This window comes from Chiloscyllium punctatum, chromosome 21 (assembly GCF_047496795.1).
Source record: "Chiloscyllium punctatum isolate Juve2018m chromosome 21, sChiPun1.3, whole genome shotgun sequence".
Taxonomy (NCBI): Eukaryota; Metazoa; Chordata; class Chondrichthyes; order Orectolobiformes; family Hemiscylliidae; genus Chiloscyllium; species Chiloscyllium punctatum.
This window is the reverse complement of record NC_092759.1, coordinates 74,984,470-75,056,558: the sequence shown is the minus strand read 5'-3', so window position 1 is coordinate 75,056,558 and position 72,089 is coordinate 74,984,470.

The window sequence follows — 72,089 nt, the reverse complement described above, 5'->3', positions numbered from 1 at the left end:
AACAAAAGCAGGAACCAGGAAATGTTTATCTTGCTTCTTAAAACAGGCGGGAAAATTTGCAGAGCATAGATACATCTACATGCTGTTAGTGAAATGATGAAAAGCAGAGTACAGTTCACAGAGTATGGTCTAACCTCTGGGTTATGGGCTCAGAACGCTCCAACTGTGACCCTCTGCTCACCGGATTTGAACACAAACAAAATCTGTTGAAACGGATTCTGTGAGGAATTGAAAGCAATGGAATGAAAAGCCCTTTGAGAGCGGGATGTAACATTATCTGTGTAGGGATCGATTTCCAGGCTGGAGGAGAGTGCGCATTGCTGTTTCCATGGGTCAATAACAGGATGGATAGATTGAATCAGCGTCGAATGTTATTGTAGGGAGCCCTGTCGCCGAGACCCACTGTTCCTTTTATACAATGGTAGAAAAGCACGGACGTTTTGTGTAGAGGGGACAATTTCAAAATCGTTACTGAGGCAAAATGCACAAATGAGCAAAACAACACAGCAACCACAGAAACTGGTGTTACGTGACGGGGTAAACCACTCTGCTAATGTAAACCAATAAAACAGAAAGGATTCAACCCGTGCTGTCTTCTGTTAAAATTCCAGAGGCAAAGAACCAACCCGAAAATCACTACTTAAAGTTAAAAATAACAACTTTATTACTTTTTATTGACAGAGAATAATCAACCTACAACTCCTTTCTCTAAACCTTCTGCTCTACAATACCTTCCCTCACCCCGACCCCAATAACTTTTTTTAAAAAGTTCAAATTTAAAAACCAGCTAGTTGTCGAATCTTCTCTTTGTATCTTGCTCTGTAGATTTTTTTTCTCCAGGTCGTTGTTGGTGCTTTTTTTCTATGCAATCTATTTCTCCAGATAGGCACCTCTTGGAGATTTTACCAGCATCCTACATCTGTCGGTCTTTTAACTGCTCTCTTTGCTGTTCTTTGCCTCTCTGGGTAACTGTTCCAAATGTCCGATATTTGTCCCACAAAACGTCGGACCGTTTCATTGGTTTTAACATTGTAAAAATAACAAATTCAAACTTGATTGGGACATAATTTAAACCGATTGGCCGAATTCAAATTTGATTTTTGTATCCATGTAACACAGTTCTTAGTCGTTTTGACCAAATGTTATGTTGTTGCCTTGTTCTGGACTCCTTGTGCTAGCCAGATATTTCAGCACCATTAAAAGTACGTTACACCCACAACTTCATAACACCAGCATTTGCCAAGACAGTCTATTTCTCTCAATATCGTTCTCTATCAATCTCATGTGCCTGAGATTTGAACAATCTCCGATCAATGTTATTCAAAACTGCCCTATTCTCATAACCTCAGATTTAACACGACCCCTTATTTATGTCTAACAATATTAATTTATTCCTCACTGTGTTACTTCAGCACTCGTTTAGAAGAAATAAAAATGAGAACAACAGTCACCGTGTGACTGTGATTTGACCGAATGTGCTGCAGCCAATACATTCAGCTGTAAGTGAAATAGCCTTCATCTTTCCTGTACCAGCAATGAGATTGCATAGCATAGTGGTAAGTTTTCATGAGTTGAATTAGACCCAGCATCTTTTCTCAGGGTGAAATTTACTGATGAAATACACGGGGGTTGGGGGGTTCAATTTGGTTCGGAAGGATATGGTCAGAGTTCCCTTGATACAAAATCGTTAGCGACGATGGAAATGAGATTTACTGGGAGGTATAGCCACGAGAAAAGAAAAGAAGGGATTTAATGGGATGGTGGAATAGATGAAGATTCACGCGACATAAATCAGGAATGACTGAGTTGTGTCCTAATGGAGGTTTTCAAGCGGATGTGAGGTTGGTAAGGGTAAATAAGAGGGAAATTACCTGGTTCAGGTGAATCTATAACTAGAGGTTAGAGCTTCAAAACAAACGAGGAATGACAACAAAGTTTGCAGGTACTTTCTATTCTGAGTTTTTGAAATCAGAGATTACTTTTCAGACAGAAAAAGAATTTTTGAAGATGATTCCAGCATATTTGAAAGGCCAGTTGCAGACACACAAGGAGAGAATTTAACAGGGGCAGGGATTCTGCACTGCCTGGTGTGGAAGGCAAAAGTGACACACTCACAAATTGTTTAGCATTCATCGGAAAGAAATTGCATAATACCTTCAACTGAACATGCTAAGTGTAAGAAGGTGGTGTTGAAAGGTGTAGCAGCTGGTTCTACGTGAACTATTACAAATTGTTAATGTGCTGAACTGTGCGTTTTAGCTTTGCATTAAATGGAAGCCGGTTAGCTGAGTCCACTGGCTAAAAAGTTTATGGTATAGAGTGAGACTAACAACGTGGAATTAATTGTCGCACTCTCTCAGGTTGCCAAAAGGATCATCATCTCCACCATTCATGCGATCTGTAATGCAATTGTGACTCTAGTGAGTAGGAATCGACCTGTCAATGTCAACCGCAATTATCTATGCCATCTGTTGCCTTGAACATTTGGTCACAATGACCAGGAACGGGACTGAGTCCATTTAATACTCACTGACCACCTCCCGAAAAATCCAGCGACAAGATTTGTCCTGATTCCTGGTGGAACCCTCTGTTCCACACATCAGCAAAATTATTTGTCATAACTTTACCAGATTCACTGCCAAGATGCAATCTACCCAAAGAGATAAATCTAATTCCTTTCGAACCGTTTAATGAGCTGCGTGAGTTTGCAGGAAACAGGATTATCTGAAACGAATTTAACAACCTTTTCAAGAATGTAATCCAGTGCAGTGTCAGAGATTTGAAAAAGGTCAAATATCACCTCTGTTTCTCCATCCACAGATGGTTAATTACCCGGGGAATATGTGCAGTTTTACGGTTAATAATTGATAACATTCCCAAAGACAGAACAATCCCACAAATCAGAAACTGGAGTTTTAGAATCGATGCTGCTTTATTCAACATTAATCTTCTACTACGCTTCAGTCTGATGCTCCAATAATTCCTGATCAACGTCAGTAAAAGCAGCTTTAGATAAGGATTGAAATTACAAATGCAGCGTTTTTACATGCTGTTAAGTACAAAGCGCTGATCAGTTGCTCCACTGGAGCCCACCGGCAGCAAACCAATAACGTGCCCTATTCGTCCTTCTGGGACCTTCGACCCGTCTGTTGTACTTTTGCTGTGGTTCTGAAATTAAAGCTAAGGCAGAGGAGGAGGAACTGATATGGTCCTGTGTCTTTTTGAGCATCAGGTTCAGGAAATGGGACACAGAAAACTGATGTGCAAATTAGACTTGATTGCCAACGCCTCATCTTCACCATGGATAACCAATCCCTCTACACCTTCATCCGCCATGACCAGGGCTTCCAAGCCCTCCGTTTTTTCCTCTCCAGACGTCCCCAACAGCACCCTTCCACGGACACTCTCATTCGTTTGGCCGAACTGGTCCTCATCCTTAACAATTTATTCTTTGAATCCTCCCACTTCCACCAGAACAAAGGTGTAGCCATTGGCACACGTATGGGGCCCAGCTATGCCTGTCTCTTTGTTGGCTACGTAGAGCAGTTGATCTTCCGTAATTACACCGTCAACACTCCCCACCTCTTCCTCCGCTACATTGTTGACTGCATTGGCGCCACCTCGTGCTCCCGCGAGGAGGTTGAGCAATTCATCAACTTCACCAACATATTCCACCCTGACCTTAAATTTACCTGGACAATCTCTGACACCTCCCTCCCCTTCCTGGACCTTTCCATCTCCATTAATGATGACCGACTTGACACTGACATTTTTTTACAAACCCACTGACTCCCACAGCTCCATGAATTACATCACTTCCCACCCTACCTCTTGCAAAAATGCTTTGCCGTATTCCAAATTCCTCCGCCTCTGCAGTAACTGCTCCCAGGAGGACTAGTTCCACCACAGAACACACCAGATGGCCTCCTTCTTTAGATACCACAATTTCCCTTCCCACGTGGTTAAAGATGCCCTCCAACGCATCTCGTCCATATCCCGCACCTCCGCCCTCAGACCCCACCCCTCCAACCGTAACAAGGACAGAACGCCCCTGGTGCTCACCTTCCACCCTACAAACCTTTGCATCAACCAAATCATCCGCCGACATTTCCGCCACCTCCAAACAGACCCTACCACCACCCCTTTCCACTTTCCGCAAAGACCGTTCCCTCTGTGACTGCCTGGTCAGGCCCCCCAACAGCCCACCCTCCCATCCTGGCAACTTGCCACTGCCACCGCAGTAACTGCAAAACATGCGCCCACACCTCCTCCCTCACCTCTATCCAAGGGCCTAAAGGAGCCTTCCACATCCAGCAAAGTTTTACTTGCACATCCACTAATATCATTTATTGTATCTGTTGCTCCCGATGCGGTCTCCACTACATTGGGGAGACTGGGTGCCTCCTAGCAGAGCGTTTTAGGGAACATCTCCGGGACAACCGCACCAATCAACCACACCGCCCTGTGGCCCAACATTTCAACTCCCCCTCCCACTTTGCCGAGGACATGGAGGTCCTGGGCCTCCTTCACTGCTGCTCCCTCACCACCATACACCTGGAGGAAGAACGCCTCATCTTTCGCCTCGGAACACTTCAACCCCAGTAATCAATGTGGACTTCAACAGTTTCCTCATTTCCCCTTCCCCCACCTCACCCTAGTTCCAAACTTCCAGCTCAGCACTGTCCCCATGACTTGCCCGGACTTATCCTACATGCCCATTTGCTTTCCCACTTATCCACTCCACCCTCTCTTCCCTGACCTATCACCTTCATCCCCTCCCCCACTCACCCATTTTTCTCTATGCTACTTTCTCCCCACCCCCACCCTCCTCTAGCTTATTTCTACACGCTTCAGGCTCACTGCCTTTATTCCTGATGAAGGAGTTTTGCCCGAAACGTCGATTTCGGAGCTCCTTGGATGCTGCCTGAACTGCTGTGCTCTTCCAGCACCACTAATCCAGAATCTGTTTTCCAGCATCTGCACTCATTATTTTTACCTCCTTGATTGAAAACTGGTTTTCTTTGGTTCACTGCGTTGTTTACAGACAATGTTACATTTCGCTGTCTCAGGGCTTCTCATTCGGTCAGCTTCAATTTAGCACAGAATTCGATTCAACGACACTTCACTATCCTCCTTCCACAAGGTCCTACAGACAACATGAAACATACTGCACTCATCATCAATCTTCACCATGACTACATACAAGGATATGTTGCACAATTTTCATGAATACTGAAGATATAAGAATATCATGCAAGAGTAAATTGATTTTCAGTTTAAATTGTAAAGTGATAAGAATTCAAAGTGAGATAGTGAATGCCCGAAATTCATGTTTATTACCGTTGCCAGAACTCTAGCCAGGAAAAGGGAAAATCTGTCGCTGAATCCTCAATATCCACACGCTTGCTTGCTCCATGTGCCCAGTCTAAAACCTGTGTGAAGGAGCATGCAGTCTGACAGAGCGGCTGGGAGAATCCTCCTCTGTCTGATCTAATGCTGCAACAGGAGCTGTGTATTCCAGCTGGAAGAGCAGTGGGATAAAGGGGAGGACCTTTATATTCCGTGGTGTAGGTTCACAGGGTCGTCATCATGTTATTGTTTAAAACCCTCTCTCAGAAACAGCACAGACAGCGAGGAATAGGAGGGGGCCATTTCACCCACCAGCACTACTCCTCCATTTGATATCATTATGGCTGAGCGAACACGTCAATGTCTTTTCCCAGCCCATCCACATCAACCTGTCGCCCAAAGGGAAAAAGACACTGAATAAACCGAAAATCTCTGTGCAACCGTGGGAGGGAAATGTGCTTAGAGACAGTGAGCTTATGCAATGAAACATGATCTTGGCTGATTATGTTTCAAATGATACGATTCCCTCAAAACTCACCAGCAAGAAGGTGAGGAGTCTTCTCTGGTCAGTAGCGGGGACGAGAACTCCAGACGACAGCAACTGATGATGAATCAGCAGAACAATCATTGATTCAGCTGAAATCTGAAGTAAACGCCGATTCTGGTGGGACTCAAGCCCACAAACATTGAATCGCAATCTTAACAATGCAGTACAGGTCCAACACGTCTTTCATTGGGCTGCAGAGCTGTGCTAACCTCCATTTTACTGCATCCAACGTTACGGTGTTCAAGTCTTTCATCAAACTTTAGTTTATCCTCGCCCCACTTTCCAGTACCTGGTCCTTATCCGTGCATGCTCTAGCTCCTCAAGTGTTCGGCTAAATACTCCTGAAGTGTTTTGATGACTCTAAGCTTTACCACACGTTCAAACAGTGAGTTCCAAACAAACGACAATCTCAGGGTGTAAACATTCTTCCGAAATCTTCTCTGAACATTATCTCTCTATTTTTTCATCTATATCCCTGGTTATCAACCCTTTCGATAAGAAGTTTATTACTGTCATACATATCTAATCCCCTTCTGTGTACATTAATCAATTTCTCTCTCAGCTTTCTCCGCTCTCAGATAAAGAGGCCCAGACGAGCTCATTCATGTTTGCAGTGGCGTGGGTGTAGTGCTTTAAAAGCACAGCCGGTCAGGCAGCATCCGAGGAGCAGGAGAATTGATATTTCCGTTATAAGACCCTCATTAGGAATGAGGATTTTGAGTCCGGATTGAGGGAGAGGAATGGGATTGGTGGTCAGGTGATGGGAAAGTGGATGAATGTGAGAGAGAATGTGATAGTTCAGATGGGGGATTGATGGACGGGTCCGGAGAGCAGTTCCTAGTTGGGACTGGGATAATGTGGGGGGAGGCGAAATGAGGAAGCTGTTGAAACACACATTTATCCCGTGTGGTTTTAGGGTCCTAAGTTGGAATATGAGACGTTCTTCCTCCAGGGATCGGCTGGTAATGGAATGGCGGTGGTTTGTGCCCGAAACATCGATTCTCTTCTCCTCAGATCCTGTCTGATGTGCTGTGCTTTTGCAGCACTACACTCTCGACTCTGAGCTCCAGCACCTGCAGAACTCATTTTCGCTTATCTTCGCAGAGGGAATGGTCTAGCTCAGGCACTACCTTGGTAAATCTACTCTGACCACCCTCCCTTGCAAACACACGCTTCCTGAAGGCTGGCAAACAGAACAGAACAAAATTATCCGAAGAAAAGCAGAAATATCTGAACAAAATCAGCAGGTTTAGAGCATCTGGGGAGAGATTTTCGAGCCAAACGATCCGCCTTCGGAACCAATGGTATGTGTAGGTGGGGCAGGAACGTGAAAGAAGGTGCACAGCGTCTAAAATGATTGAACTTGATGTTGGTACTGAAGATTGCACGGTGTCTCAGCAGGAAATGATGTGCCACTTTCCAACTCGCGCTGTGCTATGCAGGAGCTCTGCAGCAGACCAAACTGAAATGGAGGCATGGAAACACAGTGGAGTGATGCAGTGTCAGGAACCTGGAAGCTCAGGGTCCTTTTTTGCTTGCAGACAGAACGGAAGTGTACACACGTTTGTCACCCACTCTGTTTTTCTCTCCCCAGTTAGACGAGATCACATTGTAAGCAGAAAATGCAGTTTGCTAAATTGAGTTATGGGCAGCTAAATCACTGGCACCTTAAACAATGAGGAGGGACATCATAACCGTGCAGCATTACACCTTCTGAGATTTCGTGAAATGGTGTCATATGGGGAAGTGTTGGGGGTCAAGGAGGATTTGACGAGGATGTACAGAGAGAAATTGTCCTGCATTGGCCGGTATTCAGTTATTTGGGCTAGTGGAGAAAGGGCAGTAGAATGCATATCTTCCTGAGCTTCCTGCTATAAGCAAACACCTAATACGGAGCAAAATTACTTAATGATTTTCATGCCAACACCGACACGAGGTAAAGCTTACAGAAATCACGTGCTTACACTGTCACTGTCAGTCTGTCTCCCCGGGAGCAGTAGTACTCCCCCACGCTGATTCAGACAGCACAGTTCTTCCTGTGATATATCCCTTCGAGAATGGAAGGTCAGCTATTGATAACCCGGACTTAGAAAGGAGTATCTGTATTGCTCAATAAGAATCACGTAACTATCCTAACTCCTTTTTCAAATCACTTGACCCATAGCTTTGTATATCTTGGCATGACAAATTCACATCTGAATACTTCGGAAAGTTATGTGGATTGCTGCCGCTCCGAGTCTTGCATACATTGTATTCCAGATTTCAACCATCCACTGTTTGAAAACGTTTTTCCACGCAACCACTCCAATGTTTCCGCCTCTGACCTTAAATCGATGGCCTCCCGTGATCGATAGCTCCATCAAAGCGAAACGTGTATTTCAGACTATGCTATCCATATCCCTCGGTACTTTGTAGATCTTAATCATGCCGCCAACCCCACCCCCCCCCCCACCCCACACACACCATCTCCTCTGCTCTAAGAAAACCAACTCTAGCTTGTCCAATCTCTCTTCTTCAGCCCAGACAATATCCTGGCAAGTCTTCCCTGCAACGTTTCCAGTGCTGTCACATCCCTGCTATAATGTGAATTGCATAACTACACACAATAGTCTCGCTAGAGCTGAATGAACAAGTAAAATAAATGAAGCGAAAGTCCACGGAAACTGATTTTTTTTTGCATAAAGTTTCTTTTCCTCAATGCTGCCCTGTGCCTTTTTCCTGAGCCTGATGTTTCAATAATCGCTGGTCCATGTCAATGAAATCTGCGACATGAGGATTGATCTCACAACCGCAGTATCGAAATGGATCAACTGGTTTGAAGGTCCTGATGGTGAGACTTGGGCATGGTCACCCAGCAACAGTGAGCACACCAGCACAGGTTGAACGATATCAATGCGGAAGTGATTGTAGGGAAATGGGAAGGCGAACTTAAAGGAGTTAAGTGATTGCGGGAGGGAGGGAATTCTCCGAGAATGGGTGAGTCTCAATCCTGATATATGACTCGCAGAGATATGTGAGAGAGAGGGGTTTGATGGGGGAAAAAATCATAATCTCTGAGAATGCTTTCATGTAAAATCAACTAATTCCTTTCTGTGTTTCTTCAGCATGAGTCACTAGGAGCAAAATGCCGTGACTCGGATTCGAACGAGCTGACTGCGGCCACAATGCAGAATATTTTAACATTCAAACCATCACGGTGTCATGCAGAGACACGTGTTTAAAAGCAGCAATAATTATAGTGACAGAGGAGATGTTAGGAAGAGTAGCAGATGCACAACAGGAATATTAGGCGCACGATAGCAGATATGTGGGATTTCTGAATGAGCTGAATCATTAAATTCGATGTCCCCAGACGCTGTGGTGGTTCCATTGAGGACTGCCTGTTGAAGACTGAGGTTGATAGATTTCTAGAAAACATAAAGTTCAGGGGATAGGGCGGGATATTGGTGTAATGTATGTTTCAATAGCAATGTGTTATTAACATTGTGTTAATAACAGTTTCTTCACCCACTTCCCCACACAAGGAAGCACCCATTGCTGCAGTCAGTCACATTACCCTAGTTCCTAGAACCGGAATCAGACAAACTTCGTGGTGCAGCCACGAATACCAAACCAGAAGTGGGGGTGGAAATGAGCATGTGAAGCTATTCTCTGGCACCAGTGACATGATTGGTAAAGGCACCATCATGGAGTCATAGAGTCATAGTGATATACAGTATGGAAGCAGACTCTTTAGTCCATGCCGACCAGATATCCCAACCCAATCTAGTCCCACCTGTCAGCACCCGTCCCATATCCCTTCAAACTCTTCCTATTCATATACCCATCCAAATGCCATTGAAATGTTGCAATTATACCAGCCTCCACCACTTCCTCTGGGAGCTTATTCCATACACGCACCACCCTGTGTTTGAAGGAGTTACCCCTGAGGTCTCTTTTATATCTTTTCCTTCTCAATCTAAATCTATGCACTCTCTTTCTGGACTCCCAAACCCAGGGAAAAGACTTTGTCTACTTATCCAAGAGCGTGAAATGCTGAGGCTGGGAGTGCTTCTGGTCAGTTGGCTCAGAGGAAGCGTGCTGGAGCTTCAAGTGAGAGGTCGATGTATTGAAAGAATTCTCAGAGATTTTCCTTACAAAGTGGTATTTTGTTACTTTGACAGTAAGAACTGCTTTTGCTCACATCGTCCCCACATCAGTATCTTGCTCCAGTAAACACTCCAATCCAGCGTACATTGCTTCCATTCCAACACAGAAACGCGTCCTATTCTCGCTCCATCTGGGATAATCTGAATTGACAATGTCATTCTTTGAATGGGGAAATGCAGCAGGGAGATGTGTGTGCAGCGGCGATCTATTGGGCTAGTAATCCTTGGAGACTGGAACGTGACAGCTGCTGTTATTTAAATTCGATGAATAAAATCTGGATAATACACGCAATCTCAGGAACAGAGACAATTACTTTCTATTGCTGAAAACTCATTCATTCATGTCGCTTCGAAAGGGAAATCTGCCGACTGTAATGAGTCCTGTCAACATGTGACTCCAGACCCACAACAATGTAGTTCACCCATGAATGCCCCATGACTCAGTTCAAGGGGAATTATAATGAACAACAAATGCTCTTCAGACCAATGGTAGCCACATTCCGCGGGAAAATAAGGAAGAATAAAAATGCATGGACAACAGGCGAGGTGGGAATCGTGTCTGTGTGGACTCGAATTCAACTGATTACAAAACTAAATAGACACAAGAATACCCACAGCGCCAAGAAGTCAAGGCCATGGGGTGACTGCGCGAAGGGATTCAATTACCCACTGAGGTGTAAACTCACTTACTCAGTCACAGTGCGCATAGGTCATTCACCGCTCCCATATGTGAGAAGTGATCCCTCAGGAGACAAACTGCCAGAGTCACCAGCAACTTTACAAATGACAGCAGGAGTTCGATTCTGCTGTTATTGCAGCCGTTAATCCCAACCATCAATGAAACCTGTTTGCATGCGTGTTTCCAGTGGAGTTCTGATATAGATCAGTGATTTAGATTGTAGGAGCCATGGTTTAGACGTTTGCTGATGATGCAACAATTGACTATGATGAAGAATGCCAGGGACTGCAGGGATGTCTCAATCAGGTGGAAAGTAAAATGCTGAATGGAATTGAATCCAGATCAATGAAAGTTAATGAATTTGGGGAGAAGAAACAATAACAGTGAATATTCTGTGTGGTGTAGACGGACAAAGAGATCATGGAGTGGAAATTCACGATCGCTAAAGATCAATGGACAGGGGAATCATTTGGACAGAAGTACGTACTGCAGATTTTGGTAATCAGAATCAATATTAAAGTGGTGCTGAAGAAGCACAGCAGGTCAGGCAGCATCCGAGTTGCAGAAAAAAAATGACGTTTCTGTCAAAAGCCCTTCATTAGGAATAAAGCTGCGAGCCTCGAGGGTGCAGAAAAAGGGAGGACTAGGTCTGGGATGAATTTAGCTGAGAGTGCAATAGGTGGATAGAGGTGGGGTTAAAGTTGATAGGTGGGAGGAGAGGGTGGAGCAAATAGGTGGGAAGGAAGATAGACAGGTGGGACAGGTCAATAGGATGGTGCCAATCTAGAAAGTTGGAACTCGGATAAGGTGGGCGTGGAGAGATGAGGAAGCTGGTGAAGGCTGTGATGGGGAAGATATGGTGCAGGTTTTGCAATTCCTGTGTTGGCAAGGGAAGGTGTCGGGAGGGGAGGGTGTGGACTTGGCAAGGTAGTCGTGCAGGAAACAGTCTTTGTGAAAAGTGGATAGGGGTGGCGAGGGAAATGTGTCCCTCAAGTTTAGTGTTACTGACACTTTTTACAACACACTGACTCCCACGGCTGTCTGGATGATACCTCCTCCCACCCCATCTCTTGCGCAAATGTGTTCCTATTTTCCCAGTTCCTCCACAACCATCGCATCTGCTCCCAAAGGAGAAGCACAACAGTTCAGGCAGCATCCAAGGAATAGTAAAATCAATGTTTCGGGCAAAAGCCCTTCATCAGGAATACAGTCAGAAAGCCTGAAGGCTGGAGAGATAAATGAGAGGAGGTTTGGGGTTGGGAGAAAGTAGCATAGAGTACAATAGGTGAGTGGGAGAGGAGATGAAGGTGATGGGCCAGGGAGGAAGGTGGAGTGGATAGGTGGAAAGGAAACTAGGCAGGCAACACAAGTCATGGGGACATTGCTGACCTGGAAGTTTGGAGCTGGGGTGAGGTGGGGGAAAGGTAAATGAGGAAACTGGTGAAGTCTGTATTGATGCACTGTGGTTGCAGTGATCTGAGGCAGAAGATGAGGCGTTCTTCCTCCAGGTGTCGGTTGTGATGGAGTGGCGGTGTATGGAGGCCCTGGACCTCCATGCCCTCGGCTCAGTGGGAGGGGGAGTTGAAAGGTTGGGCCACAGGGCAATGTGGTTGATTGGTGTATGTGGCCCAGAGATGTTCCATAAAGCGCTCTGCTAGGAGGCGTCCTGTCTCCCCAATGTAGAGTAGACTGCACCGGGAGCAACGGATACAATAAATTATGTTGGTGGATGTGTAGGTAAAACTTTGATGGCTGTGGAAGGCTCATTCGGGGCCATGGATGGAGGCGAAGGAGGAGGTGTGGATGAAGATTTTGCAATTATTGTGGGGGCAGGGGAAGGTGCCAGGACGGGGGCATGGGTTGTTAGGGGGCGTGGACCTGACCAGATAGTCACAGAGGGAACGGTCTTTGTGGAAGGCAGAATGCGATAGGGAGGGAAATCTATCCGTGGTGGTGGGGTCCGTTTGGAGGTGGTGGAAATGTGGGCGGATGATTTGGTTTATGAGAAGGTTGGTAGGGTGGAAGGTGAGTACCATGGGGGTTCTGTCCTTGTTACGGTTGGAGGGGTTGAGTCTGAGGGCGGAGGTTCAGGATGTGGACGAGATGCATTGGAGGGCATCCTTAACCACGTGGGAAGGGAAATTGTGGTCTCTAAAGAAAGAGGCCATCTGATGTGTTTCATACTCTATGCTACTTACTCCCGACCCATAACTACTCTCATTTTCTCTCCACTCTTCAGGCACTCTGCCTGTATTCCTGATGAAGGGCTTTTGCCAGAAACTTCGATTTTTCTGCTCCTCAGATTCTGCCCGAACTGTTGTGCTTCTCCAGCACCGCTCGAATCTAAACTCTGGTTTCCAGCATCTGCAGTCATTGGTTTTAACCTCTGCTCCCAAAGGACAAGTTCCACCACAGAACACACCAGATGGCCTCCTTATTTAAAGACTGGAACTTCCCAATCTATGTGGTTGAAGATGCCATGCAACGCATCTCATCCATGTTCTGTACCTCCACCCACGAACCCCAAATCTCCAACCACAACAAAGACAGAACCACCCAGGTCCTCCTCTTCTATCCCACCAACCTCTGCATGAATCACATTATCCGCTGATAGTTTCGCCGTCTTGAAACGGATCCCAACACCAGGGATAGGTTCTCCTCCCCAGCCCTATCCACTTTCTGCCAAGACCATTCGCTAGTCAAGTCCACGCCCTCCAATATCCCACCCTTCCATCCCAGCACCTTCCTCTGCCACCGCAGGAATTGCAAAACCTGCTCCCACATCTACCCTCTCATCTCTGTCCAAGGCTCCAATGGAGGCTTGCACATTCATCAAAGTTTCATCTGCACTACCACACATGTCATTTCTTGTGTCTGTTGCTCCCGATGCGGTCTACTCTAAATTGGGGAGACCGGATGTCTTCTTACAGAGCACTTCAGAGAATATCTGCAGGACACCCACAAGAATCAACCCCAGTTTTCTCATGAACAAACATTTCATCTCCCCTCCCACTCTCCTGAGTACACGAAGGTTTTGGGCCTCCTCCATCGCCACTGCCTCACCACCCAATGCTAGGAGGAAGAAAACCTCATCTTCTGCCTCGGGACCCTTCAATCCCATGGCATCAATTGGGACTTCACCAGTTTCCTCATTTCCCCTCCCCCTACCTTATCCCAGTTCCCACCTTCCAGCTCATCACCGTCCTCCTGACCTGTCACACCTGTGCATCTTCATTCCCACCTATCCACTACACCTTCTTCTCTGAAATATCATGTTCACCCCCCCCCCCCACTTCCATCCACTTACTGCACTCTCAGCTACCTTCTTCCCCAGCCCTGCCCCACTCCCAGTTATCTCTCCATCCAATATGCTCCCAGTTTCATTCCTGATGAAGGGCTTTTGCCTGAAATGTTCATTTTTCGTGCTCCTCAGATGCTGCTGGACCTGCTGTGCTTCTCCAACACCACTCTAATCTTGAAGGGAGTCATTTGATTTAGAGGGTTTTCGGATACTTTCTAGTGTTGACGACCTTAGCAACTACCAGTATAGGGAACAGCTAAAGGACTGAGCACAAGTCAGGTCACCACATAAACATTTTTTAAATTGCAAGATAAAACATGGAAAGCTGAAGTATGCAACTTTGCCCATCAAGACTGTTTCACCAATGAGTTTATCACTGATTCCTTTCCAAGTCAGAGTGCTATGGGCCTTGGAGGGGAACTTGCAAATGGTGGCGTTTCGTTGCATCTTCCAACCTCGTCCTTACAGTCAGTACTGCTGTTGAGCTTTGAAAGTTCTGTCAAATATGCCCAGATGTCTTACTCTAGTGCAACCTGTAGTTGGTGCACTCTGTTGCAATTGTGCCTAAGCGGTGAAGAGAATGAATATTGCAGGTATTGAAGAGGGTACAATCAAGTGACTGCATTGTCTTGGACCGTGTCCAGTTCCTTAAGTGTTACTGAAGTTACACCCATCGAGGCAAATGGAGAGAGTTGTGTTCCACGTCTGATTTATGCCTTGCAAACTGTGTATGATTCACGGAGACACAAGTTGTGTTTATAATCAAAAAATGTCTACCAAAGGACATGTTTTTGTTGTCAAATTGTCTACATAGCCAGTTTCTATCTGTTTATTTCTCGAAATACTAGCTCTGTGGACAATTACACGGGATATTTTGGTTACAGTAAAGATATTGAATGTCAGTGGGATATGATTAGATCCTCATTTGTCAAACTTATCATTACTCTATTTCGTCATTGTGTGGACAAACCTGATTCCTGTCGTTGTCTGATTTCAAGTTCCAATTCCCGTCTGTATTTGATATTTCAACCGTTTCTTCGCATAAATGTCTCCACCTGCCTTAATAATATGTATGGACGCTGCAGGGGACAGCAGAGATTAATGAACATGTTGTCAACACTGGAGAAAATGGACGTTCGTGGAATGATTGGTTCGGCTGGGATTATTCTCCTTGAAACAAAGGAGGCGGAGTGCAGCTCTATAATCACGTAATAACATTTATACACGTTCAATATTCATGGGATCTTGACAGGGTAGCTACTGGCAGGATGTTTACTCTCTGGTATGAGGAGAGCTTCAGAAGACATGAACTCAGAATTAGATATTGCCACTTTAATTCAGAAATGGGGAGTAATTTCTTTGCTCAGGGGCCAGTGAATCGGTGGAACTCCTTACCGAAACTGTTGTTGAGGCTGAATTGTTGTGCATTTTCAAACTGTGACAGACAGATATTTAACCAGAAAGACGATGAAGCATTATCGAGGTAATGCAGGAGAATGGACTTAAGGATTATCAGATCACCCATGAGTTCATTGAATGGTGGAGCAGATTCGATGGGCTGAATGGCCCACTTCCAATCTTACATCATTTTGTCTAAAGTCTTACTTTATTGATAAATTTAGAATTCTGAGGGGATGGGATGAAGTGATCGAAAATGTTTCCAAACTGATCAGACAGATCAAGAACTAGGCTCATAAGCTCATGAACAAGAAATGTGCTGTAGCCTGGAGACAACAAATGGCACTGGGTACACCGCAGATGGGTATGTGCAGAAGTTGTGATTGCTAAAGAAAATTGGTGGATCTTATATTTTTGCCAACTTGGCTGGATGATGGATTCACACAGCGAAATGTTGTGAAAGAATGAAAGGTTCGTTTCATTGGAAAAGTTTTCTGTGGTTCCAATTCCAATTGACTGTTTAAAATACTGATCAGAAATTTGTGTGGAGTGTTACATTAAAATGCACAATCCCACTGGAAAAGTACTGCACCCATTTTCTCCTTATTTGTTTCACTTTCATTCAATGTAAATTCATAGAAAGTAAAGATAGAATGAAAGGAGGAAAGAAACGTTGCACTCCTTTTCATTATCCCAATGTAACTTACAACAGAATCAAATTGCTTTATTTCAACTTTGATGAGGTATCGATTTATCACAAATCTCCAGTTCATTGAAGGGCAAGAGCAAGATTCTCCTTCCAGTGGATACTAAAGATGCGAGGCACAAAGGGAAACCACAGCTGCCTTAGATAGAAGTAACAGCCAGAGTAGGATTCAAATGCACCCATGCGCAATGAAAGAGCAACCCGTCGCGTTAATCTCTGGGCCACTTAAGTCCATGGAAAAGGGGCTCCCATATGACCAAATCAAGATTACACATGGTGCACCAAAGGGATAAGAAATTCCCGGAGCGGAATCGAATCCACGCCATTATGTTTCTGCTTTCAGTGGAATAATAATATCAGCAAAATCCAAGGAATTGACCTCGTCCTTGGAAGGAATATCTTGTCCTTGATTTATTCGAGTCGGAACTATCTCAGAATGAACCAGCAAACATGAAATTCCTGTCACATTCACACGCACGTTTAGTCTGGATGCATACTTTCTTCAGACAGTTTCTCTCTCACGGGAAGAAGTGTATATGCAGAGAGAAGTGAAGGTAATGTTTTTGCTCGATGGTCTTTCTCATATGGCTGAACCTGAATTGGGTAAAATTCCCGGAAATGCAGTTTTGTTCGTTTCATTTTATTAATTTTGCTGCAACTTCACTCTGTTCATTGCAATGATCGGAAGTGAATTGGATTTAAATGATTGGAATGTTTAATGTTGTGTTCAATTTTGCTCCTAATTTATTTCCGCTTAAAGAAAATACTGATGAGAAAAACAAAAGGTTAAACTACAAAACAAGATGCCAGTTTTGATGCTCAGCTACTTTGGCAGATTTCAGTGGGTATCAAATGAATCCAACATCATGGCGATTGTCCTCCCATCTTTAAACCATGGGATTAAAGCAGGAAATCGATCTCTAATAGACGGGTCACTTCCTGTTCATTATGGAATAGCTTTCCTTGACAATATACAAAATCTGCTCTGTTCCATTTATATGATTCATGTGGAATATTAGTAGAAATCTTTCAAAACTCAGTTGCATACGTTTCCGATATTTCTTTACATCTAAAGTCATCCATTGTTACCTCGCACCCTCCAACCCCCACACCCCACTTTTACACTTTTACCTGGCCACAGGCTGTCTTTCTCCTGGTGAAACTCACTGCTTGTGTATCTCTAAATGTGTTTCCAAATATTTTGGAAACGGATGCTCTGAACGACAGAAATTCTGCTCCAATTATTTCTTTGTCCTCCATCAATGGTTTTGAAAGCGTGACGTTCAGAAATTTGCGAACTTGAAAGAGTGAATTTACTACCTATTTACTCTCTCCAAACCTTACATACCCTGGATAAATTGCATTCGGTTTTCCTTGGCTCAGTTTCAAATTTTCCAAAACACAAGTAACTAAAATGACATCCCCACTAAACGCCGTCAGCATCATCTCTAATGTCTTAGCACCCCAGTAAACGCTGACAGTGTCCTCTCTGATAGAATCAGAGATTCCCTACAATGCACAAAGTACAATTCAGCCAATCGAGTCTGTAAGAAAACTCTGAACAGCATCTCAACCAGACCTAGCTCCCCTCTCTATCACCGCAGGCCTCTGGCTTGTGATTTCAAATAAACCTGCTGCAATAAAACCTGGCATCGTGTGACTGCTGACCTTATCACTGCGTTACCCATGGCTAATTCACTTAAAATAATGAATTCGCTCCCTGGACACATCAGCGCAATTTAACATGGCCAATCCACCTCACCTGCAGACTTAAGAGCAGTGCGAACCACTGTAGTGTGCCATCACATTGAAAACTCTCTGTATCACGTGTAATGGCTTTACACACTGGTAACTCCGCCTAGTGAAAGCAAGCTGCGCTCACCAACCCGAATTCAATGCATTCAAACGCGGTTCTACGCTGTACAACCTCAGATCTGAATGGGTTTACTCTGTTTTCTTCCTCAGATTCCGGTTTTAAATAAACACATCAGTCAGAAACAACTCTATATAATAGTTTTCATTCCAACACAAACACTATGTGCAGTTTGCTGAAGTTACGTGTTTGCACTGTCACTGACACTATCTCTCCACAGGAGCTGCAATCCTTCCCCAGCTGATTCAGACAGCACTGTCCTTGCTGTGACTTGTCCCACCGAGAATTAACAACCTTCACTGGGGAACAGAGCGACATGTTTAAAACCTTCAGAATGCCGTCAGCGGAGAATTGAGCCCTGTAACAGGAGGGGACACTAACCACTATACTGTGGAGGAGGACAACATCGAAGGTGGCCCTTCAGGCTGTTGTGGCCGCACTTGTCCAACGCAACTGCTTAAAGACCCGAATCAAGTTTTCCATCGTTTAGCTCATAATCTTATATGTTTTGGCATCAAAAATTAACTTCTCAATTTTTTTTAAGGTTAGAACGATTCCTGCTTCTCTGACCCTTTCCGCACATCTACTCAAACCTTTCTGCCTTTTTCCGAAATCTCCTGGCCCCAGTGTTCGATCTCTCCATCAATAATAAACGCTTCTTTCAGTCTATCCTGTTCATATCCCTCATTATTTTGTACATCTCAGTCATGTCTACTCCAATCTCCTCTGCTCGGTGACAAACTACACCAGTCTGTCCAATCTCTCCTCATAACTGAAACTCTTCAGCCCAGACAATATCCCAGTGAATCTCTCCTGCAACGTTCCCAGTGCGATCACATCCATGCTGTACTGTGAATTGCAGAACTGCACACAGTAATCCAGCTAGAGCCGGATTAACTTTTTTTCTGTTCTGTTACGGTATGAGGGTGTCGCTGGTTCGGCAGTGTTTATTGCTATCCCTAATTGCACAGCGGGTTGAGACTCAACCATATTGTAGTGAGGCTGGAGTCACATGAATACCCGAGCAGGTAAGAATGGCAGTTCTATTCCTTAAAGGACGTCAAATGGTTTTGTTTTATCTACAATAGAAAATGGATATATAGGAGTTATTAGATTCGTAATTCCAGATATTTATTGAATCCCAATTCTACCACCTAGCAAGGTCGGTGTCAAACCCGGGTCCGTGGTGTCTGAATTAACAGTTCAGTTGTTATTGGTAATAGTGCTCAGCCATTGCAGAAAAGCAGTGAAACTGATCTTATCCAATGAAGTCGCCTTTCCCGATTTTGTCCTTTGCCATTTTCCTGAGCTTGATCCCCCCCCCCCAATAATATCTGGCCCATATCAGCAAAAGCTGCGACATGAGCATTGATCTCACAACAGCGGTAACCAAATGGATAAAATGGTCTGCAGGTCCCGATGGTGGGGTTGGGGCACGTTCACCCAGCAACAGTGACAGCAGCCGCACAGACTGATCGGTATCAATGTGAGAGTCAGTGTTAGATTCTGCAGTGCCTTAATGAAATAGGAAATGACTCCAAAACCACGTGATGAAAGAGCAGCGCTCCGAAAGCTAGTGCTTCAATTAAACCTGTAAGACAATAACCCGGTGTTGGGTGATATTTAACTTTGTACTCGGTAGTGCAACACCGGCATCTCCAAATTAATGAAATGGGGGTAGAGGATGGAAAGTTCGGTTAGTGATCGTATGAGGGAGAGAAATCTCTGAGAACGGGTGGATTTGAATTCTGAAACACAGAGATGTGAGCAAGCAGAACTTGAAGGAAAAAAAAAATCACCTTGGAGAAAATTACCATGTTAAAACAACTGATTCCTTTGTGTTTCACAAAAGGCTGGGACACATAGAGCAATTACTGCTGTGATGCTGATTCGAACCGAGGTTGCTGCGGCCACACCACAGAGTACTAACCACTATAGGATCACGGAACCGCACCGACAGATGCAGGAATCACCAACAATAAGTAAAGCATCATTAGAAATGTTAGGCAGCGCACCAAATGCACGATATCAGTGCTTAGCGAACAGTGGCAGATATGTGGGAACTCAGAATGGGCTGACCGTTTAACATCGGTGCCCCCAGTGGCTGTGGCGATTCCATTTTTCATGTGCTGAAAGCTGAGACAAGTAGATTTCTCCAAAACATCAAAGACTCAGTGGACAGTGCAGCTTTTGTTACCTGCACATCCACCAATATCACTTATTGTATCCGTTGCTCCCGGTGCGGTCTCCTCTACATTGGGGAGACTGGACTTCCCCTCGCAGAGGGCTTTAGGGAACGTCTCTGGGACACCCGCACCAATCAACCACACCGCCCTGTGGCCCAACATTTCAACTTCCCCTCCCACTCTGCCGAGGACATGGAGGTCCTGGGCCTCCTTCACTGCCGCTACCTCACCACCAGACGCCTGGAGGAAGAACGCCTCATCTTCCGCCTGAGGGCGGCACGGTGGCACAGTGGTTAGCACTGCTGCCTCACAGCGCCAGAGACCTGGGTTCAATTCCCGCCTCAGGCGACTGACTGTGTGGAGTTTGCACATTCTCCCCGTGTCTGCGTGGGTTTCCTCCGGGTGCTCCGGTTTCCTCCCACAGTCCAAAGATGTGCAGGTCAGGTGAATTGGCCATGCTAAATTGCCCATAGTGTTAGGTAAGGGGTGGATGTAGGGGTATGGGTGGGTTGCGCTTCGGCGGGGCAGTGTGGACTTGTTGGGCCGAAGGGCCTGTTTCCACACTGTAAGTAATCTAATCTAAAAAAAACACTTCAACCCCAGGGCATCAATGTGGACTTCAACAGTTTCCTCATTTACCCTTCCCCCCACCACACCCCAGTTCCAAACTTCTAGCTCAGCACTGTCGCCATGACTTGTCCAGACTTATCCTACCTGCCTATTTCCTTTTTCCATCTGTCCACTCCACACCCCCCCCCCCGACCTATCACCTTCATACCCTCCCCCACTCACTATTGTACTCTATGCTACTTTCTCCCCACTCTCCTATCACTTATCTCTCCACCCTTCAGGCCTCTGCCTGTAATCCTGATGAAGGGCTTTTGCCCGAAACGTCGATTTTACTGCGCCTCGGATGCTCCCTGAACTGCTGTGCTCTTCCAGCACCACTAATCCAGAATCTGGTTTCCAGCATCTGCAGTAATTGTTGTTACCAACCTTTTGTTGAAATGTATACATCAATAGCAATGCAGTTTAACATCGGCTACTTCACGAGTTTCCCCACACAAGGCAGTAACCACTGCTGCCACATAGTCCCAGTTCCCAGCCCCAGAATCAGAGGATCTGAGTGGCGCAGTCGCGAAGATCCAACTTGAAATCGAGATGGGAAGGAGGTCGCAGAGATACTCGATGGCTCAAGTGACACAACCGGAGAATGCACGGTATTTCTATGATGGTTTAGAGGCGCAATCAATTCCGAGGTTGGGAGTGCTTCTGGTCAAAGGCGGGGCAGAAGGGAAAATTTGTTCCCATTTATAATAACAGCAATCTACAGTGTATCTTGCTGAGAGAGCTGAGTGCCACATCTGGAGTTGGGCGGCTGGTTTGAAGTTTAATTTTGCTTCACTATCACCCACTTCCCTGGAATGAATTGCTTTCCCCATTTTTATTTCCAATTGTTTGATATCTCCCTGCAGTCTGCGGCTTTCTTCCTCATGGTTAATTGCATGACTAATTGTTGTATGATCTGCACACTGCTAAATCACGGCCACTACAAGTAAATAGGAATCATTGATCTATATGAGAATTCAGTGGGACTCACAGCAGGCATGCTTCGTAGGTTTGCAGGCGACACCAGAATTGTAGACAGTGAGGAAGATTATCTAAGATTCGAAAGTATCTTCATCCAATGAGTCGTTGTACTGAAAAATGTAAAATGGAGTTCAATCTGGATAAGTGGCAGGTATTTCATTTTGGTTCAACAACAAGAGTAGGGCTTTGCGTGGTGTTGGAGAACATGGAAGCTCGGTATGCAGGTACATAATTCCTTGTAGTTTGCATCTCCTACAGACAAGATGGTTCAAAGGCATTTAACATACTTCCCTTCATTGCTCAGTCCTTTGTGTATAAGTAGTTGGGACGTTATGTTGAAGTTTTGCAGGACATTGATGAGGCCTCTTCTGGAATATTCTGTCCAGTTCTGGTCGCCTAGTTGTCGGAATAATATTATTCAGCTGGAGTAGGTTCACAAAAGGGAGACACGCTTGTTGCCTGTGGAAGGTTTGAGTTATAATGAAAGACTGGATAGGCTGAGACTTTGTTCAGACTCGAGATCGGGGTGCTGGAAAACCACATCAGGTAAGGCAGCATCCGAGGAGCAGCAGAATCATTTTGTTTTCGCTCAAGTGTCCTTCACCAGACTCTTCTCCGAAACGTCGATTCTCCTGCTCCTCGGATGCTGCCTGACTTGCTGTGCTTTCCCAGCACAACACTCTCGAGTCTGATCTCTCATCTGCAGTTCTCACTGTCTCCTAGTTGAGAGTGTTTTCACTCGAGGTTAGGGGTTTGAGTGGCGACCTGACAGAAGTTTATGAATTATTGAGAGGCAAGTTATAGTTAACGATAGCTACCTTTTCCCAGGAGGGGGATTTCAAGACGAGAGGACATATGTTTAAGATGAAAAGAGAGAGATTTAAAAAAAAACACTTGTGTGGCATTTTGTTTAGGGACGGTGTTTTACGTGTGCAATTAACTTGCTGAGGAAGTGATAGATGAGGGTGCGTTTGCAACATTTAAAGGACAATTGTTTCCAAACATGAATGGGAATGTGGGATTTTTAAAATAAATTTATTCATGCCTCGTACATCAGTTATTTCCCAGAGGACATTTAAGAATCAACCACGATATTATCCACCTGGAGTCTCCTGTGGGACAGAGCAGATGACTATGACAGTTTGCTTCCCGAACTGGCATGAGTGAATCAGATGGGATGTTCCACACAACTGATTCAGGGCATCATGAGACTCTTCAATTCCAGGTGATTATTGAATTCAAACTCCACCGCCTGTCATGCCAGGACCTGAACCCTTTGTCCCCAAAATATTACCTGGGTTTTGGATTAACAACACAGTAATAAAACTACAAAGGCGTTATAACCACTCAGCGGGTACAGCAACAGACAGATGGGACGAGATTAGTTTGGCACAATGTTCAGCATGGATTGGTTGGACTGACATGCCTGTTTTCATGCTGTATGACTCTATGATTGACGCTATGGAGCAAATAGATGGTTGGGATTAACAGCAGCATTGACAGCATAATCGAACACCTGATGGGATCTGTAATCATGCTGAAGTCTCCGGAGGTTGTTTTGTTCAGTGATCCCTTCCCACACACGGGACTGGTGAACGGTCACTCCCCAGTGTTACTGATTAAGTGAGTTTCCATTTCTGTGGTTAATTGAATCCCTTTCAGCAGTTCCCACATTGCCCTGCTTTGTCTGTGGTATCGGCCTCCTTTGTTTCTACACAGGATGAACGATCCTTTCAAAGTGTGTCCACACAGATACAAATTCCGTTTTCCATGTTGTGAATGTGTTTTCATTCTTTCTCATTCACCCACAGGGTGTGAGTATCAGTGGTCAGGACTGCATTAATTCTTCGCCCCTTGTACTTTGTTGCCTGGCTGCACCGCACACCCAGGTGCGACCCCAGCCTCGGGTGTCTGTCTGTGGGCAGTATACATATTCTGTGTGTGTTTACGTTTTTTTTCTCCCTCTGACCAATGATGTGCCAGTTACAGGGATCAACAATGGGAAATGCAGGCTTATGGGATAGGCAATACCGTGGAGTCTGGTGGAATGCGCTTCGGATGGATCGTGTGGACGGGAAGGGACGACTAGCCTGCTTCCCCACGCGGTGGGGATTCCCGAATTAAGGGTCAGCTCATGTTTGTCTGGTCCTGGAATCTCTCGTAGGCAGGACTGAGTGAAGATTGTAGAATCTCCTGCATAGGGGACATGAATGAATGAGATTGCAGGAAAGTAGAGTCATGATCTCTGTTCCTGAGGTTAGGCTTGTATTCCAGGTTTTATTCGTCGAACTTAAACATCACCCTTTCCATGTTCCAGTTGCCAAGCATGACTAGTTTAAAATATTACCCCAACACCACCTTCTCCAGGTTGAAATCTTGACTGTGTGGAAGAAACTGATACTGAGCTGATGCGAGCAAATGTAGCTGCCACCGCCAGTGTCGGAAACACAGATCCAAATAGGAAAATCATCTTTTAAATCCACCACTGCAAAGTTAAGGGCTCAACACGCTCCATTTGTGCCACTCAGCTATCTTAGAAAGATGCACTGGAAATCGCTGTGACAGAATATCCTTTCCATTTCCTTGAACAGGAGCACACTCAACCGAGGAATTTCTTGCGCCTCTATACCATCATAGAAGGACGCATGCTCACCTACTGCATCACTGGAGCCAGAGAGTAACTCTGCACACACATTCCCATCCCCATTTCCGGTTGGATCTGGGCGGCTGTGCCGATGTTAAGCTAAAATGCTATTGAAGCATACATTTCAACAATATCCTGTTCTGTCCCCCGAGTCATTGATGTTTTGTCGAAATCGATCAATCTCATCTTTCAACATTCTCATTCAAGGGATCTCCACAGCCTCTGAGGACATCGAACTGTATGATTCAGCACATTTTCAGTTCCCACATGTCTGACACTGTTCGCTGAGTACTGATATTGTACATTTGCTGTTCTTCCGAACATTTCCTCTGCTAGTATACTTATTGCTGCTTGTAAGCATCCTGTTCTGTGGTTACTGTGTTCGTGGTTGTCGGTATTTTGCATTGTGACCACATCAACCTCGATTTGAAACCAAATCACGGCACTAAGTGTTCATTCCGTTGCCTTTTTTGTGACACATGCTAAAAAATTAATTGTTTTACCTTCAAATTCCGCTCTCTTACATCTCTGCGTTTCATGTATCAGGATTCAAACACCGCCGTTGTCGGAGATTTCTCTCCTTCCCACGAGCATTAAACCTCCTTTCCGTCCGTCCCCCCATTTCTCTGAGGCAATGCCCAATCTATCACTTTCTTTCACATTCATACTGTTCTGTCTGTACTGCTGCTGCGGTGACTGTTGTTGGGTGCCCCAATCCCACCATCGGGACCTTCAAACAAGTCGATCCATTTTGATACCGCGGTTATGAAGTCAATGCCCATGTAGCAACATTTACTGAGATTGGGCAGAGACAATTGGAGCTTCAGGCTCATGGAAAAGACCCAGGGCAGTTTTGGTGAAAAGAGATTTTATCGGAAAAGATCAGCTTTTATGGCTTTCTGTGTTGGTCTTGTGGTAATTTCATAGGACTGATAATCCAGAGACCGAGGTAATAGTCTGGGTACTCGGGCTTGAATCCCACTATGTCATGATTGTCAAATTTGGATTCAAAAAATCTAATGACTATTATATATCCATTGACAATTGTTGGAAAAAAAGTCTTTTCCACTGATGTCATTTCGGGATGAAATTTACTATCCTTACTTGGTCTGGCCTGCATGTGACTTCAGACTCATAGCAATATGGTTGAGTCTCAACTGCCTTCTGGGCAATTCGGAATGGGTAATAAATTCTGCTTAGCCAGAATCGCCCTCATACTGATCCAGAAATTTTAAAACAAATGTTCATTAGGCTCTAGCAAGAGTGTTGTGTGCAATTTTGCAAGTCTCATTATAGCAGGGATGTGATTACCCTGAAAAAATTGCAGGAGATATTTACCGGGATATTGTTTGGTCTGAAGAGTTTCAGTTGTGAAGAAAGACAGGACAGAGTGGAGTGGAGTGGAGTTAGAGTGGAGAGTTTGTCGCAGTGTAAAGGGGATGTAGACAAGATATGATTGAGTTAGGGGATGGACAGGGTTGACTGAACGAGTTTCCCATTGATGGAGGGATCGCTCAGCAGGGGCCAGAGACTTCAGGAGAAAGATTAAGGTTTGAAAAGATGTGCGAAAAAGCTTTATCAGCCAGTGGGTAGTTGGAATTTGGAATACACTGTCTGTATTTTTCAGAGCCGCAGAAACCCTTATAACCAGAATAAATATTCAGATGTGAACTTTTGATGCCAAGACATATAAGGCTGTGGGGTAAGCATTCTGAATTGGGATTCAGTTCATTAGGCAGTTGTTTTTGACAAGTGTGGCCACATTTGGTTGAAGGGCCTCCTTTGACACTCTTGTCCTCGGTCGTATAATGGTTAGTGCCCCCACCTGTCACAGGGCTCAATTTTCCGCTGGGGACAGTGTAAACGTTTTAAAACTGTCGCTCCATTCCCAAGTGTGGGTATTGATACCTGTCCTTCCATTCTCGATGGGGCATATCACAGGAAGGACAGTGCTGCCTGAATAAAGGTGGGAAAGGGCTGCAACTCTCAGGGAGGCAGAGTGTCAGTGAACGGCCAAACATGTGACTTCTGCAAACTTCACCTTGTGACTGTGTTGGAATGAAAAGCATTTGACAGACTTGTTCCGGATTGAAGTATTTACTAGAAGCAGGAAGCTGAGGAAGAAACAACATAAACGCATTCAAATATGAGTGCAGAAACATTTCCCGCAGCACGAATGAAATTGTAAAGGACAGAGTAGCGTTTTGGTACATTGAATTTGTGTTCCTTTGTTTTGATCAGTTTTACCAGGGCATAAAACCATTAAAAAATGATACAGCATTTGCTCAATAAGATGGAACATTGTCTCAGTAATTCGCACTGCTCTTCAGAGGAAGGGTTAGGTTGATTGGCAAAGTTAAATTGCCCTCTCGTGTCCAGGGAGTTAATTAAGTAAGTTAGGTGAATTAGCCATGGGTAACGCGGGGACGATGTCAGAAGTCACAGGACGTCAGGTTATACTCCAACAGGTGTATTTGAAATCATAAAGGGGAGGGATTCCCCTTCTTCAGGTAAAATATAAGGAAATAGGGAGGGGAGCAAGGTTTGGGTGAGATGCTCTTCAGAGAGTCAACACCGGCTCGATTGACTGAAATGCTCTTTCTGCACTGTAGGATTCTGTGATTCTATGAATTGATAATGACGGTGTTTACTGGGGTGTAAAGCTATTAGGTAAGATGCTGATTGGGGTGTACTGAGAATGAGATTTTATTCACAGTTCTTCTTGGAAAATCTAAACAGTTTTCCCTGAACCAAGGAAGACTTCATGGGGTTTTTTCAGGTTATGAAATGTTTGGACATAGTAAATAAGTGGTAAATTCCCTCTTTCAAGTTAGTAAACATCCAGATGTCAGGCATAAAACCTTTGAAGGACAAAGAAATTATGAGAAGGGAATCGCTGTCACTCCGAGAATCTGTTTTTCAAAATATTTGGAAAGGCACATTTGATGACAAACAAGGAATAAATTTCACAAGGAGAGATACAGCGTGTGGCTGGGTAAAGGTGCAGAGGTGGGGTGTAGTCGGTCGGAAGTTGCGGGGAAACAATGTCTAAGTTGATTGACTTTAAATGTAAAGAAATTTCTTTCATGTATGCAGCTGAATAAGATTCGGTTCCAAAACTCTGCATTTTGAAACATTTGGCATAATGTTCCACCTAAAGCATTGTAAATGGAACTGAGTGGATTTTTATTTATTGTGAAGGGAAGATATTACATAATGAATAGGAAGTGGCCAGTTGCTTGGAGATCGACTTCCTGCTTTCATCACATGCGTTAAGGATGTGAGAACAAACACCATGATGTTTGGTCCATTTAATACTCAGTGAAATCTGCCAAAGCAACGAGCAACAAAACTGGTGGGTTTTCTTTTGCACTTTAACCCTCTGTTTTTCTAAGCAGTATTTTCCTTAAGCTGAAATAAAGTCAGAGCAAATTTGAATACAACATTTATCGTTCCAATGAGATATATCTAGTTTACTTCTGATTATTACAATGAACATTGTGAGGTTACAGTAAAATTAAATGAAATGAACAAATCAGCATTTCTTGCGATTGAATCCAATTCAGGTTCAGCCATATGAAAAAGGCCATTGACGGACAACATCGCCTTTATTTCACTCACCATGGCTGCTTCTTCACGTGAAAGAGAAAGTGACAGAAGAAATTATGAGTCATTGTAGGTGTAAATTTGACGGAAAATTCTTGTCCTGTTTCATTCTGACACAGTTCTGACTCAGAATGTATTAATGACAGCTATTCATTCTGACCAGCATGGCTATTTATTGGAATTTGCTGTTATTATAATTCGAGTGAAAGCAGAAACACAATGGTGTGGATTCGATTCCTCTCTGGAACTTTCTTATCCAAGACTTCCACCACATGTAACCCGATGAGGTCACATGTCACCCCACGACAAAATGTGCAGAGGAGACTGAGAGATTATGGTGGGGGTTATTATACCGCTGTGCTTCACATTCACGAGTTCTAGTCACACTCTGGTTGCTAACTTTACGCACCGCTGGTTTTTCTTTCCACCTAACACTCTGGTATACACTGGATCGAGAATCTTGTTCTTGCCCTTCACTCACAGGCGATTCACAAGTAATCGACACCACATTAAAGTCGAAATGAAGAATGAGAGCAGTCATTCTATTCAATTGTAGATGAAATTGGTGCAATGAGAAGGATCGCATTCTTCTTTCCGCCCTCCATTCCATCATGTCTTTCTATGAATTTATATCGAAAGAAAGAGAAAAAAAAACAAGAGATCGGGAGCACAAGTTTATCCAGTGGGGTTGTTCATGAGTATTTTAACCTAACACATCACACAAAGATCTGATCAGTATTTCAAACAGTCACTCGGAATTGGAACCGCAGAAAATTTCTCCAGTGAAACAAACATTTCATTCTTTCACAAATTTCTGTTGTGTGTGAATCATCCAGCGTGATCACTGACTTGCCAACTGTATAAGATCTGGGAACTTCCTTCAGCAATCGCAGCTTCTGTACACAGCCACCCAGTGTCAATTGCTTCCCCAGGTCACAGCACATTTCTTCTTCTTGCGTTTATGAGTCTTGTTCCTGATCTGTCTGATCTGTTTAAGCGATGCTCCGAAAGGTAGTGTGCTTCCAATTAAACCTGTTGGACTATAACCTGCTGTTGTGTGATTTTTAACATAGTTGATCTGATAATCTTGAATTCATTTCTGCTCACTTAGCTCGGCAAAGTTTCATCACCTTTCTGCCTAACTACCTGGCACAGTTTGAAAATACCCAACCACACAGTCTCAACAGTGGTTACTGGAAAATGCCACAGATTGTTTGTCCCCTGAGCAAAGAAATTACTCCTCATTTCTGAATTAAATGGGCAATATCTAATTCTGAGATTATGTCCTCTGGTTCTCTCCTCAGACCATAGGGCAAAACACCTGCCCGTATCTCCCCTGTCAACAACCCACGAATATTGAGCGTTTATAATTGTTATTATGTGATTGTACAGCTCCCCTCCGTCTCCTTTGTTTCAAGGAGAATAATCCCAGCCTAACCAATCATTCCACGAAGTTCTACTGTATACAGAGTTAGCAACATGTTTGTAAGTCTGCGCTGTCCCTTACAGCGTCCTGACATATTATTAAGATAGGTGGAGAAATTTCGGTGAAGAAACGGGTTGAAATTTCAGGCGCAGACGGGAATTGGAACTTGTAATCAGAAAGGGATTAGAATCGGATTGACCCACAAAAGGACCAAATACAGCGAAGATAACTCTGACAAATGATAATCTAATCATATTCGATTGACATTCAATGGCTTCAATGTAACTGAATTCCTCTGTGTAATCCTCATTGTTTTGTTACAACTCCCCAAATTCACTACCATTCATTGGTCTGGATTCAATTCCATCCGCTATTTTTCCTTTCCACCTGATGGTTTCATCCCTGCGGTCCCTGACATTATTCATCATAGTCAACAACACGACTATGTATCGTTATTAATCTTCTAAATCATGACTCCTTAAAAAAAGTTTGATTTATTGATCTACATCAGGAAACAGTGGTACTTCATTGGGAACAAGCATCCAAACATGGTTCCTTGCTGCATGGGATGAACAACTACCATGTTCCCATCCTCAAGGGTTGGCAGCCCAGTACCTCGCCACTACATTTGCAGATGACACAAAGATTGGTGGAGTAGCCAGAAAATATAGGGGACTGTCAAAGAATGAAAGGGAATATAGATAGACAGAAGAGTTGAGCGGAGAAATGGCAAATGGAGTTCCATCCAAGCAAATGTGAGGTGATGATTTTGGGAAGTCGAATTCCAGAGCCAAGTATGCAGTAAAGGGAAGAGCCTTGGGTAAAGTTGATGAGAAGAGAGATCTGGGAGTTCAGGTTCTTTTTACCCTGAATGTGACTGCACAGGTGGAGAGAGTGGTCAAGAAGGCATATGGCATGCTTGCCTTCACCGGATTGGGCATTGAGTATAAGAGCAGGCAAGTCCTGCTAAAATTGTACAAGAGTTTGGTTCGGTCACGTTTAGAACACTCTGTACAGTTCTGGTCGCCAAATTAACAAAACGACTGAAGTATAAATCGTTGTGCATCAAACTACTTCACCACTCAATGACTTTACCACTGATTCCTCTCCAGGTCATGCCGGTATGTGCCTTGGAGGGTAATTTGCAAATGGTAAAGTTTTAGTGTATCTTCAACCTTGTACTTATAGTCGGTACAGTTTTTGAGCTTTGAAGATTCTGTCAACAAAGCCTGGATGACTTACTCCAGTGTATCTTCTATGTGGTTCATTCTGCTACAATTGTGCTTTAGCAGTTAAGGGAATAAATATTCAGGTGTTGAACAATATACAGTTAAGTGACTGCATTGTCGTGGGGGGTGTCCAGTTCCTTCAGTGGTATTGAAGCTGCACCCACCTAGGCAAAGGGAGAGAGTTTTGTTAAGCAACTAATTTGTGCGTTGCGGACGATGTAGGCTTCACAGAGACAAGAGTTGAGTTAATAATCAAAAAAAGTCGACCGACGGGCATGCTTTTGGGAATGATGGTAGTAAAGGCAAAGAATTCCCCCTCTGCCCCACCCAGTCCCTGGGATCCTTTGGCCTGCTGGAACTCCCCCCCACCATACCATAAAATTAAATTAGGTGAAAATGGGGGAGTAGGAGAGACAGACATATAGGGACAGGTAACGGATGACCCACAAGTGGAGGACAAAGGGGCGGTAGACAGGGATGTTGTTATTCCTGAATCCTCAATCCTCAACAAAAGAAAGGAAGATAAATTAGATGTACAGGAGGCCTCTGGAGTATCTAAACAAAAGCCTAAGGAGGAAAAACAGAAACAAAATAAAGGGGAAGAATGTGAAGACTTATCCACTTCAGGAGGTACCAATAGGGGACAAAGAGATTGGGCTTTTAAGTGCCCCCTCACCAGTGTGGAGGTTAGAACATTCAAAAATGAAATGAAGGTCCTGGTTGAGGATCCAGTAGGGTTGTCTGAACAAATGGATCAATTCTTGGGGCCCACTCTGTTTCCGGGGACTGAGTTAATGTCTATTTTGAATATATTATTTACTGGGGAAGAAAGAGGATTTATACCAGGAGCTGCCATTAAAATATGGGACAGGGAACTTCCCATTGGGGATGGGGATACTGGACAGGGAGAGACGGAGTTTCCCCTAAGAGACACCCAGTGGGAAAATCAAAACCCGGAGCATAGGGAAGAAATCAGGGAATTGAAAGACCTGATTCTAAAAGGAATAAGAGAGGCAGTTCCAAAGTCGCAGAATTTGACTAAAGCCTTTGAAGTTAGAGAGGAGAAAGATGAGACTCCCTAAGCTTTCTTGCATAGATTAAGAGACTCAATGCGGAAATACTCTGGAATGAACCCTGAGGACCCAACCGCACAGGGTCATTTGAAAGTACATTTTGTGACAAAGGCATGGCCAGACACAGAGAAAGATATTGAAGATAGAAGGGAGGAGCGAAACACCATTAGATGAATTGTTAAGAGAGGCACAGAAAGTGTTTGCAAAGAGAGAGGATGAGAGACAAAAAACAGAAGTCAAAAATGATGGTAGCTACGATTGATGAGGTAGTTAAGAAAAGAATGGAACCAATAGTGAGCAACCAGAACGGTGGATGGCAGCATGTAGGATAGCGAGGAAGAGGGAGAGGGAGAGGACAAGGGGGAGAATTTGATAGAGCGTTCGGGCGACAGGTGCAGAGATGGAAGTCTCCACAGGCAGGATGCTATTATTGCAGAAACTTGGGCATTTTAAGTGGGAGTGTCCTGACTTACAAAGGGAAGAAAGGGCATTCCGCTTTTGAATTTTGATGAAGAATAGGGGTGTCAGGGGTTCCTGCCCCCGGGGAGCCACCAGGAACTCTTGATAAACTTGAAGTTGCGACCCTGTTGGGAAGAGGTAGTCTTCCGAGCAGATACCGGGGCAGCACGGTCGTCGCTGAATTTTAAACCAAAGAAAGTTGGAATGTCAACATGGTCAATTATTGTTTCTGGGGTAAAAGGGGAAGGATTTACTGTTCCAGTATTTGAACCTATGATGATAGAAGCTCCGAAGGATACATCACAGGGGAACTGTTGTATATCTCTAATATAGGAAGTAACTAACTAGGGAGAGATTTAATTATCCTCTTAGGACTGGAGATTTGAATTCAGGAAAAAGAATTAGTTGTACAAATGGCAATGTTGACAGAAGATGTGGAAAGAGAGAGATAAACCCTGTTATATGGGCTAGAGAAGGGAATCGTGGATAAATACAGATCCGTCCCCTAGAAATATGTTTAAAAAGGAAAGGGGACGTTGTTTATGAGCGACAATATCCCATTTCCATAGAAGGAAAGCGAAGACTACAGCCAGTAATTGAGGGGCTAGAGATGGACTGTTGGAGCCAAGTATGTCTCCTTAAAATTTCCTAATTCTACCAGTGCGAAAATCCGATGGAATTTATCGATTGGCGCAGGATTTGAGAAGATTGAATTGAATAGTACAGGTAAGGCACCCAATGGTGCCAAATCCCGATACGTTATTAAGTAAGATCCCTCATGACCACAACTGGTTTAGTGTGATAGATTTAAAGGGTGCGTTTTGGGCTTGTCCCTTGGCGGAGGAATGTAGGAAAATTTTTGCCTTTGAAAAGGAAGATCCCAAGACAGGACGGAAACAGCAATACCGGTGGACCGTGCTCCCCAGGGGTTTACAGAATCCCCGAATTTATTTGGACAAATGTTAGAACAAATATTGGAGAAATTTAGCAGCCCCAAGGGAACTACCCTATTTCGGTACGTAAACGACCTCTTAGTAACAGGAAAGAGAAGAGAAAGAGTAGTGGAAGCCACTAAAAAACATTGGATTTCCTGTGTCAGCAGGGACTGCGAGTATCTAAAAGCAAAATACAATATGTGAAGCGAGAAGTGAAATACTTGGGACATTTAGTTAATGAGGGAAAGCGAAAGATCAGCCCGGAATGGATAGAGGGAATAGTGGGGATTCCGCTGCCCAGGACTAAACAGGAATTATGTAATTTTTTTCGGTTTAACGGGAAATTGCAGATTGTGGATTGATTCTTATGCTGAAAAGACGAATAAATTACATCTCCAAGTATTAGAGGAGGAACCAAAGTGTCTGAGTAGGGAAGAAGAGGAAAAATAACTATTTAAGTATTCAAAAGAGATCTGATCCATGCCCCCATGTTAGCCTTACCTTCTCTAGATAAACCTTACCAGCTCTTTGCAACCGTAAATAAGGGAACGGCTTTGGGAGTATTAACCCAGAGATGGGGAGGAATGAAACAGCCAGCTTCTTTATAATCTATTGGATCCAGTATCCCGGGGGTGGCCTGAGTGTGTGCAGGCCGTGGCTGTCACTGCACTGTTGGTGGAGGAAAGCAGAAAGCTTACATTTGGGGAAGCCCTAATTGTTAGCACCCCACACCAATTGAGAACGATCCTAAACCAAAAAGCTGGGCGATGGTTGACAGACACGCGGGTTCTGAAATATGAGGCAATATTAATAGAAAGGATGATCTAGTGTTGGTCACGGACAATTGTTTAAATCCAGCTGCCTTTCTTTGGAAAGGGGAAGGAGAATCTCCTCAGAATCCAGAGCACAACTGCCTTGACGTTATAGAATACCAGCCTAACGTCTGCATGGACCTGAGATGTGTTCCGCTTCATCCAGGAGCCTGAACTTTTCTATGCGGATCATCCCGGGTGACTGAAGGGAAAAGACATAATGGGTATGCAGTCGTAGACGGGATGGAAGATAGTGTGGTAGAGGCAGGAAGGGTGCCAAATTGGTGGTCAGCTCAGACCTGCGAACTCTACGCATTGGAAAAGCCCTTAGGGCATTAGAAAATAAAGAGGGAGCAGCATACAGTGACTCTAAATATGCATTTGGTGTTGTGCGCACTGTTGGAAAGATATGGCAGGAAAGAGGACAGATCAATAGCCGGAGGAAGGAATTAGCACATGAGGAGTTGATTAAACGGGTCTTGGAGTCCCTATTGCTCCCCTGAGAAATAGCGGTCGTGCATGTAAATGGTAATCAGAAAGGAAATGAACCAAAGGTTAGGGGGAATAGATTCGTCGATGACGTGGCTAAAGAAGCAGGCCTGGACCCACAAGGAGTGCTGATTCATTCCCTAATACCTACTGTCCCTGGTCCCTGAAAGCTCCTATATTTACTGAAAGAGAAGAAAAGAATTGAAAGATGTTGGGGATGCAAAAAACAGAAGACAGACAATGGATGTTACCTGATGGAAGGGAAATGTTAAACAAAATGATGATGCGAGACATTATGGCTGTCCTACATCAAGGCAGCCATCGGGGAGTACAAGCAACGTGTGATTTAGTTCTTAGGGAATATGGATGTAAAGGAACATATACAATTGCTATACACATATGTGAGGGATGTATAATATGCACAAAGGTAAATAAGAAAGTCTTGGGAAAACAGACCCCGGGAGGAAGAGACCCGGGATTGAGACCCTTCCAGAGTATACAAGTAGATTATACTGAACTACCCAGAGTAGGAAGACTAAAATATATGCTGGTCATAGTAGATCATCTATCTGGTTGGGTTGAGGCATACCCCCTAGCTACTGCCACTGCGAGTGGGGTGTCTAAAACAATATTTGAGCACATAATTCCCCGATATGGGCTAGTGAACCTTATAGATTCCGACCAAGGAACTAATTTTACGTCTAAAGTATTACAGTAGATAATGAAAGGGTTGGGAATATCCTGGGAGTTCCATACTTCATGGCACCCACCATCATCAGGAAGGTTAGAGAGAATGAACCAAACACTCAAACGACAGGTCTCCAAATTGTTCATGGAAACCAGACTCCCTTGGACCAAATGTTTACCTATAGCTGTCTTGCGAGTACGAACAGCCCCAAGGAAAGATTTGGGACTATCCCCTATGAAATCATACTTGGATTACCTTATCTGGGAACGAACGGAGAATTGACAATTCCCGAAACTAAAGACTTGTTGTAAAGAAATATATACTGAGCTTGCCCGCCTGTTTGTCTCTCCTCAGGAAACAGAGTTTATTGGCACAGACTCCGCCAATTGAATTCACCGTTCATCCCATCCAGCCGGGAGATTGTGTCTTACTAAAATCATGGACAAGAGACTAAATTGCAGCCGGACTGGGAAGGGCCATATCAGGATCCTTTGATTACGGAAACGACAATAAGAACAGCGGAGAAAGGCTGGACTCACTACACTCGGATCAAAGGGCCAGTGAAATCTCCAGTTGAGGAAGAAGTCTGGACAGCCGAATCAACGGAAGACCCGCTGAAACTCAGGCTGAAGAGACTTTGAGTAACTGATTATACAGTGGCGACGCGAGTGCAGGATTCTTTCTGTAGGATTGGGTATTAAGTTTTTTTATGCTTCAGCAGAAATTTTAGAATGCTGGGGATGCTTAGAGTGATGATGCTAGCTCTCTTGGTATTGGGATTTTGTCAAATATAATTTCTAATGTAATATTAACGGTCCCTGAGTCTGATAATCCGCAAGAAATAGACCTGATGCATGCAGCTTAATAAATTGTGTGATGTAGATAATCAGAGACAGTACCACAGCTCAGAGAAACATCTTAAATCCTTTCGGGATGGTACTTGGTATAATGGTCTTGTCACAATACACTGGGCCACCTTCCGATCACCTCTCGATTGTCCCGATAAAGAGCGTAACCCAATGTACCTAATGATAAAGAAAACCACATGCCACAAAGGAATTCTCGGGGTGGGGTGGGGTGCACCTATGAGATACAATTAGATGAAACATTTGGGATAGAAATGTAAGCAAATGGGAAGGATTTCTCGGGCTGTTGTTTTCAAATTAATGTAGGACAGGGAAAACGGGCAGAACTATTGGATAATAAGGTACAACCTTTCACCTCTCCCAATGATCCTAAAGTAGTAAAAATTATAGAGATAAAGGACTTGAAACAGACCATCGAAATAGAAACTGGGTACGGGGATGCAAATGCCTGGATTGAATGGGTAAAGTATATTGCAAAAAGTCTGAACAAGAGCAGTTGCTATGCATGTGCCTCTGGTCGGCCAGTGGCCCAGGTGCTTCCCTTTCTGCTTGGGTGGAAGTGAGACAGGAAGGGCGTAAAATATATAATAGCCCTGTAACAAGATAGGCCGGAAGGAATGATAGGAATTGTACCTCCGTATCTCTGATGTTCGCACCCTTGGAGAAGAAAGATTCAAAAAACCCCACGTGCACCCCCCCCCCTCCACGTTTTCATCTGCAGTCGGAAATCACACGACGTGTGTGCGTAGACAAGGTACAAATCGGCCTAGAGATTTGGGGGAGCTGAAAGTATGTACAGAGATTAAAAATGTCACCGAAATGGACAAGGGAAGGAACTACTCAGCACCAAAGGCTCCCCGAGAGGATCTGTGGTGGTACTGTGGAGGCAAAATATTGAGACCCATCCTACCACCGGATTGGAGAGGGATATGTGCAATTGCACAATTGGTAATTCCATTTACCCTGGCATTTGAGAAGGAAAAGATAGTGGGGAAAAAGGGAAGGAGTAAGAGATCACTGTTAGAAACTTCTTTCGATGACAGGATTTATCTCGATTCTGTAGGAGTGCCTAGAGGGGGACCTGATGAGTTCAAGCTTCGTAACCAGATTGCAGCCGGCTTTGAGTCAGCTGTCTTCTGGTGGGTAACAATTAATAAAAAATGTAGATTGGATAAATTACATTTTCTATAATCAACAGCAATTTATAAATTATACAAGAGATGCGGTTAAAGAAATATCAGAACAACTTGAAGCCACAAGTAGGATGGCATAGGAAAACAGAATGTCCCTTGATATGATTTTAGTGTGTGTGTGATGTTAGGAGGAAGCAGTTGCACCTTTATTCCTAATAACACTGCACCTGATGGTTCAATTACTCGGGCGTTAATGGGATTGACTAACTTAGCAGAGGCACTGGCTGAGAATTCAGGAGTAGACACATCTCTCACGGGATGGCGTGATTCATGGTTTGGAAAATGGAAGGGGATGGTGGCTTCCATCCTTACTTTCCTGATAGTAGTAGCCGGGGTATTGGTAGCCATTGGCTGTTGTTTCATGCCCTGTATACGAGGACTCACCCAAAGACTGATTGAAACAGCCTTTATAAAACAGTTACCCATAAAATGGAATCAGGCAGAGGAACTTTGTCGATTAAATAATGAGGGGATGAGTGAGACCAAGATGGATGAAATATCCAGAATGATGCTTGCGAACTTTGGGGGCAATGCTTAAAAGAAAAATGCAGAAGATAACAAATGGTAATTAATGGAAAAGGGGGAAGTTTTGGGATATAGGTAAAGGAGTGTCACTTCTGCAATCATAATTATTTATGCAAGGTTTATGCACTCACACCAATGTATAATTGTTTCAACGAAGAGTTGAGTCAACAAAAATGAAAACTATGTGAGGGAAATATATAATTGTTTTTGTATTAGCTAAAATGTGCATACAAGAATGAAACGTGCCTGCAAACAATGGTAGATGTTACAGACAACGAGGTAAGGTGCTGTGAGGATGTAGGTTAAGCCAGATTTGTTTGTACAAGCAGTAATTATAAGCATCTGTTTCCAACTTTTGTAAAGACACGAAAACAAACCCCAATTAAAAGGTCATAAGGATCAATATATTTGGGGAAAGGGAGGAAATATCACAAGTGGGGGATTTAGATAGTAGTGATGGAAGCCATTTGAGTGGGAGCAGCGGCCGAGGAAAAACGAACCCGGGAGACTACAGCTAAGGTAAGACAGTTTGTTTCAAAATTACTTACCTGTAGCGGGCAGCGGAAGTGAGGTTGGAGCGCATAGCTGGGCGGGAAGGCAAGTGATTAGTATTTGAGTGGGTGTGTTCTAGACCCCAGGTCCTACTTCCGTAGGGCCTCCTCTAACCTAACTTTAAAGTCCACAGGTTATTGACTCAGTGTTCTTGTTTTTGGAGACAGTGTACAGTCATGGCAGCACAGGCGGTGGAATGTTCCTCCTGCAGGATGTTTGAGGTAGGGGTGACCACCGATACTCCTGCCGACTTCGTGTGCAGGAAATGCAGTCAGATCCTGATCCTCACCGAACGAGTTAGGGAACTGGAACTGGAACTGGATGAGCTGAGGATTATTCGAGAGGCTGAGAGGGTGATCGATAGAAGCTACAGGGACATAGTTACGCCAGAGAACAGAGGTAGCTGGGTAACAGTTAGAGGTGGGAAGGGGAAGAAACAGGCAGTGCAGGGTTCCCCTGTGGTCGTTCCCCTAAAAAATAACTATGCAGCTTTGGAAACTGTTGGGGGGGACAGCCTTGCAGGTGTAAGCTTCAGTGAAGGGGTCTGTGGCTCTGAGATTCAGAAGGGAAAGGGGGAGAAGAAGAGAGCGCTAGTTATAGGGGACTCTCTAGTTAGAGGGACGGACAGGCGGTTCTGTGGACATGGGCGAGACTCTCGGATGGTTTGTTGCCTCCCGGGTGCTAGGGTCCGAGACGTCTCGGACCGTGTCTTCAGAATCCTTAAGGGGGAGGGTGTGCAGCCAGAAGTCGTGGTACACATTGGCACCAACGACATAGGTAGGAAGAGGGGCGGGGAGGTCATTCAAGAGCTCAAGGAGTTAGGCTGGAAGCTAAAAGCTAGGACAGACAGAGTCGTCATCTCTGGGTTGTTGCCGGTGCCACGTGACAGAGAGGCAAAGAATAGGGAGAGAGTGCGGTTGAACACGTGGCTGCAAGGATGGTGTAGGAGGGAGGGCTTCAGATATTTGGACAATTGGACTGCATTCTGGGGAAGGTGGGACCTGTATAAACAGGACGGGTTGCACCTGAACCAGAAGGGCACCAATATCCTGGGGGGTAGGTTTGCTAGCACTCTTCGGGGGGGTTTAAACTAATTTGGCAGGGGGATGGGATCCGGACTTGTAGTCCAGCAAGTAAGCTAGCTGTGTGTCAGGATGTCCAAGACTGTAGGGAGGCTGTGGAGAAGGTAGCACTGACAGGGACTACTTACAGACACAGAGATGGGCTCAAGTGCGTATACTTCAATGCAAGGAGTATCAGAAATAAGGTGGGTGAACTTAAGGCAAGGATCGGTACCTGGGACTACGATGTTGTAGCCATCACGGAAACATGGATAGATGAGGGACAGGAATGGCTGTTGGAGGTTCCTGGGTACAGATGTTTCAGTAAGATTAGGGAGGGTGGTAAAAAAGGAGGGGGGGTGGCATTGCTAATTAGAAATGGTATAACGGCTGCAGAAAGGAAGTTTGAGGGGGATCTGCCTCTGGAGGTAGTATGGGCTGAAGTCAGAAATAGGAAAGGTGCAGTCACCTTGTTGGGTGTTTATTATAGGCCCCCCAATAGCAGCAGAGATGTGGAGAAACAGATTGGGAAACAGATTTTGGAAAGGTGCAGAAGCCACAGGGTCGTAGTCATGGGCGACTTCAACTTCCCAAATATTGATTGGAAGCTCTTTAGATCAAGTAGATTGGATGGGGCGGTGTTTGTGCAGTGTGTCCAGGAAGCTTTTCTAACGCAGTATGTAGATTGTCCAACCAGAGGGGAGGCCATATTGGATTTGGTACTCGGTAACGAACCGGGACAAGTGGTGGGCTTGTTAGTGGGTGAACATTTTGGTGATGGCGACCACAATTCTGTGACTTTCACCTTGGTTATGGAGAGAGATAGGTGCGCACAACAAGGAAGTTTCTACAATTGGGGGAAGGGAAATTACGATGCTGTAAGACAGGATTTGAGGAGCATACGTTGGGAGCATAGGCTGTCAGGGAAGGATGTGGTGGAAATGTGGGACTTTTTCAAGGAGCAGATACGACGTGTCCTTGATATGTATGTACCGATCAGGCAGGAAAGAAATGGTCGTGTGAGGGAGCCTTGGTTGACGAGGGAGGTTGAATGTCTAGTAAAGAGGAAGAAGGAGGCTTACATAAGGTTGAGGAAACAAGGTTCAGACAGAGCAGTGGAGGGATACAAGATAGCCAGAAGGGACCTGAAGAAAGGGATTAGGAGAGCTAAGAGAGGGCATGAAAAATCCCTGGCGGATAGGATCAAGGATAACCCCAAGGCATTCTATGCGTATGTGAGAAACCTGAGAATGACGAGAACGAGGGTAGGTCCGATCAAGGACAGTGGTGGGAGACTGTGTATTGAGTCGGAAGAGATAGGAGAGGTCTTGAACAAGTACTTCTCTTCAGTATTTACGAACGAGAGGGACTGTATTGTTGAAGAGGAGAATGTGAAACGGACTGATAAGCTAGAAGAGATATCTGTTAGGAAGGAAGATGTGTTGGACATTTTGAACAACTTGAGGATAGACAAGTCCCCCGGGCCTGACGGGATATATCCTAGGATTATGTGGGAAGCAAGAGAGGAAATTGCAGTACCGTTGGCAATGATCTTCTCGTCTTCACTGGCAACGGGGGTGGTACCAGGGGACTGGAGAGTAGCGAATGTTGTGCCCCTGTTCAAAAAAGGGAATAGGGATAACCCCGGGAATTACAGGCCAGTTAGTCTTACTTCTGTGGTAGGCAAAGTAATGGAAAGGTTACTGAGGGATAGGATTTACGAATATCTGGAACGGCACTGCTTGATTAGGGACAGCCAGCACAGATTTGTGAAGGGTAGGTCTTGCCTTACAAGTCTTATTGAATTCTTCGAGGAGGTGACCAAGCATGTGGATGAGGGTAGAGCAGTGGATGTAGTGTACATGGATTTTAGTAAGGCATTTGATAAGGTTCCCCATGGTAGGCTTATGCGGAAAGTCAGGAGGCATGGGATAGAGGGAAATTTGGCCAATTGGATAGAAAACTGGCTAACCGGTCGAAGTCAGAGAGTGGTAGTAGATGGTAAATATTCAGCATGGAGTCCAGTTACAAGTGGAGTTCCGCAGGGATCAGTTCTGGGTCCTCTGCTGTTTGTAATTTTTATTAATGACTTAGATGAGGGAGTCGAAGGGTGGGTCAGTAAATTTGCAGATGATACAAAGATAGGTGGAGTTGTGGACAGTGAGGAGGGCTGTTGTCGGCTGCAGAGGGGCTTAGATATGATGCAGAGCTGGGCTGAGGAGTGGCAGATGGAGTTCAACCCTGCCAAGTGTGAAGTTGTCCATTTTGGAAGAACAAATAAGAATGCGGAATACAGGGTTAATGGTAGGGTTCTTGGTCAGGTGGAGGAACAGAGGGATCTTGGGGTCTATGTACATAGATCTTTGAAGGTTGCCACTCAGGTGGATAGAGTTTGTAAGAAGGCCTATGGAGTATTATCGTTCATTAGCAGAGGGATTGAATTCAAGAGTCGTGAGGTGATGTTGCAGCTGTACAGGACTTTGGTTAGGCCACATTTGGAGTACTGTGTGCAGTTCTGGTCGCCTCACTTTAGGAAAGATGTGGAAGCTTTGGAGAGGGTGCAGAGAAGATTTACCAGGATGTTGCCTGGAATGGAGAGTAGGTCGTACGAGGATAGGTTGAGAGTTCTCGGCCTTTTCTCGTTGGAACGGCGAAGGATGAGGGGTGACTTGATAGAGGTTTATAAGATGATCAGAGGAATAGATAGAGTAGACAGTCAGAAACTTTTTCCCCGGGTACAACAGAGTGTTACAAGGGGACATAAATTTAAGGTGAAGGGTGGAAGGTATAGGGGAGATGTCAGGGGTGGGTTCTTCACCCAGAGAGTGGTGGGGGCATGGAATGCGCTGCCCGTGGGAGTGGTAGAGTCAGATTCATTGGCGACCTTTAAGCGGCATTTGGATAGGTACATGGATGGGTGCTTAATCTAGGATAGAAGTTCGGCACAACATCGTGGGCCGAAGGGCCTGTTCTGTGCTGTATTGTTCTATGTTCTATAAGCTATACCGAACAATGGACCACAGCAGGATGTGGTGAAATGGCCAAGTAAAGTTTGTAATTTGTTAAGCACAAGGCCGGATAAGGCAAGCGAGAAACAATAGTAATGGGCTCTGGGTTTGGAGTAGTGAGTCCTATATAAGATATGTATTTGCGAAACTCTGTGTGCCTTATTCCAGGCACCGCTTGCAAGCGTCTAATAAACAAACTGATTGCTTCAGATCTTGTCTTGGGCTGAAATTATTGAAGTGAGTGAGCTTTGTTTCTCACAGTCTGTAATTTAAATTTACTGTGCTTTCTATTCTCTCAAGTTCTCATATTAATTGCTCCTCGTTTTCTTCCTAACTTTGAGACAAATCTCAAAATTCCGGGCACAATAAAAGCGATATGAATTATAAATTAGTATCTGGACACGAGAACCAATGAACAGCTACATAGACCTCTTGAACATGGGGGCTGGGCATTGAGAACAGAGGATCAGTGGTTAGCACTCGTGTCTTACAGTGTTATGCACTTGGGTTTGATTCCATCCGCGATCACATTTTTGTGTGGAGTTTGCATGTTGTGGTTTTCGTTGTCCTCTGTTATTTCACTTCAGTCGTTATACACCATACTGGTTGTTCAAAGCATGGTTATTCTTTATTATGAAGGGCCAAGGGTTCTAACGGCAAGAGATGTTGTTCGATCTGATTTGTTGCATGTTCTCAACAAGTTTTCGCTATACATATTGCAAAAAATGTGTTTATTTGAACTTGTGCAACTGCTGATGCTAACATTTTCAGTTCATGTACATTCAGCATATTTGGAGAAAGTGAGGAAAGCTGTGGTGTTGGAAACATGCAGGCACATTCAAAGAGCAGGAGTATCGAAAAGATTCCTGATGAAGGGCTTATGCCCAAAACGTCGATTCTGCTTCTCCTTGTATGCTTCCTGACCTGCTGTGCTTTACCGGCACAACACTCTAGCCATTAGAAACATTTGACTAAATATTCAGAAATAATACTAAAAATTAACTCTGTCAATTTAATTTACTGTGCTTTCTATTCATGAAGTTTTCATGTTAATTGCTTCTCTTTTTCTTCTTAAATCTGATACAAATTTCAAAATACAGAACACATTAAAATTCACGTGAATTATAAATTTACATTCTCGAAAAGAAAACCAATGGAAGGCGATATAGAATTCTTGAACAGCCTACACATTTGAATGAAAAAGCAATTCCTTCCAAAAAATGTTTCCACGTCTGTATCGTTTTCTCAATTCAATAATCCTGCAAGTAGTTTATAATTGCCAGTTAATCTCTCTGAATGAGCACCTAACCAACGTCAATGTAACAGCTGAAAGATTAACAACAGATTGATAACTGGGTGTTAAAGATCTTATTTGAAGCCAACAAATGTTTGGTATTTACTAGAATTCCACCAGAAAACATTCTTGAATCATAATACAAGTGAGATATGGGAGAGATGTGAAAACCTTATTTTTAAATCAACAAACTCCAATATTTCCAAAGCATTTCAATCTTACGGTCAAAATGACCAGGTGAATGGAAAAATAAAAAAAAGTTTCTGACAATTCATTAACTGAACAACAATTGCAAATTCACTTTGATCAAAGGACAGAGTAATATTTAGATGAATCACAACATTTAGTTACAAATTTTGTAATCAGCTGACTGACAAGTAATAGGTGGTAGCATTTGTTGTTTGACTGAAGAAGATATCAACTTTATTTCAAATTTATAGCACAAGAGAATAATGTTTAATGTGTTTCAATTGTTTGGACTTGCCCCTTTGCAACAAAATTGATCAATTTCATTACATAGACATCATAATCTTTAATTCGGTAATATTTTCAAATATTCTCCAGAAACTTGTTAGCAACAGAATTAGATACAGGTATCCACACTATCCGAAATTCGAGCTTTATTATGAAACCTTACATAAACTGAAAAGGTGTAAATCGAAGAAGCATTAATTTATATGAGAAACACCTCTCCTTTTTTTCGTAAAAGTGAAAATCCTCTTCAGATTTCTTTCAGTTAGAGAAAACAGGCACAGATGTAAGTCTTTTGTAAAAGCAAAGTGGCTAAAGCGAATTTTCCAACACATATTTCTTGGTAACCTGACACAAATAATTATCAGAGTATGTGATTATTGATATAATAGACAAAAACAGATCTAATATTGGATTGAAAAGCAGTTCAGTCTGTGCTTAGGTACTCTCTCATCAACATTCAGAACAGCTCTTGATATATTTCTGTTGAAGGTCTGATTTGAGACCTTCCCTCGGGTCTAGTAATAGAGACACTGCCACAGCTCCACAGGCTCCTTTCATAATGTTCCCACTCAGGACGGCAGAACTGCAATATTATGTTAAAAGTGGTTAGACAAATGAAAACTAATCAGCTGTTTATTGTAGTAATTCAAATGGGAATTAATTAGGTAGTTTCTGTGTGTAATGGACTGGAAATTAAACAATATTTTACAATAACAATAGAATAAATGAATGATAGTCTTAAATAAAGAGAAATCTCATGACAATTCTTTGAAAGACATATTGACAAAACTGCGTGATCATTGTACTTTAATTTTAAAAATGCATCAGTCACTCAATGTGAATATTCAGCCGAAGACAAGTTCCCTTCCTTTCAACAATGTACAACGTCCACAATTTCAAAATGAACAGGCATCGATAAAGGAAGGAACAAGCAGATGTTCATCCTATTTTCTTCACATAAACGTGTGATTCATTTAAGTAAGTTTCATATATGTAAAAAGGAAACTCTTATCAAATTCTAATCAAATGAATTCAACTGTGTTTTCTCAGTTAAAATACCGTTCAATATTCAATGTAATCGAGTGATTGTTCACTGCAATATCTTTACAGTAGTTCAGTGCTGAGACATAATTCCACATTTATACCACTTATAGTGAAGCAAACTTGTGCCAGGAGTCTGAGCAGGTAGGGGAGGTTTTTACTGAGTACTTTGCTTCAGTATTCACGAGTGAGTGAGACCTTGTTCCTTGTGAGGACAACGTGAAACAGGCTGATATGGTCGAACAGGTCGATGTTAAGACAGAGAATGTGCTGAAAATATTTAAAAATCATGGGGATACATAAGTCCCCTGGGCCTTGGGTTGTTATGAGAAGGGAGGCAAGTGATTACAGTGTTTTGGCAATGATCTTTGCATCCTCACTGTCCACTGGAGTCATACCAGATGATTGGAGGGTGGCAAACGTTATTCCCTTATTCAAGAAAGGCAATTGAGATAATCCTGGGAATCATCGATAAGTCAGTCTTACATCAGTTGTGGGCAAATGTTTGGAGAGAATTCTGCGAGACAGGATTAATGATTATTTGGGAAAGCATAGATTGATTAGAGATGGTCAGCATGGATTTGTGAGCGGCAGCTTATGTCTCACAAGCCTCATTGAATTATTTGAGGTTGTGGCAAACACATTGGTGAGGACAGAGTAGTGGTTGTATTGTATGAAGATTTTAGCAAGGTGTTTGATAAGGTTCTCCATGGTAGGCTCATTCAGAAAGTAATGAGGCATGGAATATAGGGAAACTTGCCTGGTTAGATAATAAATTGTCTGACCCATAGAAGACAGGGTGAGATTAAATGGATAGTTTTCTGCTTGGAGCAGAGTGACAATGGTGTTCTGAAGGGCTTAGTTCTGGGACTTCTGATATTTGTGATTATTATAAATGACTTGGATGAGGAAGTGAAAGGGTGTGTTAGGACGTTTGCCAATGACACGAGTTTTGGTGGAGTTGAGGATAGTGTGGAAGGCTTTTGTCGGTTGCTCGATTTCATTAACAGGATGCAGAGCTGGGCAGAGAAGTGGCAGATGGAGTTCAACCTGGGAAAATTCGAAGTTATTCATATTGGAATTTCAAATTTGAATGCATAATTTCAGATTAAATGCAGGATTTTGGACAATGTGGAGGAACAGAGGGATCGTGGGCTGCACGTCCATACGTCCCTCATAGCTGACATCAAGATGATAGGCTTATTAAAAGGGTGCATAGTGTGTTGGCTTTCATTAGCGGGGAGATTGAGTTTAAGAGCCACGAGGTTATGCTACAGCTCTATGAATACCTGATGAGACTACACTTGGAATATTGTGTTTTGTTCTGATCCCCTCATAAGACAATTGTGACCCGCCCATAGATGTGTAACGTTACTGGATTGGCAATGCTAACATTGTCGCAGTGTCCAATTTAGGTGGATTGGGCTAGCCATGGTTAATGTGGGGTTATGGGGGTAGGGTGCGTGAGCAGGTCATTGCAGACTCGATGGGCCGAATAGACTCTTTCTGCACCCACAGAATTCTGTGATTCTAACTAGTTGTGATTGCTGGCATGATTTCCTCATGCCAGGTTCATTCAACTCAGATACACGTGCTTCTTTTATGATTCTGTGGGTGCTCACTCACTCATTTCCTTCAGATTTACATCAATATCACACTGCATGTGAGGTTCGGAATGGATTTGTAAATATAAATACTTCAACCAAAACCCCTCACAGGTCAGGAACTGTTTCTGCTAATTTCATCACTCACAAGGAAGAGGGAAATAAACGATCAGTCACAAATCTTACAGGAACTAAGCGGTTATAAACACCAGGAAAGGCTGAACAGCTCAAAACCCCTCAAGAAAAGAGGAGGCTCAGAGACAACCTGTTACAAGTAGAATGCTTTGTGTCTGTGTTTTCAGAGATTTGAGGTTGAAATCATTGGGTTGGAAATATGTTTCATTGCCCCAGATCATCAAAGGTGCTGTCTAAGTGTGCATCTTTCTTTCTATCTGTCTGAGTTAACAGTCAGATGGATAGGTCAATGTCTGAGTGTCTTACCAAATCCCTGATTGAAATGTCTCCGCCCACAAACTCATATGCCTCACCACTCATTGGGTCATGGAGAAACTCTGCCGTTACAATGAGAACTGTCTTTGCTGTCATTGCTCCTCGTACTTCTGCCTAGTCCCCACTTCCCTTCATTAAATCCCAGCAGCCTCTAGTCCACCCACATGGACATGTTGAAGAGCATGACAGGAGAATGGATTGAAACCGATAGTTCAATAGCCAAAATGAAAGAGGAAGAAGGAAATAAATGGCAATTGTGGATCCCAGGGGATACAGACTCCAGGATTCGTCCTTGTGGGCATTCCTGCAGTAATACAAGACAGCATTCCATGATGAGCGTTAAACCCGGGTGGCAGGAGAGGGACCTACTGAACATGAGCAGGTTTAGTTCAAACACAGGAGGTTTGTTCAGTCAGTAACAGTGTGATCGACATGGAGGTTAAGTGAGCAGTGAGGGGAAATGTTACCACAAATTGACGATGGATAACTTTCATTGGAACAGAAGGAGGCCATTCAGCCCCTCGACTTTGCTCTGCCATTCATGATGATCATAGCTGATGTGTGACCTAATGTACAATTTTCAAAACCCTGTAATTTCATCAATAATATCCTCTGCAACTGACAAGATGAATATTGGCAAACTAAATATCTGCAATTGCTGGGAAATTAGAAAAAAAACAGAAATTGCTGGAAAAATTCAGCAGATCGAGCAGCATCTGTGGAGAGTGAACCTTTCAGGACCAGTGACCAGTCAGGTGACCAGCTGCAGCTGACCATTCTGCCTGTTTTGGAACACACTCTGGAACAGGTTCTGGTGTGAGATTAACAATAATAACTGAGAGAAACAGGAGGACGGACTCAATCAGAATAAGGAATTCACTTAATCCTCCCAGTGGGACACTCACCGACACAGTCACACTGCGGAGAGGCCGTTCACCTGCCCCACGTATGGGAAGGGATTTCCTCGATCTTACAATCTGCTGAGGCACCAGAGATGGCACAGTGGATTTAGACCCTTCACCTGCTCCATGTGTGAGAAAGGATTCATTCAAGTCTCTCACCTGCGGAGACATTAGTGCATTCCCACCAGGGAGAGGCCATTCACCTGCTCAGTGTGTTGGAAAGCATTTCACTCAGTCCTCTGACCTGATTAAACACCAGGGAGTTCACTCTGGGGAAAAGTTCATTCACTTGTTCCCAGTGTGGGGGGAGATTCACTCAAATGCAGCACCTGCAGAATCCCCAGTGAGCTCACACGGGGGAGAGGCCATTCAGATGGTCAGTCTGTGAGAGGGGATTCAGCGATTCATCCTGCCCCACTGATAATCCCAGCAGTTTCACTCTGGGTAGGAGCTGTTCACCCCTCTGTGTGACAAGGGATTTGCTGCATCTTGAACTCGATTGAGAGACCAGTGAGTGCTCACAGGGGAGTGCTCCGTGTGGACTGCAGGACTCTGATTCTGATGTTATTGTTCATCAGATTCAGGAGTGGACCTTGTACATGATGACACTGCTGGAGTATTGATGTTGTTGTTGTTAACCACATTAACTGGGTTGGATTTGACTGAACTTACATTGCCACTTTCTGAACCTCAGGGTGTCTCTCTGGGCAGTAAGTCTCCACAAACAGCAATGTGACAATAAACAGGGATCATCTGTTTTGATTTAAATTGTGATTGTAGCACGGCTGCTTCACAGCACCAGGTACAAGGTTGGAGTCCAGCCTTGGCCAACGGCCGGTGTGTTGTTCCCACATTCTCCCCATGATTGTGGGTCCCCTCCAGGTGCTCTGGTTTCCTCCCATAGTCCAAAGATGTGCAGGTCAGGTGGATCAGTCGTGCTAAATTGTCCACTGTATCCAGATTGTGCAGACTAGGTGGATCAGCCATGGGAAATGCAGTGTTACAGTGTTAGAGTGCTCTGGGCGTGATGTTCTTCGGATGGTCGGTGGGGTTTGATGGGCCAATGCTCTCCTCCCACACTGTAGGCATTTTATTCTATGATTGCGGGTAAAGGCTATACAGCAGAGTGCCCTTGGAGAAGGAGCATGTAGTGTGCATCAATGCTCTCGATGCCTATCGATCGAGGTGGGCACCGCAGGGGATACAGTGCTTTATCTCCGCCGCTGCCCCCTCCACACAACCCTACTTTGATTTAGTCCCTTCTCACTCTGTCACTTGTAATGGTTTGCTTGGCCCATAATGGGCTTTGTTTGGAAATATTCAATTAGTTACACAAATGGTTTACTGCTGGTGATGATATGTCTAGATTAGAGTGGTGCTGGAAAAGCACAGCAGGTCAGGCAGGATCTGAGGAGCCGGAAAATCAACGTTTTGGCAAAAGCCCTGTTCCAGCACCCCTCTAATCTAGGCTCTGGTTTCCAGCATCTGCAGTCCTCACTTTTGCACTGCTGGTGACTATATGTTAACCAAAAGCAAAATGGCGTAATGATGATTTTGATGGTGGGAAGGTTAATAAGATAACATTTCTTGGTCGATGAAATGGGGATAAAGAACCCTTCACAGCTCACAGAACGAGAACTGAAAAGCAGTTAAATCAAACCAAAGGTTCAAACAGGGAGGGAATGTTTCACTGGAGTTTGAGTAGCTGGAAAGTGATGGCGTCTGGGAATAGACAGGATTTTGTTTTATAAAGGTTGAAAGCTTTAAAACTGTTATATTCAGACAGTTTAATTTATTTTCGTTAATTTTATTTTCTATGCAAAAAAACTTTTACAACATTTTAAAACCAAAATTTGATAATCTTGTGTTAAAGATAAATCTTAAATAAAATCCATCAAACCATCCCTCACTGAAAACTGTTGTGGAAGTGCAATCTCCTGGAGAATCCATGTCCCCTTCTTCCTACCCGGGCTCCATGACTATTTACATACCTGGGAGATAGCAGCAGGAGGAGAGCATTCAGCCTTTCAATCCTGCTCCACCATTCAATGGGAAACAGCTGACCATCCAGCTCAGTCTCCTGTTCCTGCTGTGTTCCAACCCCCTTTCATGACTTTACCTCGAAGAACTATATCTAAGTCCTCCTTTGGTTTCACTGCCTTTTGTTCCAGTGGCGTTGCTGTGTTACTGTGTGGGTGTAGGCAGGGGTATAGTGATGGTGCTGCCTCCTGGAGGATGCACTCAGCGTCCCTCATCATCCTGCAGTAACATCAACTGGGTTTCAGCAACAAGAGATAAAAACCGTTTCCAGGATATGGGCATCACTAGCTCAGCCAGCATTTATTCCCCGTCCCTAGTTGCCCTTGAAGACATGGTAGTGAGCTGCTGCCTTGAACCATTCACAGTCCATTTGGCGCAGAGAGACGGACAATGCTGTGTTGGAGCGTGTTGCAGGATTTTGGCCGAGTGATTTTCTATCTTTGGTTCTTCAAATGCTGGTTAACTAAAACATGATCTGAGCATGATTTTGAGATTTCAGTCTGCAAATCTTCACCATCTAGCACCCTGTATAAAGGAATATGTACAGGTTAGAAATTCAGAACAGACAATTCTAGTTTCTCTGGAATATCTTTTTTCCCTTTCTTCCCCCGAAGCTGTTACCCTCCAGCCCATTTACTCTCTCCCGCCATTTTGTCTCTGCTACCCCCTAATGTACACCCTCCACATTCTCATGGAGTTACTGATAAACAGATCCATGCCACCACTTCCCGTCCCTGGTTAGACTCTGCACCCTTTCTGGGTTCACTTCCTTTCCCTTCAGTTGCTGCAAGTCAATAATGTAAGAGCAGAATGAAACAAACGGAAACAGAAAGGGAGGTGACAAATCGTAGACAGAAGAGGAACTTTAAGTCTGGGAGAATGGATCTGATCTTTGTGGGTGACACGGTGGCACAGTGGTTAGCACTGCTGCCTCACAGTGCTAGAGACCCGCCTCAGGCGATTAACTGTGTGGAGTCTGCCCGCTCTCCCCGTGTCTGTGTGGGTTGCTCTGGTATCCTCCCACAGTCCAAACCTGTGCAGGTCAGGTGAACTGGCCATGCTAAATTGCCCGTAGTGTTTGGTAAGGGGTAGGGGTATGGGTGGGTTGCACGTCAGTGTGGACTTGTTGGGCTGAAGGGCCTGTTTCCATACTGTAATGCAATGTAATCTAATCTTTCTTTGTTACCCATTAGTTGATTCCCACCATTGCAATGATTTGGGGATGGAGAGTGGCCCAATCTGGGTGCGGTGACACTTGACGCCCCCCCCCCACCCAACTGATCAATACGAGAAGCAAATACTATAAGCAGATGCATTCCTCCTCCAGCCAGTCACAGTGTGAAATACTTTCCGCAAAGTATACTTACACAAAGCACATGCTCCAAAACCCGCCCACATTCTGTACATGGATTTGTGGTGCTGGAAGAACACAGCAGTTCAGGCTTTTGCCCGAAACGTTGATTTCGCTGCTCGTTGGATGCTGCCTGAACTGCTGTGCTCTTCCAGCACCACTAATCCAGTATTTGATTTTCAGCATCTGCAGTCATTGTTTTTACCACATTCTGTACATGTACAGTGCCGGGTTTCCCCACACATGTGTGGTCCCTGCTTCAGGGTAAGTGGGAGTTGTAGTTCCCATGAAGCCACTGGAGCCCTGTGAATGAAAAGTGTGGACTGGATGGTGTTGTGTATAGGATCCCCATTCAAACACACAGAACCTATGGACTGTCATTGGGTTTTACTGAGACACCTGCTTCCATAACCTGATTTTCTGATGGAAGGAATACAGATTCAGCCAACTGGGGCGTGGGATGGTTAATAGGAGGAGCAGAGTTTATGCAGAGGTGGCTCAATGGTTAGCATTGCTGAATAACAGCGTCAGGGACATGGATTTGATTCTAGCCTTAGGTGACTGTGTGGAGTTTACACATTCTCCCCGTGTCTGTGCGGGTTTCCTCTGGGTGCTCCAGTTTCATCCCACAGTCCAAAGATGTGCATGTTAGGTGGATTGGCTGTGCTAAATTGTGCACAGTGTCCATGAATGTGCAGGTTAAGCTATTAACCATGGGAAATACAGGGAATGGGTGATTCTGAATGGGATGCTCATTATACGGTTGGTGTGGACTCTGCACGATAGGGACTCTATTATATTCTCATGAAGAAGAATGTACGTTGTCGCAATGTGCTGTGAATCTGTGGAATTCCCTATTCAAAATGCGGTGGATGCCAGGACAATGAGCAAAATTAATGCAGAGATACAGATGTTTAATTTGCAATGAGTTGAAGGGTGAGGGAGAGCAGGTGGGAAAATCCAGCTGAGACCGAGGTGAGTTCAATCATCATGGTATTAAATGGTGGAGCTGTTTCGAAGGGCTGCATTACCTCTCCAGTGCCCAGTGCTTATCTTCTTATGGTAATAACGCGTAAGCTGAATCCAAAACTCACCACCTTCACCAAAGGATATTTTCGGAAAATGCAGGATAGTCAGGTGGATTAGCGTTCCAAACTTAGTGCGGAAGAATGCAGGAGATAATGATTTTGCAATTTTAAACTGAGGGGAATTAAAAATCACACAACAGATTATAGTCCAGCAGGTTTAAGTGGATCATGATGAAGGCGCAATGCTCTGAAATCTAGTGTGCTTCCAATTAAACCTGAAGGACTATAACCTGGTGTTGAGATTTTTAACTTTGTACACCCCAATCCGACATCGGCATCTCCAGATCATGTAAACTGAGGGGAAACAGTGATTTATGGTTTTAGACTGTGCAGTACATTCACACCGTCCAGAATGCTCTGTTGTGGTTATCTATCCTGTACTTTATTACAAAGCCAAGGTCTCTGACAATGAAAACCAAAACACCCAGGTATCATCGCCTCACTTCGTAATCTGATAAGACTTGTGATCAGTCTGGTTGAATTTAGAATACAGTTGGAAAGCAGGAAGATTAAATCCAATCCTAAGATCCTGTGCTTAAACAAAGGAGACTACAATCGGACGAGGTAGGAGTTGGCTAATGTCGACTGGAAGCAAAGACTTTAGGGTGGGACAGATGACAGACAATGGAGGAATATCAAAGATTTTTTTCAAACTGCTCAGCAAAAGTATATATCATTGAAAAGGAAGGGCTGTAGGAAAAGGAGTAATCTGTCTTGGGTGGCTAAGGAAATAAGGAAGTCTATCAAACTGAAATAGAAATCATATAAATTGGCAAAGACCAAGGAGAAACTAGGAGATTAGAAAAACTTTAAAGATCAACAGAAAGCTAGATGGGATTGGGGAGAAAAGTGATGAGTAGCTGTCCCCAGGGCCAGAATAGTGGTTTACACTGCTAGAGGGGAACCTATTGCCCGGGGAACATATGGCCTCTGTAACTGTTACCATAGAGATAATCCTGATCAAGTTCAAAATCACAGCACACTCCAGGAGCTTGTACTTCCAAATAAACATGTTGGACTATAACCTGGTGATGTGTGGTTTTTAACGTTGCCCACCCCGCTCCAACACCGGCTCTTTCACATCTGAATCCTGGCAGACAGCCCCACTGAAACTGAACCGCCTGTCAGATACCTGACTGAGCCACAGGGGCGTGAGGGAGGGATATGTGGTTTTACCAAAAGTGCTGAGCTGAACTCTACTTTTTAACAGCCATTGCCATGGAGATAATATTGAGAGACAGCGTCCATTCAAAACCACAAACCACAAAGGTAAAAGAATGGAAGCGGCACATCGGACGGGGGAGGGGGGGGGGGGGTTGGGGGGAGTTAACTGATGCTGCCTAGAGGTGTTCTGCATGTACACTATCCAAGTAACTGCCATGTCTCATCAGTAAAGACTCAAAGACGATCTCTCAGAGTTCTGTGCCCAGGTATTCCAATCCAGCAGGGTTCAGGAATATGAGTACACAGCAGTCAGTCTTCACAGTGGAGGATACAAAGAACATGCCAGTTATTGTTAAGGAGACTGAAGAAGGTGAGGACCTAGAAATAACCATTATCACGAGAGAGTTAGAGTTGGGCAAGCTAATGGAGCGGAAGATAGACAAGTCTCTTTGCCCTGATGGAATACATCCCAGGGTGCTACCATAGATAGCGGGAGAAATAGTAAATATACTTGGAATCAGAGTCCTACAGCAGAGACAAGGCTTTTGGCCCAAAGTGGCCAAAATGTCCATCCACGCGAACCCCATTTCCATGCACTTGGCCCGTCTGCTTCTGACCCTTTGCTATCCATGTATTTGTCCAAATGTCTTTTACATGTTGTTAATATACCCACCTCATCCACTTCCACTGGCAGCTCAGTCCATATACATACCATCCTCTGTGTAAAACAGGTGCCCCTCAGGTTCCCTTTCATTCTTTCTTCTATGACCGTAAACTGATGCCCTCCACTCCTTGATTCCCTGGGCAAAAGACTGAGTGCATTCACCTCACCCATGCCTGTCATGGTCTTCTAGACTTCTAGAAAAGATCCTCTCTCTGTTTCCTCTGCTCTGAACAAAAAGAAATCCTCGCTTGTCCAACCTCTCAGACCCCTGAGCCCTGGCAAAAATCCTTGTAAATTTCATCTGCATTTTTTTCCACTTTAATAACTGAATCCTACATTACATTCATCACATTTTCAGTATTTCCCCACGGCGCTGGAACCGACGTGACAACGCCAATGGATTACAAGCCATGCTCGATAATTAACTCCTTTACAACAATCCCATTTTCATAGTTTGTTCCATGGTGCAGGTATTCTTGTCTCTTTCTGGTTGCATTGTAAATTAAAACTTCTCGTTATACAAAACAAATCTGTAGCTTAATTGTTTCTGGGAAATGAGCCATGTTTTTTTTTCAGATTATTAAAAACAAATGAGATCTCTGTCCACAGTCACCAAGCTAACATGGACTTGGCTGTGTCTCAGTACTTTTTCCAGTCACACTGACATTTGAAATATTCGTCCACGGACAAAATACACACCTTAACTTCCACATGAATGTGGAGTTTGCACAGTCTTTCATTGTCTGCGTGGGGTTCCTCTGGATGCTCTGGTTTCCTCCTACAATCCAAAGACTGACAGTGCAAGTCAGGTGAATTGGCCATGCTAAATTACCCATAGTGTTAGGAGCTTTCATCAGAGAGAAACGAGTCTGGGTGGGTTGCTCTTCGGATGGTCGGTATAGATTGGTTGGGCCGAAGGGCCTGTTTCCACACTGTAGAAAATCGGAGCCTACGGGTTGTTGATGAATCCTCCCTCCACCTCCCAGGGTTTCCTTCCTGGTCAGACCAACATTGTTTTTTTCCTCCAATCTGGAACCTCTTATTTATTTCCCCCACTCTGACGTCTGATGAGAACCATCGTGCACACACTGGCCAAATCATATCTGGTTGAACGAAAATGAACCAAATTAGAACTCTAAATACAGGCCGACCCCTGTCCTTCTCCATAACATTCCTGAATCTTCACAAGAGTTCTGATAACTTTCTGCAAAATGCTTCCTCACTGATACTTTGACCACTCGTCAGGATACCAGCGGAGGGGCCATTCCCCTGGATCCTGCGTTCAGAGGGAGGAAGCGCCAATGACCGATTAATCGCACACACCCACAGCCTCCCTGGCACTGAGCATTCTGCACATACGGCAACAATTGGAGAGCACTGCACCCGCGCACTGGTCTCCCCTCCTACAGCAAATGCTCCAGATAGCACAGGAGCCTGGGTGATTGACAGCAACTGCTGCCCAATAGAGTGGAGGGGGTGGGCTGGAGGACTGGGGTAATGGGATTGTAAACAACGAATGAATGTGGAGGACGCTGGGGATGGATAGGTCAGTGAGGGACAGGAGCAGTGCAGCAGCAGGACGGGATCCTTGACAAACTGAGCAATGGGACCGTCTGACAAGAGAGAGACTACAGGAAGGTTCTGGTTAGAGGCTCAGGCAGGGACAGCTGGGAGACAGTATGGCCTGGTGGCTTGGGCACGTTTTCCAATCAGCCTCTTCAAAGATGCTGTTACTCAACTCTGAACCCGATCCTCCTGGTCCAGAGGTAAGGACACTACCACCATTTCTTGGTGGGCTCGTGGAAATAAGGGAAGGGTTTTTCAATCTCACTCAGATGGAAACTCCATGAGCTCCTCCCACTTACTGTCTACGGTGGCAATGGAGGAGACAGAGCAGATGGGAGCGGGGTTAGGAATATAGGGACTGCGTTTCAAAAGGAACTCACCTGTGTTGGTGATATCAACAAGACTCAGTACACAGTCACTAACACAAAGCTGGTGTACATGAACTTTATCCAGAATATTAACACCCATAACTGGGTGACGCAGACTCCTATGTACAGAGTTAAGTCCTGGATTTTAATAACGGCACAGGATGCTCTGTGTGGGTTAGATCCTGTTAGAGTTAGATTTCCTACCGTGTGGAAACAGGCCATTTGGCCCAACAAGCCACACCGACCTGCTGAAGAGTAACCCACCCAGAGCCATTCTCCCTGCCCAATGTTTACACTTGACGAAGGCAGCGAGCACGATGGACGATTTAGGTAAAAACAATGACTGCAAATGCTGGAAACCAGATTCTGGATTAGTGGTGCTGGAAGAGCACAGCAGTTCAGGCAGCATCCAAGTAGCTTCGAAATCGACGTTTCAGGCAAAAGCCCTTCATCAGGAATAAAGGCAGAGAGCCTGAAGCGTGGAGAGATAAGCTGCCTCCTCGAGCTTATCTTTCCACGCTTCCAGAACCACTAATCCAGAAACTATGGGCAATTTAGCCTGGCCAGTTCATCTGACCTGCGCATTTTTGGAATGTAGAGGAAACCAGAGCACCCGAAAAAAACCCACGCAGACACAGGGAGAATGTGCAAACTCCACACAGTCACCTGAGGCTGGGGTCGAACCCGGGTACCTGGCGCTGTGAGGCAGCAGTGCCAGCCACTGAGCCATCATGCCACACCAACTGAGTTTGTGCGTTCTCCCCATGTCTGCGTTGTTTTCCTCTGGGTGCACCGGTTTCCTCCCACAATCCAAAGATCTGCAGTTTAGGTAAATTGGCAATGCTCAATTGCCGAGAATGTTCATGGATGTGTAAGTTGCATTACTCAGGGGTAAATGTAGAGTAATAAGTTAGCGGAATGGGTTTGAGAGAAATAATCTTCAGTGGGCCAGTGGTTTTGTTGGGCCGAAGGGCCTGTTTCCACAGAGGAGGGATTCGTGGATTCTATGACCGCTGAGGCACATCACGAGTCACAGTCCTCCAGTCTGACTGTTGCCCTCTGCTTCTACCATCAAGCCAGTTGTGTACTCAGCTTGCTAATGCCCCATGGATTCCATGCGATCTAACCTTCCAGAGCAAGGTACCATGTGTAACCTTATCAAGGGCCTTACTGAAATCTGTAGTGTCTACATGTAATGGCCTCCCCTCGTCAAACTTCCTGATCACTTCATCAAAGAACGCTGACAAATTTGTGAGGCATAGTCTCCCATGCAAAAGGCTTTGCTGAATTCTCCCAATCAAATGTTGTATTTCCAAATGATAGTTCCCAGGTTTATCTTTGCAGCCATTCTTGAATAAGCGCACAACATATACTGTCCTCCAGTCTTCTGGGACCTCACCCGTGGCTAACGGTGAGGCAAAAAGATCAGCAGGGACCCCACAAGTACTTCCCTCGCCTCCTGAGGTGCTGTTGGATGTATTTGGTCAGGTCCAGGAGATTTATCCACCTTCATACATTCAACACATCCTCTCCTGTGATATCGTCTGACAACAAGAGATCAACACGAACTTGCCTAAGGACCCAAGCCTTCATGTCCTTCTCCAAGGTCAACACAGAGGAGAAATAACTCCTGTGATTCTGCACACATATGTCCACTTCGGTCGTTGAAGGGTCCTATTTTCTCTCTAGTTATTCTTTTTCCTTGGGAGGGGGTGGGTGCAGTGTTGGGTACGGATCAGTCAGGGAGGGGGTGAGTGCCGTGTTGGGTAGGGATCAGTCAGGGAGGGGGCGATTGCAGTGTTGTATCGGGAACAGTAAGGGAGGGGGAGATTGTAATGTTGGGTTGGGATCAGTAAGGGAAGAATTGTTTGCAGTGTTGCGTTGGGATCAGCAAGTAAGGGGGTCACTGGAGAGTTGGGTAGGGGTCAGTCAGGAAGGGCGAGATTGCAGTTTTGGGTAGGGATCAGCAAGAGGCACGTTTATTTCAGTGTTGGGTCGGGATCTGTGAGGGAGTGGTTAATTGCAGTGTTGTGCAGAGATTCATCAGGAAGTTGCAGATTTCATAATTGACTTGAAATCAGTCAGGGAGAGGGAGTTACACAGTGGTTAGTGATCAGTCACGGAGGAGCAGATTACCGTGTTGGGTTTGGATTAATCTGGAAGAGCATTATTGTAATGATTGGAAGGGATCAGTCAGGGAGTGAGTGAGTGCAGTGTTGGGTAGGGATCAGTCAGAGAGGGGGAGATTGCAGTGTTGGGTAGGGATCAGTCAGAGAGGGAGTGAGTGCAGTGTTGGGTAGGGATCAGTCAGGGAGGGGATGATTGCAGTGTTGAGTTGGGATTAATCAGGGAGGGGGAGATTACAGATTTGGGTCGGTTTCGGTCATGGATATGGTGATTGCAGTGATGCCTGGGGATTAGTCAGGGAGGGCATGATTGCGGTTTTCGGTGGGGATCAGTCAGGGAGGGGGTGATTGCAGTGTTGCGTAGGGATCACTCAGGGACGTGGACATTGCAGTGTTAGGTGGGTTTAATCAGGGAGGGGGTGAGTCCAGTGTTTGATAGGGATCAGTCAGGGAGGGGGAGATTGCAAAGTTGAGTAGGGATCAGTCAGGGAGGGGGTGAGTGCAGTGTTGGGTCTGGGTAAATCAGGGACGGGAAGATTGCACTGTTGGGTAGGGATCAGTCAAGGAGGGGGTGAATGCAGCGTTGTGTAGGGATCTGTCAGGGAGGGAGAGATTGCACTGCTGTGTAGGGATCAGACAGGGAGGGGCTGATTGCAGTGTTGGGCAGGGATTAGTCAGGGAGGGGATGAGTGAAGTATTGGGTCTGGGTAAATCAGGAAGGGTGAGATTGCAGTTTTGAGTAGGGATCGGTCAGGAAGGAGGTGAATGCAGTGTTGGGTAGGGATCTGTCAGGGAGGGGATGAGTGAAGTGTTGGGTCCGAGTAAATCAGGGAGGGGAATATTGCAGTGTTGGTGGGGATCAGTCAGGGAGTGGGTGAATGCAATGTTGAGTAGTGATCAGTCAGGGAGAGAGAGATTGCACTGTTGTGGAGGGATCAGTCAGGGATGGTGTGATTGCAGTGTTGGGCAGGGATTAGTCAGGGAGTGGGTGAGTGCAGTGTTGGGTCTGAGTAAATCAGGGAGGGGAAGATTGCAGTGTTGGGTAGGCATCAGTCAGGATGGGTGTGATTGAAGTGTTGGGTAGGGATTAGTCAGGGAGGGGTGAGTGCAGTGTTGGGTCTGGGTAAATCAGGGAGGGGAAGATTGCAGTGTTGGGTAGGGATCAGTCAGGGAGGGGTTGAATGCAGTTTTGAGTAGGGATCAGTAAAGGAGGGGGAGATTGCACTGTTGGGTCTGGGTAAATCAGGGAGGGGTTGTTTGCAGTGTTTGGTAGGCATCAGTCATGGAGGGGGTGATTGCAGTGTTGGGCAGGGATTAGTCAGGAAGGGGAAGATTGCAGTGTTGGGTAGGGATTAGTCAGGGAGGGGGTGAGTGCAATATTGTGTCTGAGTGGATCAGGGAGGGCAATATTGCTCTGTTGTGTAGGGATCAGTCAGGGAGGTGTAATGCAGTGTTGGGCAGTGATCTGTCTGGGAGGTGGTGAGTGCAGTGTTTGGTAGGGATTAGTCAGGGTGGGGGTGATTGCAGTGTTGTGTAGTGATCAGTCAGGGAGGGGGTGATTGCACTGTTGGGTAGTGATCAGTCAGGGAGGGGGTGATTGCACTGTTGGGTAGTGATCAGTCAGGGAGGGGGAGATTGCAGTGTTGGGCAGGGTTTATTCAGGGAGGGGGTGAGTGCAGTGTTGGGTCTGGGTAAATCAGGAGGGGAAGATTGCAGTGTTGGGTAGGGAACAGTCAGGGAGGGGGTGAATGCAGTGTTGGGTAGGGATCAGTCAGAGAGGGTGAGATTGCAGTGTTGGGTAGGGATTAGTCAAGTAGGGGGAGATTGCAGAGTTGGGTAGGGATTAGTCCGGGAGGGGGTGAGTGCAGTGTTGGGCAGGGATTAGTCAGGGAGGGGGTGAGTGCAGTGTTGGGTCTGGGTAAATCAGGGAGGGGACGATTGCAGTGTTGTCTAAGGATCAGTCAAGGAGGGGGTGAATGCAGAGTTGAGTAGGGATCTGTCAAGGAGGGAGAGATTGCACTGTTGTGTAGGGATCAGTCAGGGAGGGGGTGATTACAGTGTTGGGCAGGGATTAGTCAGGAAGGGGAAGATTGCAGTGTTGGGTAGGGATTAGTCAGGGAGGGGGTGAGTGCAATATTGTGTCTGAGTGGATCAGGGAGGGCAATATTGCTCTGTTGTGTAGGGATCAGTCAGGGAGGTGTAATGCAGTGTTGGGCAGTGATCTGTCTGGGAGGTGGTGAGTGCAGTGTTTGGTAGGGATTAGTCAGGGTGGGGGTGATTGCAGTGTTGTGTAGTGATCAGTCAGGGAGGGGGTGATTGCACTGTTGGGTAGTGATCAGTCAGGGAGGGGGTGATTGCACTGTTGGGTAGTGATCAGTCAGGGAGGGGGAGATTGCAGTGTTGGGCAGGGTTTATTCAGGGAGGGGGTGAGTGCAGTGTTGGGTCTGGGTAAATCAGGAGGGGAAGATTGCAGTGTTGGGTAGGGAACAGTCAGGGAGGGGGTGAATGCAGTGTTGGGTAGGGATCAGTCAGGGAGGGTGAGATTGCTGTGTTGGGTAGGGATTAGATAGGGAGGGGGTGATTGCAGTGTTTGGTAGGGATCAGTTAGGGAGGTGGTGAGTGCAGTGTTGAGTAGGGACCAGTAAGGGAGGGAGAGATTGCACTGTTGTGCAGGGATCAGTGAGGGAGGGGAGGTTGCAATGTAGGGTCTGGATAAATCAGGGAGGGGTTAATTGCAGTGTTTGGTAGGCATCAGTCAGGGTGGGGGTGATTGCAGTGTTGAGTAGGGATCAGTCAGGGAGGGGGTGATTGCACTGTTGGGTAGGGATTAGTCAGGGAGGGTGAGATTGCAGTATTTGGTAGGGATTAGTCAGGGAGGGGGTGAGTGCAGTGTTGGGTCTCGATAAATCTTTGAGGGGAAGATTGCAGTCTTGGGTAGGGATCAGTCAGGAAGGGCGTGAATGCAGTGTTGAATCGGGATCAGTCAGGGAGGGAGAGATTGCATTGTTGTGGAGGGATCAGTCAAGGAGGGAGAGATTGCATTGTTGTGGAGAGATCATTCAGGGAGGGGGTGATTGCAATGTTGGGCAGGGATTGGTCATGGAGGGGTGAGTGGAGTGTTGGGTCTGGGTAAATCAGGAAGGGGAAGATTGCAGTGTTGGGTAGGGATCAGTCAGGGAGGTGGTGAATGCAGTGTTGGGTAGGTATCAAACAGGGTGGGGGAGAGTGCAGTGTTGAGTAGGGATCATTAAGGGAAGGAGAGATTGCACTGTTGGATCTAGGCAAATCAGGGAGGGGATGATTGCAGTGTTGAGTAGGAATCAGTCAGGGAGGGGGAGGTTGCAGTGTTGGGTAGTGGCCAGTCAGGGACATGGAGATTGCAATCGTGGGTAGGGATCATTCAGGGAGGCTGAGTTTGCCGTGTTGATTGGGGATGGGCCAGGGAGGGAGTGAGTGCAGTGTTGGATAGGGAACAGTCAGGAAGGGTGTGATTACAGTGTTGGGTAGGGATCAGTCATGGAGGGGAAGATTGCAGTGTTGGGTAGGGATTAGTCAGGGAGGGGGTGAGTGCAGTATTGTGTATGAGTGGATCAGGGAGGCCAATATTGCTCTGTTGTTTAGGGATCAGTCAGGGTGGGGTGAATGCAGTGTTTGGTAGGGATCAGTCAGGGAGGGGGAGATTGCAGTGTTGGGTAGTGATTAGTCAGGGAGGGGGTGAGTGCAGTGTTGGGTCTGGGTAAATCAGGGAGGGGACGATTGCAGTGTTGTCTAAGGATCAGTCAGGGAGGGGGTGAATGCAGAGTTGAGTAGGGACTGTCAAGGAGGGAGAGATTGCACTGTTGTGTAGGGATCAGTCAGGGAGGGGTGATTACAGTGTTGGGCAGGGATTAGTCAGGGAGGGGAAGATTGCAGTGTTGAGTAGGGATTAGTCAGGGAGGGGGTGTGTGCAGTATTGTGTCTGAGTGGATCAAGGAGGGCAATATTGCTCTTTTGTGTAGGGATCAGTCAGGGTGGGGTGAATGCAGTGTTTGGTAGGGATCAGTCAGAGAGGGTGAGATTGCAGTGTTGGGTAGGGATTAGTCAAGTAGGGGGAGATTGCAGAATTGGGTAGGGATTAGTCCGGGAGGGGGTGAGTGCAGTGTTGGGCAGGGATTAGTCAGGGAGGGGGTGAGTGCAGTGTTGGGTCTGGGTAAATCAGGGAGGGGACGATTGCAGTGTTGTCTAAGGATCAGTCAAGGAGGGGGTGAATGCAGAGTTGAGTAGGGATCTGTCAAGGAGGGAGAGATTGCACTGTTGTGTAGGGATCAGTCACGAGGGGGTGATTACAGTGTTGGGCAGGGGTTAGTCAGGAAGGGGAAGATTGCAGTGTTGGGTAGGGATTAGTCAGGGAGGGGGTGAGTGCAATATTGTGTCTGAGTGGATCAGGGAGGGCAATATTGCTCTGTTGTGTAGGGATCAGTCAGGGTGGGGTGAATGCAGTGTTTGGTAGGGATCAGTCAGGGAGGGAGAGATTGCAGTGTTGAGTAGGGATTAGTCGGGAGGGGGAGATTGCAGTGTTGGGCAGGAATTAGTCAGGGAGGGGGTGAGTGCAGTGTTGAGTCTGGGTAAATCAGGGAGGGGACGATTGCAGTGTTGTCTAAGGATCAGCCAGGGAGGGGCTGAATGCAGAGTTGAGTAGGGATCTGTCAAGGAGGGAGAGATTGCACTGTTGTGTAGGGATCAGTCAGGGAGGGGTGATTACAGTGTTGGGCAGGGATTAGTCAGGGAGGGGGTGAGTGCAGTGTTGGGTCCGAGGAAATCCGGGAGGGGAATATTGCAGTGTTGGGTAGGGATCAGTCAGCGAGGGGTGAATGCAGTTTTGAGTAGGGATCAGTCAGGGATAGTGAGATTGCAGTGTTGGGTAGTGATTAGTCAGGGAGGGGGTGAGTGCATTGTTGGGTCTGTGTAAATCAGGGAGGGGAATATTGCAGTGTTTTGTAGGGATCTGTCAGGAAGAGGGTGAATGCAGTGTTGAGTAGGGATCAGTCAGGGAGGGAGAGATTGCACTGTTGCGCCGGGATCAGTCAGGGAGGAGGTGATTGCAGTGTTGAGTAGGGATCAGTCAGGGAGGGAGAGATTGCACTGTTGCGTAGGGATCAGTCAGGGAGCGGGTGATTGCAGTGTTGGGCAGGGATTTGTCAGGGAGGGGTTGAGTTCAGTGTTGGGTAGGGATCAGTCCGGGAGGGGGTGAGTGCAGTGTTGGGTCTGGGTAAATAAGGGATGGGAAGATTGAACTGTTGTGTACGGATCAATCAGGGAGGGGATGAATGCAGTGTTGAGTAGGGATTAGTCAGGGAGGGGGAGATTGCACTGTTGGGTCTGGGTAAATCAGGGAGGGGTTGATTTTAGTGATGGGTAGGCATCAGTCAGGGAGGGGGTGATTGCAGTGTTGGGTCGGGATCAGTCAGTGAGGTGTAATGCAGTTTTGGGTCGGGATTAGTCAGGGAGGGGGAGATTGCAGTATTGGGTAGGGATCAGTCAGGGAGGGGGAGTTTGCAGTGCTGAGAAGGGATCAGACAAGGAGGGGGTGTGTGCAGTGTTGGGTATGGGTAAATCAGGGAGGGGAAGATTGCAGTGTTGGGTAGGGATCAGTAAGGGAGTGGATGAATGCAATGTTGAGTAGGGATCATTCAGGAAGAGAGAGATTGCACTGTTGTGGAGGGATCTGTCAGGGAGGGGGTGATTGCAGTGTTGGGCAGGGATTAGTCAGGGAGGGGGTGAGTGCAGTGTTGGGTCTGGGTAAATCAAGGAGGGGAATATTGCAGTGTTGGGTAGGGATCAGTCAGGGAGGGGTGAATGCATTGCTTGGTGGGGATCAGTCAGGGAGGGTGAGATTGCAGTGTTGGGCAGGGATTAGTCAGGGAGGGGGTGAGTGCAGTGTTGGGTCTGGGTAAACCAGGGAGGGGAAGATTGTAGTGTTGGCTAGGGATCAGTCAGGGAGGGGGTGAATGCAGTGTTGAGTAGGGATCTGTCAGGGAGGGAGAGACTGCACTGTTGCGTAGGGATCAGTCAGGGACGGGGTGATTGCAGTGTTGGGCAGGGAATAGTCAGAGAGACAATAGACAATAGACAATAGACGCAGGAGTAGGCCATTCAGCCCTTGGAGCCTGCACCGCCCTTCAATATGATCATGGCTGATCATTCCCAATCAGTATCCTGTTCCAACCTTATCTCCATAACCCTTGACTCCACTATCTTTAAGAGCTCTATCCAATTCTTTCTTAAATGAATCCAGAGACTGGGTCTGCACTGCCCTCTGGGGCAGACCATTCCACACAGCCACCACTCTCTGGGTGAAGTCGTTTCTCCTCATCTGTGTCAGAAATGGTCTACCCCGTATTTTTAAGTTGTGTCCTCTGGTTCAGCACTCCTCCATCAGCGGAAATATGTTTCCTCCTGCCAGAGTGTCCAATCCTTTCATAATCCTAGACGTTTCAATCAGATCCCCTCTCAGTCTTCTAAACGCAAGAGTTTACAAGCCCAGTCGCTTCAGTCTTTCCGTGTAAGGCAATCCTGCCATTCCAGGAATTGACCTCGTGAACCTACGCTGCACTCCCTCAATAGCCAGAATGTCTTTCCTCAAATACACAAGCGGAGGGGGTGATTGCCGTGTTGTGTCTGAGTAAATCCGGGAGGGGAATATTGAAGTGTTGAGTAGGGATCCGTCAGGGAAGGGTGAATGCAGTGTTGAGTAGGGATCAGTCAGGGATAGTGAGATTGCAGTGTTGTGTCGGGATTAGTCAGGGAGGGGGTGAGTGCACTGTTGGGTCTGGGTAAATCAGGGAGGGGAAGATTGCAGTGTTGAGTAGGGAACAGTCAGGAAGCGGGGTTGAATGCAGTTTTGAGTAGGGATCAGTAAGGGAGGGAGAGATTGAACTGTTGAGTAGGGATCAGTGAGGGAGGTGGAGATTGCACTGTTCGGTCTGGGTAAATCAGGGAGGGGTTGATAGCAGTGTTGGGTAGGCATCAGTCAGGGAGGGGGTGAGTGCAGTGTTGTGTCCGAGTAAATCCGGGAGGGGAATATTGAAGTGTTGGGTAGGGATCCGTCAGGGAAGGGTGAATGCAGTGTTGAGTAGGGATCAGTCAGGGATAGTGAGATTGCAGTGTTGTGTCGGGATTAGTCAGGGAGGGGGTGAGTGCACTGTTGGGTCTGGGTAAATCAGGGAGGGGAAGATTGCAGTGTTGAGTAGGGAACAGTCAGGAAGCGGGGTTGAATGCAGTTTTGAGTAGGGATCAGGAAGGGAGGGAGAGATTGAACTATTGAGTCGGGATCAGTGAGGGAGGGGGAGATTGCACTGTTGGGTCTGGGTAAATCAGGGAGGGGTTGATAGCAGTGTTGGGTAGGCATCAGTCAGGGAGGGGGTAATTTCACTATTGGATAGAGTTCAGTCAGGGAGGGTGTGATTGCAGTGTTGTCAGGGATTAGTCAGCGAGGGGGTGAGTGCAGTGTTAGGTCTGGGTATATCAGGGAGGGGAATATTGCAGTGTTGGTGTCGGGATCAGTCAGGATGGGGGTGAATGCAGTGTTGAGTCGGTATCAGACAGGGAGGGAGAGATTGCATTGTTGTGGAGGGATCAGTCAGGGACGGGGTGATTGCAGTGTTGGGTAGGGATTAGTCAGGGAGGGGGTGAGTGCAGTGTTGGGTCTGGCTAAATCAGACAGGGGAAGATTGCAGTGTTGGGTAGGGATCAGACAGGGTGGGGGTGAGTGCAGTGTTGAGTAGGGATCAGTAAGGGAGGGAGAGATTGCACTGTTGTGTGGGGTTCAGTGAGGGAGGTGTAGATTGCACTGTTGGGTCTGGGTAAATCAGGGAGGGGTTGATTGCAGTGTTGGGTAGGCATCATTCAGGGAGGGGGTGATTGCAGTGTTGAGTAGGGACCAGTCAGGGAGGGGGAGGTTGCCGTGTTGGGTAGGGATCAGTCAGGGAGTGGGTGATTGCAGTGTTGAGTAGGGATCAGTCAGGGTGGGGGAGGTTGCCTTGTTGGGTAAGGACCAGTCAGGGACGTGGAGATTGCAATCGTGGGTAGGGATCATTCAGGGAGGGTGAGATTGCCGTGTTGAGTGGGGATCAGTCGGAGGGAGTTGAGTGCTGTGTTGGGTAGGGAACAGTCAGGGAGGGTGTAATTGCAGTATTGAGTAGGGATCAGTCAGGGAGTGGGTGAGTGCTGTGTTGGTTAGGTATCAGTCAGGGAGGGGGAGATTCCAGTGTTGGGTAGGGATCAGTCAGGGTGGGGGAGATTGCAGTGTTGGTATGTATCAGTCAGGGAGGGGTGAGTGCCGTGTTGGGTCGGGATTAGTCAGGGAGGGGGTGATTGCAGTGTTGGGTAGGGATTAGTCAGGGAGGGGTAATTGCAGTATTGGGTAGGGATCAGTCCTGGAGGGGGACATTGCAGTGTTGGGTTGGGATCAGTCAGGGAGGTGGTGAGTGCATTATTGCGTAGGGATTAGTCAGGGAGGGGGTGAGTGTCGTGTAGAGTAGGGATCAGCATGGGAGGGAGAGATTGCGCTGTTGTGTAGGAAGTAGTGAGGAGGGGAGATTGCAATGTAGGGTCTGGGAAAATCAGGAAGGGGTTGATTGCAGTGTTTGATAGGCATCAGTCAGGGAGGGGGTGATTGCAGTGTTGAGTCGGGATCAGTCAGGCAGGGGGAGATTGCAGTGTTGAATCGTGATCAATCAGGGAGGGGGAGATTGCAGTGTTGGGTAGGGATCAGTCAGGGAGGGGGAGATTGCAGTGTTGAATAGGGATCAGTCAGGGAGGGGGTGAGTGCAGTGTTGGGTAGGGATCAGTCGGGAGAGGGGTGACTGCAGTGTCGGTGAATCTGGTTTCTTGGTGACAGTACAGATGGATGTACCGTCTGTATCTGGAACTGTAGCCAACGAATCCATATTGTTCCAAAGTCAACAGAGTGTATGTTGGCTGCAAGATCGAAAGTGCTTTGTGAATTTAAGCACAGCTACACCTGCCATCTGAGAGAGGAACTGTTCCAAAATAGATTCATGTTCCAATTACTTGAGATTTGGCTGCTGTTTTGACCACAATTCCAATTTACCCGATTAGTTTAAGTTATGCCCAGGATACCAGAAACCAATTGTCGCTGTGTTTTTTTGTAGCTATGGGAGTCAGTGGGTTTGTAAAAAATATCAGTGTCAAGTCGGTCGTCACTAATGGAGATGGAGAGGTCCAGGAAGGGGAGCGAGGTGTCAGAGATAGTCCAGGTAAATTTAAGGTCAGGGTGGAATGTGTTGGTGAAGTTGATGAATTGCTCAACCTCCTCGCGGGAGCACGAGGTGGCGCCAATGCAGTCATCAATGTAGCGGAGGAAGAGGTGGGGAGTGGTGCCGGTATAATTACGGAAGATCAACTGTTCTACATAGCCAACAAAGAGTCAGGCATAGCTGGGGCCCATACATGTGCCCATGGCTACGCCTTTGGTCTGGAGGAAGTGGGAGGATTCAAAGGAGAAATTGTTAAGGGTGAGGACCAGTTCGGCCAAACGAATGAGAGTGTCAGTGGAAGGATACTGTTGGGGACGTCTGGAGAGGAAAAAACGGAGGGCTTGGAGGCCCTGGTCATGGCGAATGGAGGTGTAGAGGGATTGGATATTCATGGTGAAGATGAGGAGTTGGGGGCCAGGGAAACGGAAGTCTTGGAGGTGGTGGAGGGCGTGGGTGGTGTCTCGAACGTATGTTGGGAGTTCCTGGCCCTTCGCATCAACCAAATCATCCACCAACATTTCAAACTGGATTACACCTCTTCCCACCCTATCTCTTGCAAAAATGCCATCCCGTATTCCCAATTTCTCCGCCTCCGCTGTATCTGCTCCCAGGAGGACCAGTTCAAACATAGGACACACCAGATGGCCTCCTTCTTTAGAGACCGCAATTACCCTTCCCACATGGTTAAAGATGCCCTCCAACGCATCTCGTCCACATCCCGCACCTCCGCCCTCAGACCCCACCCCTCCAAACGTAACAAGGACAGAACGCCCCTGGTGCTCACCTTCCATCCTACAAACCTTTGCATCAACCAAATCATCCACCGAAATTTCGATTTCGCTGCTCGTTGGATGCTGCCTGAACTGCTGTGCTCTTCCAGCACCACTAATCCAGTACCAGAAACCAATGGCATTTGGTTTGATTGTTTTGACACCTTGAAACTGATTACAAGAGTTTACTGAGTCGTGGATGTTATATAAACCCAGTATTTTGAAAGTATAAGGGAGAGCAACTGTCATCGAATAACGAGCAACTGCTGTCGAGCCACAGAGCTAAATGGCCATCTCACATCTTCCTCTCAAAGAAATTAGAAAACAATTTCAACCAATGGTATCTTTTCATGTAAAACCTTCTCGCATTAAAAAAAAGAAACAAGACGGCCCAGCGAGATCAGCAGCCAGAGGATTGAATTCAGAGGAACCTGTTTGGTCTTGAGATTAAGTTAATGCAATGCTTAATGTGTGTCGAGTTTAATAATTGGAACAGTGTACTTTAGTGGAGTTGGAGTCATATACAAAGTAGGTAAAAGAAGGGTACTTGGATTTGTGAACCGTTGTTGTTTAGTGTTCACTATTAGAGTTAAGAAAATAATTATAATTTTCTTAATGTATTGGAATTTTCGAGTTCTTTGTCTTTATTATTTTAACAGATTACACAGTGAACCAAGACTCTCTGGGTGTTTGGTTTAATTAACAGAGAGGTTCGACCTCTGCATCGTAATCAATGGCAGGAAATTTCTTATGAGACTGCAATGGATAAGCAGCCCAAAGAAACTGGAAGCTTGATGCTGAAAAATAGAGGCCAGCCATTTCTTTGGTGAGTTGGCTCTAATAATATCATGTAATCACCTGTCACAATTTCTCACATCAAAACAGCTCATAGATAGCTATTTGGGACATTAGTATAGGGTTGGATGACATGGAATATTTACAGATTAACTAGTCTGTTTAACTGAAGAATTTGATTTTTGATGGACACTTAGAGGGTTCCAAGCTGATAGGACTTACCCAGTAGGAAATTCCACTTTCCTGGACAATTCCTTTGGATTATGCTAAGATGGGGAATCTGCTGGTTCCCAGCTCAACCCTGCCTCTGCACTGAGAAAAAAAAAACTCTGTGTAGGATGTGATCGAATATGCTCCACTTGCCTGTATGAATGCAGCTTCAATAAACACTCAAGAAATTTGACACCATCCAGGACAAAGCAACCTGCTTGATTGGCACCCCAACCACAAATATCCACTCCCTCAACCAAAGATGCTCAGTAGCAGCAGTGTATACCACCTACAAATGCAGTGCAGATATTCACCAAAGATCCTCAGACAGTACCTTCCAAACCCACAGCCACTTCCATTTAGGACAATGGCAACAAATACATGGGAACACCACCTAATGTAAATTGCCTTCCAAGTCTCTCACCATCTTGAAGTGGAAATATATCCCTGTGTCAAAATCCTGGAATTCCTTCCCTAACAACGTTATGGGTTGACCTACGTGGACAGTAGCGGTTCAAGAAGGCAGTTCACCACCAACCTCTCAAGGGGCAACTTGGGATGGCTAATAAATGCTGGGCCTGGGCAGTGATGCCAACATCCCATGAATGAATTCGAAAAATTGTTTCATGTCTGGAACAACAGGACCCTCCTGTGGCTTTACTAAGGAGTTTTATATATTCATTATGCAAGGAATTTGTGTAACTCACTACTTTACTGTGTTAGTGATCTTCACTCTGAACCGAGATAATGTTGCTGCATAACTAAATTTGTTTGTGCACCAACTTAGTGTCTGCAGCATATAACCAAGTTTTGTGAAGTTATGCAGGAAAAGCGAGTAATCTTCAGGATGGACTCCTTGAATAACATAATGTAAGAAACTTAAAACATAGATGAACAACAGGAGGATGAAGCTCCAAGAGATGGTGAGGAGCAAAATCACAGGCTTCCTCCTGCTCTCCATCTCTGGGTCTCTGTGCTGTAGATACAGCACAGAATGCAGTTTTGTTGCTCCCCGTCATTACTGCTGGGACACCCTGTGCAGTATCTGCAGGAACAGGATGAGGGAGGAGTTCAGACAGGCCAGCCAAGGGAAAGCCCCACAGCAAATTTGTGACAAACATTTTAACATTTGTTCCAGGAGAAGACCCACCCCAATATCTCTCACTGTCAGTTTAAATTACATTCCCGAAAATATGGAAACAGGCTCTTCAGCCCAACAAGTCCACACCGGCCCTCTGAAAAGGAACCCACCCAGACCCATTTCCCCACCCTATATTTACCCGTGACAAAGCACCTATCACTGTGGGCAATGTAGCATGGCCAATTCACCTAACCTGCACATCTTTGGCCTGTGAGTGGAAACCCATACAGACACGGGGAGAATGTGCAAACTCCACACAGACAGTCGCCCAAGGCTGGAAATGAACCCGTGTCCCTGGTGCTGTGGGGAAGCAATGCTGACCACTGAGCCACCATCCACCCCAATTGCAGCAGCTCACCAAGGTCTGGTTTAATAGCAACTGCAAGGGTACTCTCAGTGCTCGGGATTCCAATTATCCCAAGTGACGAAGATAGGATGACGTCCAAATTAACGGAATTATATTTTAAAAATGTATTTAGATGGCTTATCATATCTTCCTCCCACATACTGTGGAGATAGAGGGAACATTGGCAGGGCCTGCTATTAAGTAAATGTGAAGAAACAGGCCATATGATCACATGCCCATCGCCTGTCATCCATGAATTCGGCTCCTCTCACATCAAGCTGTGGTCCTAACTGCACTCACCATGATATATCACGGGATACTGGTGGTTATGATTGTAGTTTGGAAAAGGCACATATCCCCATGGGTATGATCCTGATTAATACAGACCAGGGGCTATAAGGTAGATAGAACCTCCAGGGTTATCACTTTATTCTTATCCATTGATGGGATGTGGGAAGAACTGGCTTGGCCAGTGTTTATTACACGTCCGTAGTTGCCCTTTGGGAAGGATGGAGAATGACAATAAGAGTGACATCAGTGATACCTCCATTGTTGGAAGCCCATCTTGTTCACTCAATCCCCTTCCTCCAGGAAAGCCCTTCATGTGCCTCTGGAACCTGGGCCATTAGTGATGCGGAATAAATGCTGACCTCGGCAGTAATGCACACATTCAGTGTGTCAGAAGAATCACATTTCAATCAGTGAGTGAAATGCTCTTGTTTAAAGAGGGCAGCTCCTACTCGAGAGAACAGAAGACTACGTCTGAGATATATTTTCACACATGGAATAAACTGGCTCGATGCAGCATTGGTTGAAATTATTTGTGATCTTCTGATGGGGCTCGCGGTATTTGTGTGGGCAGCATTATTGCTGGGAGATCCCAGGTTCTGTTTTTTGTTATTTCATTATGATATACTGAAAAGCAGGGCTCCTTCATAATTGGGCTTAAACTTGTTATTGTAATGAGTTTGTTCATTGTCAGAGTTTTGACACAAAGCTGAGCAATGGTGTCGTGTCAATCTCCCAAAGGAGCTTTCAGACAGTATAAGGCAGCATCTCTGGGAATGCATCAGCCCAGAGTTTCAAACAAGAAGC